The following is a 72,089-nucleotide window of genomic DNA, read 5'->3' on the forward strand; positions in this document are numbered from 1 at the left end:
CCCCGGGTACTCCGGCTTCCTCCACCAGTCCAAAGACATGCAGGTAGTGGGGATAGGTTAATTGAAAAATCTAAATTGCCCATAGATGTGAATATGAGTGCGAATAGATGTCTGTCTCTGTGTGTTAGCCCTGTGACAGACTGGCGGCCTGTCCAGGGTGTACCCTGCCTCTCGGCCTATGACAGCTGGGATAGGCTCCAGTGCCCCCACGACCCTGAAAAGGATAAGGGTCGCGGGGTCGCTGTAAAGGTATGGCATCAGAAAACCAAACCAAAGTCTGAGCAAAATGGTTGTTCCCAACCAAGATGGTGGCACGCACAGATGCAGCTCAGAGCGCTCCCATTCTTTGTGCTTTTTCTTTTGTCTTTTACCACCACGGTCTGTCGGGGGAAACCCAGCTACAGCCAACAAGACCTGCTGTTTGGCTTACAATGAGTAGGGACCGTCACAACAGAGTTCCTTCACCACCACAACATACCAGCGGATATAGCCAGAACACCGGGCTCTCCGTGGTTCACAGTTCCAGGAAAGAGGAGGAGGAGGACAGAAAGCAGAAGCGAGGCAGCAGGACCAGCGCCTGGGAAAACACCACACAAAACTTTGCTCCCCAGCCTTTTTCTCACAAATGCCAGGTCTGTTGTGAATAAAATGAATGAGCTGAAGCTACAGCTGGTAGATAATAGACTTGTCAGAGACAGAGTTCCTAAGAGTTCCGGTAAATGCAGACCTTTTTTCTTCTACTGGAAGTTATTGTCAGCGGTTCGGATCACGGCACTGTATATAGCTTCACATATCCCTGTTTATGCTGCCAGCTCACACCCCCCTCAGGAAAAGAAACCTCCCCCATTTTTAAAACGGTGAAAACTTGGCCTGAAGTTGTCTCCGAAAAACTACAGGACTGTTTTAAGCTAACAGACTGGAGCATATTTGAATCTCAGTACCTGGAGGAGTACACTACATCTGTATTCTCCTACATGAAGCATTGCACAGACACTGTCACTATTGAAAAACATATGTATGCCAAACCCTGGATGACAAGAGAGGTCAAGACCCTGCTGGAGGAAAGAAACGCTGCCTATAGGTCTCTAGACGTAGAACTGTACAGTGCAGCTAGGGAAAACCTTAAAAAAACGGCATCACATGGGCTAAGCTAGACAGAGACTGCCGATAGAGAGTCAAAGTAGGGCCCCACCTGTCCTCAGCACAGCCTCAACACCAGCTCCCCTCAGCGATGTGTGGTGAGTCCCCTGCTGTACACTATGCACTCATGACTGCACCTCCACCCACCCATCCAACGCCATTGTGAAGTCTGCGGACCACACAACTGTGATCGGGCTCATCACGGGAGGAGATGACAGGGACAAAGTGGAAAAACTGTCACCATTGTGCAGCCAAAACAACCTGGATCTCAACACTACAAAAACCAAAGAAATAACTGTTGACTTCAGAAGGAACAAATCTGATCCTCAGCCTTTACACGTTAATGGGGACTGTGTGGAGAGGGTCTCTGACTTCAAGTTCCTGGGCCTGTACCTGAGTGGTGACCTATCCTGGAAAACAAACACCACAGCTATGATCAAGAAGGCACAGCAGCGACTGCACTCCTGAGGGTCCTGAAGAATAACGCCTTAGCCAAGCATTGTAGAAAAGATCCATAAAAATACAGTACAATCTACTGTATAAATGTGAAGGAATTTTCTGTATTAATCATTTACAGGTATTTTTCTGTATTTCTTAACTACTGCAATGCATTGTGGGAAAAATAACCCCAAAAGGAGGGAAAAGTAAGAGCAAGAGCAGCCATTATACTTCTTTCAGGCTTCATCTGGGTTTTGGACTCTGGAGTTGGAGAAACTGCCTTCAAATTTCTGTGGTAAATATTTAAACTCAAATTTTCTTTTGTTAAAATAATGTTTTTAAAAAGACTCCGCGTTTTTATTTAGAAAGAATTATTAATTTATTTGTTAAATGGTTTCTGCTGTCTCCAGACAAGTCAGGAATATTTTTCAATTCAATTCAATTCAATTTTATTTATATAGCGCCAAATCACAACAAAAGTCGCCTCAAGGCGCTTTATATTGTACAGTAGATAGCACAATAATAAATACAGAGAAAAACCCAACAATCATATGACCCCCTATGAGCAAGCACTTTGGCGACAGTGGGAAGGAAAAACTCCCTTTTAACAGGAAGAAACCTCCGGCAGAACCAGGCTCAGGGAGGGGCGGGGCCATCTGCTGCGACCGGTTGGGGTGAGAGAAGGAAAACAGGATAAAGACATGCTGTGGAAGAGAGACAGAGATTAATAACAGATATGATTCGATGCAGAGAGGTCTATTAACACATAGTGAGTGAGACAGGTGACTGGAAAGGAAAAACTCAATGCATCATGGGAATCCCCGGCAGCCTACGTCTATTGCAGCATAACTACGGGAGGATTCAGGGTCACCTGGTCCAGCCCTAACTATATGCTTTAGCAAAAAGGAAAGTTTTAAGCCTAATCTTGAAAGTAGAGATAGTGTCTGTCTCCCGAATCCAAACTGGAAGCTGGTTCCACAGAAGAGGGGCCTGAAAACTGAAGGCTCTGCCTCCCATTCTACTTTTAAATACTCTAGGAACAACAAGTAGGCCTGCAGAGCGAGAGCGAAGTGCTCTAGTAGGGTGATATGGCACTACAAGGTCATTAAGATAAGATGGGGCCTGATTATTTAAGACCTTGTATGTGAGGAGCAGGATTTTGAATTCAATTCTGGATTTAACAGGAAGCCAATGAAGGGAAGCCAAAACAGGAGAAATATGCTCTCTCTTTCTAGTCCCTGTCAGTACCCTTGCTGCAGCATTTTGGATTAGCTGAAGACTTTTCAGTGAGTTTTTAGGACTTCCTGATAATAGTGAATTACAGTAGTCCAGCCTGGAAGTAATAAATGCATGAACTAGTTTTTCAGCATCACTCTGAGACAGGATATTTCTAATTTTAGAGATGTTGCGCAAATGGAAGAAAGCAGTCTTACATATTTGTTTAATATGTGCGTTGAAGGACATGTCCTGGTCAAAAATGACTCCAAGGTTCCTCACAGCATTACTGGAGGCCAAGGTAATGCCATCCAGAGTCAGAATCTGGTTAGATACCATATTTCTAAGATTTTCAGGGCCGAGTACAATAACCTCAGTTTTATCTGAATTAAGGAGCAGAAAGTTAGCGGCCATCCAGGTCTTTATGTCTTTAAGACATTCCTGCAGTTTAACTAATTGGTGTGTGTTACCTGGCTTCATGGATAGATAGAGCTGCGTGTCATCTGCATAGCAGTGAAAATTTATGCTATGTCTTCTAATGATGCTGCCTAAGGGAAGCATGTATAATGTAAACAGAATTGGTCCTAGCACCGAACCCTGTGGAACACCATAATTGACCTTAGTGTGTGAAGAGGACTCTCCATTTACTTGAACAAATTGGAGTCTATTAGATAGATATGATACAAACCACTGCAGCACAGTACCTGTAATACTTACAGCATCTTCTAATCGCTCTAATAGGATATTATGGTCAACAGTATCGAACGCTGCACTAAGGTCTAGCAGGACAAGCACAGAGATGAGTCCACTGTCAGAGGCCATAAGAAGATCATTTGTAACCTTCACTAAAGCTGTTTCTGTGCTGTGATGAGCTCTGAAACCTGACTGAAACTCTTCAAATAAGCCATTCCTCTGCAGATGATCCGTTAGCTGTTTGACAACTACTCTTTCAAGGATTTTTGATATGAAAGGAAGGTTGGAGATTGGCCTATAATTAGCTAAGACAGCTGGGTCTAGAGATGGCTTTTTAAGTAAAGGTTTAACTACAGCCACCTTGAAGGCCTGTGGTACATAGCCGATTATTAGAGATAGGTTGATCATATTTAAGATTGAAGAATTAATTAATGGCAGGACTTCTTTGAGCAGTTTTGTAGGAATGGGGTCTAAAAGACACGTTGATGGTTTGGAGGAATTAATTATTGAAGTTAACTCAGAAAGATCAATTGGAGAAAAAGAGTCTAACTTAACATCAATGGTACTAAAAGTAGCTGTAGATAAGATTACATCTGTGGGATGATTATTGGTAATTTTTTCTCTAATGATAAAAATTTTATTTGTGAAGAAGTTCATAAAGTCATTACTAGTTAACGTTAAAGGGATTGTTGGCTCAGTAGAGCTCTGACTTTTTGTCAGCCTGGCTACAGTGCTGAAGAGAAACCTGGGGTTGTTCTTATTTTCTTCAATCAGTGACGAATAGTAAGATGTTCTGGCTTTGCGGAGGGCTTTCTTATAAAGCAACAAACTATTTCTCCAGGCTAAATGATGATCCTCTAAATTTGTGACACGCCATTTCCTCTCCAGCTTACGAGTTATCTGCTTTAGGCTACGTGTTTGAGAATTATACCACGGAGTCAGGTACTTCTGATTTGAGACCTTAGTTTTCACAGGAGCTACAGTATCCAGAGTCGTACGTAGTGAGGAGGTAAAATTATTAACTAGATAATCGACCTCTGTTGGAGTAGCGTTCAGGTAGCTGCTCTGCTCTATGTTGGTACAGGGCATTGAAGATGATAACAGTGGGTGGATTATATTCTTAAACTTAGTTACAGCACATTCAGAAAGACATCTACTGTGATAAAGTCTACTCTCCACTGCTGTGTAATCAATTATTGTAAATGTAAATGTTATCAGGAAATGATCAGACAGCAGAGGGTTTTCGGGAAACACTGTTAAATGTTCAGTTTCTATGCCATATGTTAAAACAAGATCTAGAGTGTGATTAAAGTGGTGGGTGGGTTCTTTTACATGTTGACAGAAGCCAATTGAGTCTAATAACAGATTAAATGCCATGTTGAGGCTGTCATTTTTAGCATCTACATGAATGTTAAAATCACCCACAATAATTATTTTATCTGAGCTGAGCACTAAATCAGATAAAAAGTCTGAGAAATCAGAGAGAAACTCTGTGTAAGGCCCAGGTGGACGATAGATGATAACAAGTAAGACTGGTTTCTGAGTTTTACAGCTGGGGTGGACGAGGCTAAGCATCAGGCTTTCAAATGAATTAAAAGTCTGTCTTGGTCTTTCGTTAATTAATAGGCTGGTGTGAAAAATTGCTGCCACACCGCCCCTCGGCCTGTGCTTCGAGATTTCTGGTAGTTAGAATGACTCGGGGGTGTTGATTCATTTAAACTAACATAATCATCCTGCTGCAACCAGGTTTCTGTAAGGCAGAGTAAATCGATTTGTTGATCAATTATTAAGTCATGTACTAACAGAGACTTGGAGGAGAGAGACCTAATATTTAATAATCCACATTTCACTGTTTTACTCTTTGGTTCAGATGTGGATACTGTATTGTTCTTTCTTTGTGATTTTTTATGTTTAAGTTGTTTATTGCTGGTTAATGCTGACTCATTTTTAAAATAATAATTATTTAGGTTTAACATGACTTAAGCTTTTCATTTTAGTTAATGTTAAAAATAATTTTTGCTATGAAACCGCCAGTTTTGCCCTTCAGTGGCTGGACCAGTTTTCATAAATATTATAGTTAACTGTCTGCGTCTCTCCAGGTATTACACAGCTGTGACTGCTAACTAGCTAATTAGCGAAGGTCAGCGATGTAGATAACTGGGAAAAGTGAGAACTTCGTGTCTACTAAAGTATAGAGGAATAAATTATTTTAGGGCTCTAATAAGTACTATATCAATACCTGTGTTTTTGGCTCTACTGTACACTTTAAAGGTTTTCAGGAAAAGTTACACTAACCCTAGTTTAAGTCTCCGACCTTCCTGGCTGACGCTAACAAATGCTAATGTTAGCCTCTGATTTGGGCTGCTAAAGTAAAGACATTTAGCTAGCTGACCAGCATAGATTAATTTGGTTGTTGGGTCTGTGTTTCCACACTGTATCACTGTCTGGTTTGGGAACTGTGCCATATCGGACCGCAAGACCCTACAGCGGATAGTGGGAACAGCAGAGAAGATCATCGGGGTCTCTCTCCCCTCTATTAAGGACATCTACAACACACGCTGCATTCGCAAAGCCACCAGCATTGTGGCTGATTGGACACACCCCTCTCACACACTCTTCACACTCCTGCCATCTGGAAAAAGGTACCGAAGCATTCGGGCACACACATCCAGACTGTGCAACAGCTTTTCTCTATCACTCAGCTCAACTCAACTACCTCAAAGCATCAACCTGTAAATGCTCTTTTTGCACAATATTATTATGTTTACTGTCCAACACTACCTACATACCAAGTATGTTTACTGTTACCTTTGCACTACCTACCTAGTTAGATAGTTAGTTTTAGTTAGATAGTTAGTTTTTGGTTTTGTTTTTTGTTAATTTATGTTGTAATTTATGTTAGGTCAGTCTGTCCTGTCTCTAGTTAGCTAGTTTAGTGTTTTTCTGTTAATTTATGTTGCATGTAGCACCTTGGTCCTGGAGGAACGTTGTTTCGCTTCACTGTGTACAAACTGTATATGGTTGAAGTGACAATAAAGCCAACTTGACTAACTTGACTTGACAAGCTCCGCTAGTTCTAGAGCAGGGGTAGGGAACCTTTCTGATGGCGAGTGCCATTGAAAATTCCCTCAGAGGTCAGTGTGCCATATGATTGCATTAGCAATAAATTTAATAACGCTCTATATGAACAGTTACACATTATATAGAACCACTTTATAGAATTATATTTGTTTGCAAATGTTGGCAGCTATCAGCGAATAGTTATCAGCTATTTTGAAACAAAAATAAAAAGACACTTTTTATTCATAACAAGAACTCCATAACAGCAAATGAACTGTACAACAGAAAATACAAATGCTATTTATGGCCTCCTCACAACAATGATAATAAAAATAAACTGGGCCAATATGGTATGTTTGTTAATACAGAGATACACATGTTAATGTGATCTCTGGTCTCCCACTCAGAGACACAGGTCTCCGAGTGTCCAGCATTCAGACGGCTACCTGAGGACACTCATGTGAGAGAAAGTCTGCTCACACAGATATGTAGAGCCAAATACTGTCAATAAGGCCTCTGCAATGTTCTGAAGACAGTTAAACTTGTCAGGTAGTGATGTCCAGCAGGTGAAAATGCAGCTCCATGAACATGCAGAGCTGTGGATTCCAGCTGCTTCGATGTCGCATTAACTGGCATTAACTCAGCCAGTTAATGCGAGACAAATCCAGCTGCTCATTAAAGATTTCTGGTTTGATCAGAAAATAAAACATTGGTCCATACACCTGAAAGTCCCAAAAACGCATTGTGTCTCGAGTCTATGGATGCATTTTGACTAAAGACCGGCCCCCCAGATATTAAAGCCATAAAGCCTTTGAATGAAAACAAACGCTGTTGTGACAGTGATGTACACTGTCTTGTTGGTAAATGTATGATTTCTATTCATTTTACGTCAGATAAAAACTTTGGTTGTAAACTTCAGATAATTATTTAATAACAGCCAGACATTTTAAATGAGAATAAGAAAGTATTTCTTTGTGCCCCCCTTTCCCTGTTAATGCCCTACCTGGCCCCCTGGCAAAACTTTGCTAGACCCGCCCCTGTACAGTTACCAGCTGTCAGCTACTTAGAAAATGATATTGGTGTTATTTGTCTCTCAGAAACAGTTCATAACTTCCCTTCAACTCATTCATGTCACCTAAAAGGTAAACCTGTTTCTCCATCACCTGTTCAACTCTGATGATTCAGTAAGAACATCTCCTGGTTTCATCTTCATGTTTCCCTCTCACCAGATAACCAAACCGACATCATGACCAGCAGCTTTACAGCTGTGGCTCCAGCAAACATCAGCTGATACTAGAAATTAATATTAAATAAATTCTAACAACAGCTGACCAAGCTTAAACGTGCTGCTGTTGTTTAGCGCGACATCCGCTGGTTTCCTCTTTCTGGCGCAAAGTGAGCGATAAACAAACAAGAGAGAAAAGCCGATCATTGATCAGTTTCATGATTGAAGTAGAAACAGGAGAGGGAGGGGGAGAGAAGAAGATGCAGCTGTGCAGCAAAGACACAGAATAACTCCAGCTTTGTGTCTTTTTCTATCCTGGCTGAAGTACGGGACAAACTGTGTTCCTTCTCAGCTCAACACGAAATGCGTAATAATTTCTCTGAATGCAGGACGATTCCGTTTGTACGGGACGGTTGGCAACTCTACTAACTAACCTTATGAATAAAATAAAGTTCACTATCAATAAAATCATAGCACCCGCCCAGCAGTATATAAACTCCATCATGCTAGCTAGCACGCAGTACGAGTTATTGTAACTGACTGTAAAAAGTCAGCACAACGAAAATAAACTCCACCTAAACTTGGTTTATATCTGACCCAGATAGACTGCAGGTCATAACTTCTTACCTGAAGTTTAGTTCACCTGACGCTCCGACCGGCGGCCGCCTCGGGTCTCTCCTCCTCCTGCCTCCCCTTCCCTCATCCACCTGCTGGCCTCCACCACTTGTTAATTTTACTGAATCTGTGGAAGCTCTGCCATGGCCAACACCAAACAACTGAGTTATTTTTACACACCGACCAGCGTCTGGCCAATCCACCACCAAAAAAATAAAAATAAAAATAAAAACTAAAAATCAGCCAGTCCAGCTATGGTCGTGCGTGCCATCAGTTAACCCTTCGCGTGCCAACGGTGGCACGCGTGCCTAGGGTTGCCGACCCCTGTTCTAGAGACTTATTCATCATGAAAGAAAACAAGACAGTCAGCGATCGATCGATTACTTGCGCAAGGGAGGCCTCGCCTGTGTCCACCACGAAAATGACCCCAAATCCGGCCTCCTCCTGCTGCCTTTTATTGAGAAACAGTTCACACAGCAAAGCAACGCCCACATGGTTCTAAGGCATTGTATGTATATGTGTGAACTTCTATATGTAAGTAGGAATGTGTGTGTGTGTGTGTGTGTGTGTGTGTGTGACCTCCTGCTGGGCAGGAGGCTTACATCAAAAAGACCTTCACAAGGATGTGTCTGTAATAAAAGACTACAGCCCCCCACCCAGAACCTCGAGAATCTGGGGAGGGGGACAGTGGAATTCCTTTCATCAGAGTTAAACAGTAGAGATAAAAATGACAACATTTAACAATTCACTCTAACATTGGTAGTCAACAGACTGTAGTGGTAATATTATTTAAAGTATAGTTTCACCTCAGCACATTTACCATTATGTCTATTCTGTACCACATGTTTAGTTAATATTTGCAGACAGACACGTTCTCATTGTAACTGTGTTTTTATTCCAACATTTGTTGAAAATGTAATTTATGAAATGCTGAGCAGCATTTCTAGTATGTGGAATACTTTGTCACCCCCATTGTGCTAATATGATTAAATAATAATAATTACAACTAAATAAATCAATAATAAATCAATAATAACTATATCTTGATTGAAGTATAATATAAATGCAGTGCTGGTGTGCAATGGCTTCATATGCCTTGTGGGGGATGCTGGCATATTATAAACTGTTATGTCTATATCAGACAGGAAATTAATTAGAAATTAACCAGGCATATAATTGTTTCTTTCTCCTTTTTTTTGCCATATATTTTAAGTAACCTATATTAATAAAAAATAAAATAATACAATAAAACTGGAAATTCTGCTTTTGGTGTGCCACCCCAATATTTTTAGTGGGCCCCCCTCAGTGTCTCGAGCAAACACAACAGGGCACTGTCAGAGTTAAACAGGAAGCACACAGAGATGCAGACTGGAGGGAGAGAGAGGACGAGATGAGCTGGGGAACATAGATAAATATGATGGAATAAAACACAAGGAGGGGAAACAAGGCACAAAGACTCACACCACTGTATAAACACAGACACACAGAGGGAGACACAGAGGGCAATGTCACAAGGGGAAGTCTAATAAACAATACTGAACAGGACAAACCAGGTATTATAGAATAAACACAGTGGACCTGAAACAAATAATACTACAAAATGACAAAAGACACAAGAAAACTCAAAACACTGGGTCAAATGACCCAAGACCATGACAGATTAACCCCTTTTAGCAATGAATTCACCCCTCCAGCAAAATGGAAACAGCCAGGTGCTTTGCTATACCAACATGTATCATCTGTACAAATCAGTGCTAAACATCCTCAAGACAAACTGTCCGTTAATTAACTCTGTGGTTTGTGCAGCCCTCGAGTGTGGCGATGGTGTCAGAGTGGTTTGAGGCACAGTCCTATAGTTCTGTCAAAGTGTTATCGTGCCCGGCCACGTCATTTTTTATGCCCAAAGTTGAAGCCTGGATGTTCTGGTTCAAGGATGACATCTCGCCTCTTAGAGTGGTATGAATCATTAATATGCGAGTGTCCAGTGTAGCGCACAGTTCAGACTTGATGGAATTTATCTCTGAACGCAAGCTAGTTATAGCTATTAGTAGCACTTTTATCAACGGCTCGCATTCCTCCTTCTCCAGTGCTGGGGAAGGGTCCCCACCAGGTGAGTCCGAAGAGGCTTCCAGGCCTACATCACTCGCATCATTCTTCTTAAGTTTGGGCTTCACCATTGTCAAAAGTCTCCCAGAAATATATCCAAACTAATCAACAGGTTATTGATTTGGTGAAAAGATGGGTTTGACACACTTTTGAGCATATTAAAAGATTTTTTTGAGTCATTTTGATGAGCTATCCCGAGGGACGTCTTCACTCACTAGATTTTTTACGTTTTTGTACAATGGTTAAGCCACAATCATAATTTCCACTTCTGAATAAAAATCCCTCTATCTTTATGTTTCTTAAGAAATTAAGCATGTCACATCTTAAGTTCTTATTTATTAATACCTACATAATAGTGCACACCATGTGCTCTGTGACATTAAGGTCCACTTTCAAGAGTTTGTGTACCACACTGTTTTTTCTTTGTTTTTTTTTTGGTTTTTTTGTCCTCTTCTATTCACCACCTAGTGTTTAAAACGGTTAATAATTTTAAGCCCAATTCTCCAGGTTGTTATGAATGGCCCAGATTTTTTTTTACATTTTGTGATTCAAAACGGTGAACCATGTGGAATACATTCAAGACTTATTTAAACAGTTGAAAATGATAGCGTGATGGCCTTAATACTTTATACAGGTCAAATATTTTAAGAATAATGTTTCTCAACTTAAAGTAGTGTGGGGATATTTTCTTGGCACACTTTGGAGCTCTTAGCACAAACACAGCAGCCTATCTGAGATTGGATGCTGAACATGTCCATCCCTTTATGCCCACAGTGCACCCATCTTTGAATGGCTGCTTAAAGTGGGATAACGATCCATGTTTAAAAGCTCAAATTATCTCAAACTTATTTTGTTGTGCATGACAATGAGTTCACTGAACTCATATGGTGTCCACAGTCATCAGATCTAAATCCAGTAGAGCAGCTTTGGGATTTGGTTGAACAGGAGACAGGAACAGGATGTGCAGCTAACAAATTTCCACAACGTTTCCAGCAACCTGCTGATTCTGTGCCATGAAAAATTAATTAAAAATGAATTAAAATACGTTTTTCTGGAAGTTCTACTTCTGCTATCAACGTTGCTGTTGTAAACATTTCATAGTTTTCAATTCAGAATTAATTTTTCTTAAATATGTCTCTCATTCTAATCTTTGTCCTCTCTCAGTCTTTTTCCTGACATCTAATATATCTAAAATAATTTTTAAAAACATATATTTGTGTTCGCGGTAAATCATGTATATTTTTTTTGTCTTCACATTCATGTATGCAGGATAGATGTTTATATGTGTTCACCTGTGTTTGTGTGTTTTTGTAGTGTACCACATGCAGGAGGACGGCTGGATAAAGGTGTGTAAGGAGGACGTGTCCGAGTTGATCCATCGCTACAGGAAGGGAATGTTCTGACTTTTACTCCAATATCAGCAAACTATCATCATCATCGTCCAGTGATGTGTGTTCAACATGATTATTGGTTATTGAACTTTACATTATATAAAAGAACATCTCAATGCTCTAGCCCTACAAGCTTATGCAGTTTAGGATATGTTTTGTGGCTAAAAGACAAATGATTAAAGTTAACTTACTTACAGAACAACAGCTCCAAATAAAGACTTTTCTTCAACTGACTCTGTTATGTAATCATCAAGTTTCAGGTACAAACTTATGTTTTGTGTAACAAAATATAAAAAATTATTTCTTTAAAAATAAAACATCATGAAATGCTAAAAATATATTACCAGGTGGAAGTTCTCATTTGCTTTCCATCAGCAACAAACTAAAGAATATGTCGCAGCTAAATTAAAACCTATATAATTAATATACATCTTCTTGGCCTTTTGTGCCATAATAAAACACATAACATCGAAAAAGCTGTTAAAATAATGCTGCTTTGCGATGTCGTCAGTTGCTGTGCAGATAGGGGACAGCACAGGAATACAGTGGGACTGTAAGGGATGAGAGGATATGTTCATGTCATATTCACACAGTGAAAGGTTTTAAAAAAATAAACTTCTGTTTTAATTAACTTGCAGAAACATTTCCTGCAACACAAAAAAGAAAAAGAAAGAAATGGAGCAGCTGAAAGTAAAAAACCACAGAGCGCAGTAAGTTTATTCCACTTAAAAAGCTGCTGAAGAAAATCATTACAAATATGTTCTTGTGCAAAAATGCTTCCTTTCATTTATCAATAATGAGTAACTGGTTAATATTTAGTGAAAGTAGATGATTTTCACAAAACACATTTTGATGTTTGAAGAAAAAGCCCGGTGTATTACTTACCCTGCCTTTGGACTTAAGACAGATTTTGCCGTTTTAATATCATGAGTTACTCTGATACTTTGGCTACAGTCACAGTAGGGTTAGAGAATGCCCTGTAACCAAAATTACTGCAAATACGTTTAACCAGTTTGAGGTCTCTCTGACATTGAAATGGTTGCTTCAAAGACAGGGACCAGGTATGAGACCCCTCCTGGTCTGTTGCCATCTTAAAAGTGACTTTTTTGTCTAAACAGCTATAAAATAGTTACAAGTCAGTCTGCTATCAATTTTATGTTGAACCAAGTCAAGTTGGTACTTTGTTGCAATGTGTTTGCAGTATTATTGTGATTAGCTGTGATGAATTTAAAATCTGTTGCCTCCTCCATCAGAATCAGAATTCACCTCTGATGGACCACACCAAAATCACCAGCATTCTAACAACAGCAGCTCAAAAATTACGGAGCAAGTGATGTAGTCACAAAATGATTTAATATAAGGTTCTATGCATGTATTTCTCTCTGACAACAATGAGAGGACGCTGAAGAAGTACGACTATGTTTATGATAAAAGAGTGAATTCTTCTGATAGAAATGACTGGGGACTGTGTGGTCCTAAGGTGGAGTGCAGGATTTATGCAGAGTTGATTTACTGCAAACTGTTCAGCTGTATAAACCAGTATTTTTTTTCCTTTTTCCCCCCCCCCTTTCTTTTACTTTATGTCTAAATTTTATTTTGCCATGTTTATTATATTTTATTGCTGCTATTGTTCTTGTGTTATTGTAAGGTCAACCAGCATTATTCTAGAGTAGTGTTCTGTTGGGGCTCAGCTCTAAATACTCAGGATGAGGTCTGAGTAAAGAGATACAGGACGGAGCCCCAGTTTTGGCACTGTGCTCACAGATTTCAGCCATCTGACTTGTTCCAATAACATCACTCCCTCTCATTACAATAAAGAAGTACATTAAAGCATAACTATAAAACACACCTATAGCAAAAATAATCGATGCTGTTTGGAGTTAAATTTAGCAGAATTTGCAGTAAATTGCCTGCCACAAACCTCAGTAACTCCCATGTGTGTGATTCATTATATTGTATCCTCACTTGGAGAAGTAAATAAAGGAGCAGATGAGCTGCTCATCCGGGTAAACTCAGAGTGACTGCAAAGTGTTGCCAATATTTCTGCTGCTAATAAATAAGACATTGATTAATTACAGACCTTCCCCAGTCTAAGGGTTAGGGTCTGTCTGCGTGCAGTTATCAGAGACAGCAAAAAAATAATAAAAATGAAAAATCTGAGAAGTCAGTTACACACTACCAGGTTGTTGTGGTTGCATGGAGCTTGTCAACCTATTCTTCTTTCAATGTGACTGAGGCCTCATAGATCTGTGATAAGTTAAAATTTTGCCTGGTGAAAAACTCTTTTAACACTTAGACATAACTCATGTTGTAGCTAAGTGTATAGTATATGGAATAACAAAAAGACAGAAATTTGGATTATTGGGGACTTTATTGAAAGGCAAAAGTATAAAAAAGAATGAAACAGCAACACAATTTTACAAGTGATAATTCCAACACCACATGTGATCTGAACATCACTGTTTAACTCCTAAATGTTTACATAAGAGAGAAAAAGCCCTTTAAAATCCCTAAATATGAACAGAAAGCATTTTCAAGAAAATATCACACAAGCCATTGGAAGCTCAATTTAAACTAAATCAGATAACAAACCGAAGATCAAAACTTTTTAGACTAAAAACACAAAAGAAACAACAAAATTATCTTTTTTATTTGAGAATAACCTCAAAGACATAAATTATAATCACCCTAGGTCACAAAATAGTTTTAAAGAAGCAGTTTATGTACAAAATTTAGAAATCCACTGTGATCTAAGACTTTGGGCACGTGTTTATGGATGGCTAACATTGGTGTTATTTTATCCCTCTACTTGATATACATTTTCAAAAAATTAAGTTAAAAAATAATTTAGAGATGTGGAAGAAACCAAATGGAAAATATGTGTCTAAAGCATTAGTGACAAATCCTGCTAATTATAACAGTTCAGTGCCCATCCATCCAATCCCTGTCTGATTACTCAGAGCTGCAGAGGACTGGAGTCATTCCCAGATTACCATCAGATTTAGAAAGTTAAAGAATAATTTACACTGACAAGTTCATGTGATTTAAAATCTATAATTTCCACAATGTGTTTTATAATGTTGATTTGCAGAATTGTCCTGTTTGTTGACAAATCTAAAGAAATATATGATCATATTACCAAACTCTAAGAGCATGTGAATGTAAAGGGAAAACATCTGTATTAATACATTTGTACTTTTTATAAACAGTAATTTAGTAATTTATTGATTTACAGTATACCCGAACACCAGGAATACTAAGCTAAAAATATATATATTTATTTATTATTTATTTCCAAGAAACAAAAATATTTCAGACTGCTGTCATGTGATTTTTAAAACATGTTGTCCTTCCCTCCATTGGTGTGATATTTATCAAAGTAATCCACCTTCCTAATTGGGAAGTATCAAAATAAGGTCACCATCTCTGTTATATTTGTTAAATATCTGCCAATTCATGTTTAAATTTATTTACCCTAAATGTACAGTAATTAAAATTACAAATGATTTTAATTACTTTTAATTACCAATTTGAACTTTTAAAAAAATCAAGTAATTTAAAATTAAGTAATGAATGAATAAGTAAGTGCAACTAGTGCAAATTTATTTCCAAGTCTTCAGTTTGACGAATTAAAGAATTTAGTCCCACTTTATGGAGGAGAATCAAGTGACAATGCCTCTTTTTGAGTGCAATATAGCTCCATAAACCTGCAGACAAAAAAAACAACAACATCAAGATTATATAAAACAATAATTTAGAATAAATATCTGCTACATATTTACAGAATCATTAACACACGAAAGAACTCTGGTTCAGTCAAATATTTGATTAAAAAACTTTTTATGAGCATAAACATTTGTTTTTAATCTGGCACAGTTTTATTATACATTAGTTAATAAATAGTTTATTAATGTTGTGCTGTCACTGTTTGTACTTGTTAAAATTTAAGTTAATATTTAACTGGCAAACAGAAAAAAGCCTTCCTTTTAATAATATAACTTACTATAATTCGACTTTTAGACTTTTTATGAAAAGTAACTGAACGTGTTGGTGGAGCTACAAAGTGTTGCAGCAGTTGACAGAAATAAAGAAACACTTTAACACGTTTCAGGGCAGCTTTGTTTAAAATGAAGTAACTCACTGGATGGAAGGTTGTTTGTCATTTAGGCATTAGTTGGAGGATTCAGAGGCTTCACAACCTCAGGTTCCTTCATAGCTGTAAAAGACCAGAAACACATTGTTAGTCCACATCTTGTCTGAACAGACACTTATTCAGAAACAGTCCTCAAAAAGTTATTTACCATAAAATCCAGAAAAATACTTTATGATCTACAGAATGCATAAGATATAAGAGAAAACAGACACTAGTTTTACTTACGAGGCTGGGAGCATCTGCCTGAAATAAAAGAGAAAATAAAGATAATTTAATCTCTTATAGTTATAATATTGTCATATTATCATGTAATTCATATTTCCATGACACTGTGCCTTGTGCTGCTTATACAATTTTAAATGAAAGCATCAACTAAAAATATATTTTTTCTGTTTTTGTCACTCACTTGTTTTCTTTTTGTAGACAATGATTCCAATCACAGCGGCGAGAACAACAACCACAACAACAATGGCAATGATCATGATGAGGTAACTTTCTGTAGATAAGAAACAAACAAATCACAACCCAAAGCAGTTTAGAAGAGAACACCATTTTTCTACCTAGATAAAAATACTGGAGAAAATATAATTAAAATAAAAGACTGAAATAGGCTTGCAAACTTTGTCTCTAAAAGCAAAAAAAAAGAAAGAAATGTTTATAAACAAGGCTTAACAAAAAAGTATGTTAATGAGGTTCTGTATTCACCAAAGCTTAGTAAACAGTAAATGGGCAACAATGAATAGCGGTGCTAGATGGAAATACCTGCATTACAGCACTTTCAAAACTTTAATAGGGAAAATATTTTTAGGAAGTTAGCACTCACACGATGGTCCAAGATGGGACATATGTATATTTGTATAATATATCAGTGTTATAGACTGAAGACGAACTTAACAGATAAAACCACAAGAACCACAGGACTCTTAAAATAAAGCAACTTTAATCACTTCTGATTCCAGTCTTACTTTCATTGGTCTTGATGTCTGATTTGTTCAGTTTGGTGACGATGTCCTCGTTCATACCAGACAGCTGAAACACACAGTCATACTTTTTCCAGTCTTCAGGTTTGATAGATGAAACATCCAGGTGCACACTCATCTGGAAGGTCCCATCATTGTTAGTGATGATCTCTCCTTTGTCCACACCCTCATGAAGCTCCATTCCATCTTTCTTCCAGACCATCTCGGCTCTGTTAGGATGGAAACCTGTAGCGTGGCAGGTGACCGGAGAGGAGGAAGACTTCTGGAGGAGAGACACTGAGGGACGTTCTGAGCAGGAGAGCAACAGTTTTTAGTTCATTAACTGCACACTATTATTGTTTCTGTTTAATGTAAATTAGTTTGAATGCCTTTGTTACATAAATTAATGTATACAGAATCAAAAATGTAATTAAGAAAATGCAGTAAAGAGATAAGCGATAACTCTTTATTGTCATTGCACATTCACACCTAGTACAATAGCACAACAAAATTGGAAACTGTCCCACGAGACAAAAAAGAGACACAAAAGAAGTGAATAGTCATAAAGCACCGTGTAAAGATTTTGAAAAGACAAGATAAACAAAGGAAATGAGGCAGGCAAAAAAAAAAAATGGAAAAGAATAAAGATTTAAATGGAGATTATACGCGAGAGTTCAGAGTGATGAGGTAAAATCAGAAAAATGGACAACTCGAAAACTGAAAGAAAGTAGGATGCTCACTGCCATGACATTGTAAATATAAAACGGAGATTTTTTGCCTATTACACTAATCTGGTCATGTGATTTTTACCTGTTCTCATCAGAGAACTACTCCCGTAGCTCACGTACTTCTTTAGCCAGTCAGGACAAATTGTGCTGACGTAGTTCTTCTCAGATACTGCAAAACCGTTAGTGTCCCACTTCTGTTTGGTGATGACAGCCTGTTGTTTTGCAGCAGTCCAATGCGTTGTAGGAAGGTCAAGGGATATGAAATCTTCTCCATCATAGCCAAACTGGTAATACCCACCGAGCTCCTTAGTCTCATCATCCCATTCACAGCCATACATGAGCTGAAAAATGTGGACACCTGAAGGAGAGAGTTAGATTGGAAATAACAACATTAAAATCGTACATGTGGAAAATCATCTATTAACACGGACATTTGACATCACATAAAAAACACACTATTCCACTGACAACAAAACAGATGATCTAGACCTCTTGCTGTGTCAGACTTAAAAATCCCTCTAGAAATTTTTAATTTGGGCCAAATCACTTCACATTAAAAAATTAAGGTTACGTAAGGTGGAGTGAGCATAATTCTACAAAAGCTGAACAAACAGTCAATATCATGATATTTAGTTTTAAAGTGAAGAAATGTGTTGACTTAAAGAGGACATGAAACAGCTCATTTCACACAAAATTAAGAGCGTTGTGATTTATTGTGAGAGAAGTTTGATTCAAAGTGATTCTTGTTTATAGTCATTTTCCAGCTCACTCTCATGTGGTTGCTACATCACTCATTACGTCACCAGGTCGGCTGGTGCTCCCAGGAGTGCAGCACTAGAGGTGAGCTTGTCAAAAACAGGAAAATGGTGGAAGATGAAGCCGACAGGTGTTTTAATGCCCAGTCCACAAACCTTACAGCACACTCTTTGGAGCCAGTGAGGAGGAGAGAGAGTTTAACAGAAACAAGCAGCGCGGTTATTCTCAGCGCAGCGATTCGCTCTCTCTGAGAGCGCAGGCCGTGAGAATCATACAGACTCCGACATTCAAACTTCATTTTCCAGCTTTTATTAATAATAATTAATTAGTGCTTGTAGTGATCAAAGAGAGGTGGAGTGGAGGACGGGTGTACTCTTAAAAACAACAGAAGAAAAGATGGATGTGCACCAACCAGAGCTCGTATAAGGATTTTAACCATGAATTAAAAAGTTGGAAGAACTATGAAGAAGTGACACATTTAAAAAAAAACGGTAAATGTTAAGACTAGCTTCTCTTTCACCTGGAGATATTCAGTTGGTCTCTGTAAGTAATCAGATTACTGCAGGTTAAATCTCTCATGGGTGCGTGTGAACAAAGTCAGCAGTGATTGGCTGTCACATTTATGCTTTTAGGGTAGCGCCCCCTGTGTGCCTGACGATTTAACCCTTAAATGGCACACGTGGAGTCAAAAATAACCCCACGGGTTATTTTTTTAAAATCTTTAAAATGAAAAGTTTAAAGATATTCACATTCCAGATATTCTTCATAATACATGTTTGTGACATGAGTCCATTTGCATTTTTATTTATTTTTTCATTAATTAAAAAAAAATACAAAAAAAAAAATACAGTTTTTGTATCACTACCCCACTCTTCCACAAGTGGAGTCAAAAATGAATCCAAGCAGTTCCTGTGGAATCTTCTATGAACCTTTAATTTTTAGCAACTCTGACTGTCCCACTTACACATCTGATCTCAGCAGTCTCACCACGCAGGAGATCATTTTTACAACGCAACATTATCTCCAGTATTATCTCCATTTATGAACTTAATTTTCATTGACACATTATAAGGTGTGATCAAATTAGCCTACTTTGTTGTTAGCTAGCAGTTTTGCATTTAGGTAGGTAGGTAACACAGTATTGTGTTAGCTAACAGTAGCCAACAGCATTGTTGGCTAACACACACACACACACACTTTGTACTTGACCTAGCGAAGTCAAATGTATATTAGCTAGTTTTTTTTTAATATGATTTATAGTTTTCTCTGCATTTCAAAAATGATCCTTTCTAATGTTTTTAAAAAAAAAATTATTTATCTAAAGTAACATGGCTGCTAGGAGGCCAACTAGGATCCCTGTGGACCTTGCCCTACAAATGATCCAGGACAGATGGGATGAAGAGCCCACTGGAGGCACTGACTCAGAATCTGACATCTCAGATGTAGAGGACCCAGACTGTTGTCCCCCCCACTGAACAAGGCCAGTCAGACACAGAGGAGTCCTCTGATCAGTCCTCTGAAGAGGAAATGGACATTGTGTCCAACAGAATGAGCTGCAAGAGCTCTTACTGGGCAGAGTTACCTCCCAGCCAGGCTAAAACACCAAGCAACAATATTGTGAATAGTTGACCAGGGCCTGCACCTGGGTTTAGTCCTGTCTCCCCAATAGACACATGGAAGCTCCTCATGTTTGATAATATAATACAAGAGCTGTTGACATGCACAAACATAGAGGGATGAAGAGTAGCTACACAGGGGAAAAGAATGGAAAAATGTAACCAAACATGAGCTCGTGGCCTTCATTGGATTGACCATTCTTGGAAGTGAGAAAAACTGATGTACCAGTTATACAATAAATGTATCATTTTAACCAAAATGAGAGAAATGTCGTTAGTTTATTGCAAAAACATAGATTATGTTTAAGAGTGGGGTAGTGTTACAAAACTGAATTAAAATGAATGAATTTGTTAAAATGAATGAAAAAATAAATAAAAATGCAAATGGCCTCATGTCACAAACATGTTTTATGAGGAAAACCTAGAATATGAAAATATTACAACTCATTGTTTTAAAGATTTTGAAGAATAAAAACCGAGTTTATTGCACAAATGCGTTGATTTTATTTGTGGTCACTTTGACCGCACTCGTGGACGAGTGCAGGTGTTGGTAGGTTGTGCATCCAAGAGGACACGAAACAGCACATTTTACAGCTTTCACACAAAATTAAGAGCGTTGTGATTATTTCTGAGAAAACGTTTGATTCAAAGTGATTCTTGTTTATAGTCATTTTCCAACTCAATGTCATGTGGTCGTGACATCACTCATTACGTCACCAAGTTGGCTGGTTGGGCAGCGCTCCCAGGAGTGCAGCACTAGAGGTGAGCTCATCAAAAACCATAAAATGGCGGAAGATGAAGCCGACAGGTGTTTTGATGCCCCGCCCACACACCTTACAGCACACGCTTTGGAGCCAGTGAGGAGGAGAGAGAGGATCAACAGGTGGAGCGAGCAGGTGAGGAGAGGGCGAGCGACACCACCTGATGCGTGCGCAGATGCTGCAGGGAGACGGCGAGCGAGTCGAGCTGCTGTCAGGAAGCTGCTGTGGATCCAGCAGGTACTGACGGTCTGATATCTGAACGTCACAAAGTCGTTTAATTTGCTGAAATCCGTGTTTAGACTGAAACAATAATTTGCGCCATGATTTTGACTCTGGGACACTTTGGTGTTTTTCAGCGTTGTGACCAGATCAAGTTTTTCCTCTAAAAACATTAAAACATTCACACTGATGATATTATTGGATGTGCAGCACAGAGATCTGTGAGTGCCGCTGATGCTGTGGTGAGAGCAGACAGTCTACAGGTGAGGATGATATGAGGCCTTTTTTATAACGTCGCTGCTCTCAAAGCCACGAGAAACGCCTCAGTGCATCATCAGATATTTTCTTTATGTAAACATGTAGAGTTACGAGCCACACAGGCCAAAATTTGCCACTTTTCCAACCTCTCTGGTAAAGAAATGATGTAAAAATCGCTGTTCAATAAATCAGGACGCCCTAACAATCAACGAAAACCACACCAGGACTCCTCCTTCTGAGCGGTGAAAAAAACGACGGATTTTTTCGGTCACTGAACGCCACTTTGTACGTCACGCGGCTGCGCAACATTTCAGCGTGGAGGAAAACAGCGTTTCAGACCCGAACAAACGCAGAACGGTCTTTGTGGAACAAACAGTCCAAAAAAGTTGATGCTGTTCATCTGGACGTCACGGGAGAAACATTTCATCACTCATCTAAATGACGTCTTCAGCCTCAGCTGACTGCAGGTTTCCCCAACGTTGAAACAGGACATCTGCATAATGACTGATGCTAACACCACCGACTAACAACGGGCCGCGAGGTCAGTGTCTGATTATAAATATGCAAACTGTCCCGATCATTGATCAGTGGCCCTGAGTAACATGTACAGAGAGTTGAGGAACGGCCTCACAGCCCATTGTTAGTCAGTGCTGCTGGTGATCAAATAGGCAAATTTAAGCGATCACTTTACCGGACTGAGGGATGAGTTGGTGTCTGCGCTCCTTCTTCTTTGATTGGAGTTTAACTACAGTGGATGAGAAACACGGGGAGGCCCCGCATAGTTTAAGAAAACGCCTCACAGCTGTCACTGAGCGCCGGGTAAAGCAGCTCAGTGACCGACCAAGAGCGCTGTTTTTTCCGCAGCTCTTAAATGTTGCACACACCCGTGACGTCCAATGCAGCGTTCATGACACCCCCAAAAAAGTCGGGTTTTTTGCTGCTCATATGAAGGCTTTCAAACACCACCCGTTGGCGCTAAATACGGTGTCCTGGCGGGGTTTTCGCCAACCTTTACTGCGTCCTGATTTATTAAATGGCGATTTTTACATCATTTCTTAACCAGACGAATTGGAAAAGTGGCGAATGTTGGCCTGGACGATACCACAGGGCCTGCTGTGGTCATGTAATTATGTCTGTACTGTGGATGATTTTGTAGATGAGTGTCAGTATTTTTAATTTAGTTCGTCTCATTTATTTTGTACGACTGAAAGTTGATTAAAGTTTTTTTACTTGAGGATTTAGTCGCTGTGAGTTTTTAGGGTTAAAGTGAGGAAACATGTCGAGTTAAAGAGGACGTGAAACAGCACATTTTACAGCTTTGACACAAAATTAAGAGCGTTGTGATTTATTCTGAGAGAAACGTTGGATTCAAAGTGATTCTTGTTTATAGTCATTTTCCTGCTCGCTGATTTGTGGTCGTTACAGCACTCATTACGTCACCAGGTCGGCTGGTTGGGCAGCGCTCCCAGGAGAGGGGAGCTCATCAAACACTATAAAATGGCGGAAGAGGTGAGCTCATCAAAATCTAAAATGGCGGAAGAGGTGAGCTCATCAAAAACTAAAATGGCGGAAGAGGTGAGCTCATCAAAAACTATAAAATGGCGGAAGATGAAACCGACAGCTGTTTTGATGCCCCGCCCACACACCTTACAGCTCACGCTTTGGAGCCAGTGAGAAGGAGAGAGAGTGACCACAGGAAACAGCTGAGAGGATCAACAGGTGGAGCGAGCAGGTGAGGAGAGGGCGAGCGACACCACCTGACGCGTGCGTGAACGCTGCAGGGAGACGGCGAGTGAGTCGAGCTGCTGTCAGGAAGCTGCTGTGGATCCAGCAGGTGCTGACGGTCTGATTCTGAACGTCACAAAGTCGTCTCTAACCAGTCGTCTGCTTTTCTTTCTGAAGTCTGAAGGTTAGAAAACGAGCAGCTGCCACCACCGTGACTCAGAGGTTAACTACACCGACTAAACCTGACAAAGATCATTTACTGATCAACAGTTAGCCTCCAGTTTGTTTCTGCTCTTATTGTAGCTGCAGAACAAAGATGATGCTGGACTCAGTTATTGATGAAACACAATCAGGCTTCAGGCAAAAAGACACAACAGAGTCAGACTAGTTTGAGATCATCTGGATTATCCAGAGATGATGAACAGTAATGATTCATCCTGTTTTTAGACTTCAACAAAGCCTTTGATACACGGAGCATCATTTCATCTTTCAATCTTTAAACTCATTTAGTTTCAGTAATTATTTCTCTGCTTCAGTCAAAACTCTTCACACAAACAGTAACAGCTGTAATAAACTGATGGTGCTACATCCACACATTTAACCTGCATGGAGGAAAAAGACGAGGCTGCTCCGCCTCTCTGCACCTCTTTCTGTTAGTGTTTTATCAGACGTGTAAAATCAGGTGATGTAAAAGGATCTCGGTCACTGGCAGAGAGTTAATCACAGCGAGCTGACGACACCGCTCTGATTTAGACCAATGAAGATGGAGTCTGAGCTGCTGCAGTGAACAGTTTCTCCAAAGCTTCCAGATTTTACCTGAATATTAATAAATGTGAACTCATCACAGATGCTCCAAATCTGACCTTTGGAACATCTCCATGAAAAAACAGCTTCCATGTTTAAGAATATGAATCACTGAGGATCAAATGAATGAATCAAAGTTTGATCCTATAGAAAGAGTTAAAAACAGATTCGTCTCTTTCACTGAGAGGAAGAGTTTTAACTACAGCAGGAGTCTCTGGTGTCCCTGAGGCAGCGTTGGCTCGACGCCTCCATAATAAACAAAGACACTGACAGGCTGCTCTTCAGCTTCATGAGGACAAACAGAAGACGTCACATTAGAAAAACAGCTCGTATGAACTCGATGTAAACGGTGGGCTGAATGTTTCACATTTCCACACTTTAAACAGCACGTTTAAGATAAACTGGCTCAAACAGCTGATCAGAAGCCCCGCCTCCATCCTGAGCGCTGCACCTGTTCATTTCCTCTCTGAGTCGCTGCATCGAGTTTTTCTCGTGTGTAACTTTGGATAAAATCCTGTGAACACGTCGGCCTCTCATCGCCAGGCTTCCTCGTCACAGACTCTCATCTACAAACAGTTTGAGCCTCACAGTTATTTTATATGGAACAACAAGGATATTTGTCCAAGAGGAAATCTGTTTGTCTGAATGTTGGTTTGATAATATGATGATGTTGGTAAATCAGCTGCTCCACACAGACGCTGAGCTGCTCTCTGTGAAGAACTCCAGTTAAACATCATCTGTGGCTCCAGGAGATGATGTCACAGCGTTTGGTGCTATTTAAATATCAGCAACAGTTCAGACTCAACATCTGTCCTGTTGTCTCCATCACACACTCCCACTGGGAAAACTGGTTTGTTCTGGTGGCTCTAAAAATAACAACAAATCTATTGGATCTTTATCCCAGAGAAACACGAGCACGTCACCAGATGCAGTTTGTGTTTGGAGCCGTTTGGTGGATGAAACCTGCAGCGACCTGATGAGCATCTGATTACCAACAAAGTTCAAGAAGTTTCTTTAAACTCGTTGATAGAATTGATGTGAAAACGAGCTCAAAGCTGGATTGAAGCAGACGCTGATGTGAGCTGGAGTTTCTGGAAGAGTCGCCCAGAATCTGTCGCACGTTTTGGTTTTTGCACTTTTGTTCAGAACTTTTGGTCGAATCTGTGAAGCTTCTGTTGCAGAAAATCTTCTAAAGGTTTTGTTTTATTTTGGAAAGATGTTTTATTTGCTCTTCAAACTGAGCGTGAACAAACTAACAGCACCAGCAGAGATATAATGGACCTGGTTGTTTTATGGGCAAAGTTTCACGTCCATCACAGCGAGTATACTGGGATCACAGCGAGCATACTGGGATCGCAGCCAGTACTGGCTGCGATCCCAGTATGCTCGCTGTGATCCCAGTATACTCACTGGGATCACAGCGAGTACACTGGGAGACGTCCCTCCTTTCTTTGTGCGCTCATGAATTCAGGCCGAACGTTCGATCAGTTAAAGACTCGAAGGATCCTGAAGCTGTTCAAACTCTGCTGTTTGTGACAAATAAACATGTTCAACAGAATCTGTTTGATTGTTTCTTTCTCAGCGTTTCTTCATTTAAATAAATGTTTTTAGACGTTTAATAACTGACATCAAACATGTTTGTTTCCCTGTTTGTGTTTATTCATTTTCAAAAATATATTTTGTTTTGCACTAAAAACCAGAAGCTGCTGTGGATCAGCTGCTCGGGGTCTTCCTGTGTGACCGCCTGTTATCAGCTGCTTCGCTGTGAGAGGGGCGTGTCGGAGGAGCGACCAATCGGCAGCGGGCGCTCTGACGTCTGCTGACGACAGCTTAACGTCGGCGTCTGAAAGCGGACAGAGCGACGTTTGAAACGTGAATCAAACCGCATGATTTAAGACGAGCCGCTGATTTTAAGCTGAGCTCCACGTCCACGGCTGCTGCTCCACTGATGACCGTTCAAACCGCGCCTGCTGCTGATTGGCTGATAAGACGTGAGGTCACAGCCAGGAATATATTCAGAGTCAGAAAGCAGACTTTGTTTCACTGACGTCGTCTTCGGCTCGTTGGTGACGAGAGTTTAGACTCGGGTTACGTCACAGCTGATGACGAGCGCGTCTGTGCTCGCTCTGCTCAGGTGAGCCACACAGACAGGTGTCAGGCTCCTCCCCCTCTTATGTCCCCCGTCTCTCTATCCCTGTCGCGCACGTCTGTGATCACTTCCTGTCGAGAGCTTCTAGAAATAAACTAAGAGTGTAAGTGGAGCCTTTGACGCCATGTTTGTTCACATCCACGCTCTCTCCTCTTTAACAGGAAGCTCCACAGACTCGACTCCCGGCGGCGCTCCGTCCTCGTGGCCTCGAGCCGCTGTGGTTCTGCTCGTGTTATAATAACAGTAACGACAATAATAAAAGTTTAACAGAAACAAGCAGCGCGGTTTTCTTTCTGCACTTATTCTACTTTTAAATTCGTTCTGATGAAGTTTGGAGTGTTTTTCATGTTTTGTTCTGTTGCTGTCGTCTTATTGTGGAGTTTTTAGAGACTCAAACACTCACATCTGTTTTTATTTACATCAGTTGTGTCAATAAAACACTTTGATTTGTTTGAAAAAGGCTGTTTAAAAAGAAACGATTGACTGATGTTTGCAGCGGATGGAAACAAACAGGAGCCTCTGAGGGAAGAGATGCGATGGGTTTTTTGGAAACCTTATTTCCTTTTTTAAAAATCGTGGCGACAAAGCTGCTGTGGGAAAGTTTCAGCATGACGGCGTCTAATTAAACTAATTAAACGACTAATTAAAAAATTTATGTTATGGGTTATTTTAGTAAACTAGCCTTAAAATGCCACCTAAATAATCTGAATACTTTCAGCCAGTTTATGGCAAATTTAAAGCATTTTAAGACCTTAATTTCATTGATTACAATTTCAGGTTTTTAAGTATCTGAAGGAACTGTTACAGTTAAATTGTCTGTTAATAAAAACTTAAAGAAACGTGGGACCAAAAAACATTCAACATACACTGAAACTCAGATTTACTGTCATGAGACAAAAATCAGTGTGAAATACAGAGAAATGTGATTTTCCTGTCAGATGTCAGCCTGTATTGTCTGTCTCTTCGTTTGTTTTTCTTACTGTTGGTCTTTGTGCTGTTTTACTGTTATAAGTCATCAAATATTTATAATATTTATTTAATGCTGAAATCTGGCTGAAAGATTAATTCACACCATGATTTTGACTCTGGGCCACTTTGGTGTTTTTCAGCGTTGTGACCAGATCAAAGTTTTCTTCTAAAAACATTAAAACATTCACATTGATGATATTATTGGATGTGCAGCACAGAGACCTGTGAGCGCCGCTGATGCTGTGATGAGAGCAGACAGTCTGCAGGTGAGGACGACACGAGGACTCGTCCCTGCTTTTATAACATCGCTGCTTTCACGTCAGAACTGGGACGCGCTACGCTCTGCTTGTACGTCATCGTTTTGATGCCGCTCTACGTGTACTAGATGCACCTGCTCCTGTCATTTTAAAACATACATCTCTCTGACTTTATATCATCTACGGGAGTCTGTGTTGTATTATGTTCAAATGTTTAATAAAAACATGTATCGCTCATTCATAAAGAAGAAATCTTTGTAACTATCCTGACTAGTGACGAGTGCATCGTTTCCACAATGCTTCTCTCCCCCCCGAGGTCTGCAGACTGTTGGCAAGCCACAGCGTTGCTCGGTGCAAATAATAGACATGAATGGGTTTCAGAGTGCAGCGCTGCGCGTGCCGCGTCCTATGTGAGAGGGCTTAAACACCACAGAGCATCATCAGTTATTTTTTTCACATGAACATGGAGAGTTACATTACATCTAGGCCAAAATTCACCGCTTTTCCAGCCAGTCTGGTTAAGAAATTGTGTAAAATTCACACTTTATTAGATCAGGATGCTGTAAAAGTCTGTGAAAAGCCCGTCAGAAGGCTGCATTTTATACCAGCAATGTTTTTTTAAACACCTCTTTATGAGATGTTAAAAAAAGGAAAAACAAGATGGCTTTCTTCGGTCATTGATGGCTCTGTATGTCACTCGGTTGTTCAACGTTTATGACCGGCAGAAAAAAGCGTTCTTGGCCTGAGCTCGCTTTTCTCAGCGCTCTGTGAGAGCTGAGAGCGTTTGGTTTATCCTTTACTTAATTTAAACTCCAATCAAAGAAGAAGTTTAGTTTAATCTTTCGAAGTTTAATCTTGAGAACATTTCCTCATGAAAATACGCTGAATGTCTGCTTCATTTTCACAATATTTGATGCATTTAGTTAAATATATTTAGTTATTAATGAGGATGTTTCCTAGTTTACAAAATCATTTCAGAAAACAGTAAATTTTCCTCATAAATCACTTAAATACAAGTGACAGTGATCTCCAGTACATTAAAGTGTTGCTCTCACATGAATGTTCATTAAGATAATTCATAAAGAGGTCGTGGACAGTGAGCGAGTTGTTGAGCTGTCTTTCACCCTGATACAAACTCAACCCTGTTTGATTCGACTTTCTTCCATTTTTATATTAAATATAACATCAGTATGTGTTTAATGGAATCTAAAAATATTATCTGAGGCAAATGTAGTAAAAACTGTGACGTCGCAGCACATTTACCATCTACTCTGGATGATAAATTATGTGTCTGACATATTTTCTATAATTTATTACAACATGTGATTATTTATGATATTATATATTAGTTCACAATAATTTTAAAACAAACATCTCAGACTGATTATTTAGATCCTGCAGGAGATTATTTTCTGATAAATCAGTTCATTGAGAAATTGTAACAAAAACAACCATCAAGGTTTCAGACAAAAAATCCTAAATATAAACAGAAAACTGCAGATATAATTAATTTTTACTTTATTATTTTAATATTTTGATCAACTAATAAGTTAACCGACAAATTCTATCAGTTCATACAAACATGATCCTTAAAGCTGTTTGAATTAAATTAAAGCTTCACAGACTGTAGTTCTACATTCATTATGAATTATTATGTAAATAATTAAAATCTGTAATCTGAATGAAATATTTAATGTGTGCAAACCTGTTTACTACTGAAAACAAATCACACTGAAAACATTAACAGCAAATATCAGTAAACAATGAAACATGAACAAACCTCCAGTTTGGTTGAAGCGCTGCTTTGCAATCTCAATGTTGGCTTTGAACACCTGCTGCTTACTCATCCTGCTTGCAGTCCCCCTCTCCCAGTACTGTGGATCTACTGCATCATTCATCCAGTCCTGTTTGGGCACTTTTTTCTGCGTGTTACTGTCAAAATAATCAATCTGAACATCATCAACCATCCCAAGAGCCACAAACTCTGGGAAGTTTGAGACTTGAGAGGATCCAGTGTAGAAATACTTCAGAGAGTGGGTCACTGTAAGAAACAGTTAATGTTGTGAGATCTCAGGAACACAGACTTATAAATCACATTATTTTTTAAATAACACAATAAGATAAACTTCAGCACATTAAAGACATCCTGTAATAACCCAGTAATTTTGTTTATTGAATGTCCCTTCAATAAACAAAATAGATTTATGAATAGATATTCAATGTTTAATGTCATTTTTTTGATCATCTTTTATTCAAAACTGTAATTTTGTGTTTTGTAACAGATTCTAGTTTGAACCTGATTTTTTTACATGAAGTTTTAAAACTGGTGTTTTTATCTTTCAGTTTAGTTTAATTCAGTTTTAATGATTAATGGTTTGAACTCATTATAACTTTAATTTAACTAGATTTTTATTTTCAGTGTTAAAGAAAGTACACAGCTGTTTTGCTTGTTAGCCGCTGTATGAACCGTAAAGTTTCTTCTTTCCTTTTTCTGAATCCAGCAGCATGACTTCTAAAGTGAGTTGTTTTCTTTTTTGTTTCAGTTTTTTATATTATAAATTATATGAATTGATTTCATTGTTTTGATGTGACTGTCCTGACTTTTTTTTTTCTTTTCATAATTTCTGTAATGGGTTTTCTAAATATTAATACCCATGCTTCTTCTTTGTTTATATTATTTTCATACACTTTTGTCAATTAATGCACATTCAAAATTGTTACAGAAACTTTCCAATATGTTTGATCAATAATATTATCAATAAAAAGCTAATGTTAAGTTACTATTATTGGGGCAATATTATCCTAAGCATTTTTGATTTTATATTTTATTCTGTAATCAGGTTTGCAGGAGAGTTTTCAGTTATCAAAAGTACATAGATTTGTTTGTTTGTGTTACTGACCAACGCACATAGTAGTTTAAAACCTTTCTCATTAGCGCCCCCTGGTGGAGAGCGAGTGTTTTTAAATTGCAGAACCTTTCTGTTATTTCTCACCTGCAGCTTCTTATTGAACATTAGGTCATGCTGGTTTAACTCCACGATAATATAAAGCAATAATGACTTAATTTAGTTAATCTGAATTCTATTTCATTTTATTTATATGACGCCAAATCACAACAAGCTGTTACTGAATCAATAACATCGGAAAAACACTGAACTTACATCCGGGCGTAATTCGTTAGTTACATCATGTGTGCGCATGTTCTTCAAACAGAAAGTATTCACATCCATAACGCTGGGAAATAATATTGAATACTATCTAAAGCAGCTTTCTTTTACCTTTTAATGAACTCCATCAAATGACATGTGGCTCTACATATACAGTGTATACTGAAAAAATAATTAAACTCTAAAATTTTAACAGATGCTTTGTGTTAAACACACTTTAGTAAACTTAAATAGTTTAAATAGTAAAATTAAAATGGTTCTCCGTTTTTAAAGAACAGTGTTGATTATTGTCACCAGATTATCAACGCGCCTCCTCGCTGATCTTTTATTTGTTGGACTGTTTGGAAACACAGCAGAGTCACAACCTTTAAAAACGCGTCAAGAACGATTTAAAGACGGAATTCATCGCCAGAAATCGCCTTGTTTTAATCTTTGCCTTATTTATTTATTTATATTAGCTAAACGTAATTTTTAATCTAAACTTTAATGTTCAGTATTAGGGATGGAAGAGAGAAACAGACGATTTTTACATGTATAAAATGATCGATTGTTTCTTAACATTGAAATTTCTACAAGGATCTATCATAACTAAATGTTTAGCGTACAGGAAGTCTCTGGAGAACAAACAATCTGTCCATTTGTATTTCAAATTACATAAATCTGACATATAAAAAAGACAAAAACATTCAAATCAAACTGACCTGCCGCTGCCCCCTGAATTCCCAGGAGAAGAAAGAAGATGAAGACCTTCATTGTGACCATATACACAACTTTTAACAGACTTTGTGTGTTCGCTTGTCCAAAAAAAAGCGCCTCTATCCTTCCAGTTTCAAAGCAAAAATAGTAGAAAACGAGGAAGTACGTCCCCACTGGGCTCCATCTGAGCCAATAGGAATTTACTCTGACAGTAAACGTCACTTAAATCTGGGGTAAATGCACCCTTTAGGGTTATTAACGAAACTGAAAGTAAAATATCTTCATATGAACCAGTTTATGATGAAGGGAAGGGTTAGTTTCATCTGGTCTTTATTATTTTTGATGTTATGACAGGCATACATTTTATAATCTATTATTATTATTATAAACCTGGATTCACTGTTTAGCTGTTTGGTACAGATTACCTCTGGAGTCTGTGAGGTTACGGTGTCTTTAAAGGCACAAAACACATTTTAAAATGTGATGAAAAATACATATCAATGATTTCACCGAGCTGCACTGAATGGTTGTGGTGTGAGCTTATGGGGCGCCGTTTGTAAACTGAAACATGCCGAAATTAACGGCAACATTTTTCCACATTTAGCTCTAAATCTTACAAAACATGTTTTTTCGAGTCATTTTTTACAACATTTAGTAAAATTTCAAATGTTAAATCTAAATGTTAAATGTTAAATCTTAATGCTAAATGTTAAATCTAAATGCTAAATGTTAAATCTAAATATTATATCTAAATCTAAATGCTAAATGTTAAATCTAAATATTATATCTAAATCTAAATGTTAAATGTTAAATCTAAATATTATATATAAATCTAAATGTTAAATGTCAAATCTAAATATTATATATAAATCTAAATGTTAAATGTTAAATCTAAATGTTAAATCTAAATGTTAAATGTCAAATCTAAATATTATATATAAATCTAAATGTTAAATGTTAAATCTAAATGTTAAATGTTAAATCTAAATGTTAAATCTAAATGTTACGGGAAACTAAATATTTAGCTAATATGCAAGTTTATTGTACGGGTCAACGGAAATACCAAAATAAAAGCTTCAAGAAAACCTCCCGCGCTAACACCGGTCGTGTTCAGGTTGTGTGTCTGCGCTCCTCTCACGGTCACTTTTGACTGCCATGAGCTGCTTCACCTATTCCCTACCAGCATGTCCAGCGATTTAGCTGAAAACATTGGAAGAGCCGTTTTGTCGGCCATCCAACGATTCAGCGGTCCTGCACCCTCAACCTCACAAACGCTGCAGCACTTGGTAAGTTTATTGTATAGCATTTTGGACGGGTTGATAGCAGTGTTAGCAAAACTAGCAAAGCTAAATTACTTAGCTAGTCCTCAATTATTTCATTTGGTAGGCAGCAGACAGAGATCGAACATCATACTACTCTATTTATTTATTTGGTAGGTAACAGTCGTTCTTGATGTAAATGTTTCCTTAGGAATCCAGCAATGCACCTGGACCAAGTAGACCTGCCGTCTCCACTGGGATACCGTACCGCTCGGTAGGCCTTACACATATCATTTAGCTGACTGTTTTTGATATACAGTCAGGTTCATAAATATTTTGACACAGACACATTTTCCAATGTTGCTTCTGTACATTACCAGAATGAATTAAAAATGAAACGACTCCAATGCAGTTGAAGTGCAGACTTTAAGTTTTAATTCAATGGGCTGGACGAAATGATTGCATAAAAATGTGAGGGGAAAAAAAGTAATTTGTAAACACAATCCTATCATTTCAGATGCTCTAAAGTAATTAGACAAATTAAATAACTGAAAATAAAATGATCATTTCTGTTACTTTATTCAAAACCCTTTGTTGGCAATGACAGCCTGAAGTCTTGAAGTCATGGACACCACCAGATGCTGGCATTCCTCCTTACTAAGGCTCTGTCAGTCCTTTACTGCATTGGCTTTCAGTTGCTGTTTGTTTGTGGGCCTTTCTGTCCTAAATTTATTCTTCAACAAGTGAAATGTATGCTCAATTGGGTTAAAATCCAGTGACTGACTTGGCCATTCAAGAATATTCTATTTCTTTACTTTAATAAAGTCATGGGGTGCTTGGACTGTATGTTTTGGGTCATCTTCCATCTTTATTATTAAATACTACCCAATCATTGTGACTACTTTTAGCTGGACTTAAGCAGAGAAGTATGTCTCTGAACACATTCAGCTGCTTCAGTCCTGTGTCACATATTCAGTAAACACTACCAGTGCCACTGGCAGCCATGCATGCCCAAACCATCACACTGCCTCTGCCATGTTTTACAGATGATGTGGTATGCTTTGGATCATGAGTCGTTCCATACCTTCTCCATACTTTTTTCTTGCCATCATTCTGGTAGAGGTTTATCTTGGTTTTATCTGTCCAAAGAATGTTTTTCCAAAATTTTGCTGGCTTTTACTAGATGTTTTTATTTGTTTTGTTTTTTGTTAAGTCCATTCTAGCCTTTCTATTCTTGAGGCTTATGAGTGGCTTGCACCTTGCAGTGAACCCTCTGTATTAGGGCCGTTCAATATGACGATATAAAAACATCTATCATTTCATATTATACACTATCATTTGTTCTGTGCTGTTGCAAAATAAATTTTACGTCGACATTTGTCATTGTTTTGATGGTCACTGTAGTGGCTATATTTATTTCTTAATTTTCTTTTTTCTGTTATGTTCTCTTTGACCACATGTTGTCTGTTCACAGTAAAATTTTCAAAATGCAAACACTACGTCTCAAATCAATTCCAGGCCTTTTATCTGCTTAATTGGTAATGACATCATCATTTTTTACCTGAAACCTTACGGATGTATTGTAATGCATAGGTGTCTATCTGTGTTTGAATTCATTTCAGGTTCCTCTTCCATCAGTTCCTCAAGCTCATACTACGCGCTCACATTTTGTGAGAAAAAACAAGACCTGCAAACACTATACAAAAGATGTTGTGTGCTTGCCCTTGTCTTCAGCATCAACGTTTCTCATACCGAGAGGAGATTCAAGAGCAAAACTAGCACAAGATGGCCTTATTGGGAAGATCTCCTTTACATCTGACTGGTCTGAAGCACAACTTAGAGAAGAAATAGCAGCAATCTTCAGAAGAACATTTGCACTGTCAACTGGCCAGACATTCCCTTTTGAGTATTTGAGTACAATTAGAGGATGTAAACGACTAATGAAACCAAATGTTTCTAGCAGTTTTCTTTGGGGTGGCCAAGAAGTTGGCTCGATTTGTTCCTCCACCTGCCTCTATATAATGGCAGGGATACAAAAACCTGCACAGGTAAACATTTTATATTGCAGTGCAGAAATATTTATTGTCTAAAAAGTTAGTCTGTTCCCTTAGCATAATTATATTAATTGTATTAATTAATATTGCACTTTTATCAGGTGTAAACAGTTTTTAGTGCAGCCATGTGCCTCTGTGTTACCAGTAATTTGTTGCAACTGTATTTGATTTTATGTAGAACATGCTTTCTTTTCCCTCAGGAGGAACCAGAAGAGCTGTCTGATAGTGATTTTGAAAGTCCAGTCTGCCGGAGAAGACGAGGTATGTGACGTGAATGAAAACCTAGTGAGGTTCTAAGCTCAATGACCAGTTAGATTTTGTTACTGCAGTGAGTAATAATTCCTGGGAGGTTTGTTTGATGAGAGCATCGTTAATTTGTCCGATTTTAATGTTTACGGATTATCACAGGTGATTACAGCCAAGGAGGAATATGTGCCCAACTTTCACTTGAACTAATATAAGGATATACAAAGGCTCTGTTAACATTATGAAGCAAGTCATGCTGACCTTCTTTCCTTCATTCAGTGCATCATGCGTTGCCTACAACACCAGGTGAAAGTGAGGCCAAGCATCAGGAAACAGAGGGCTGCATTCAGGAGAGTGAAAATGAGGGACAGGCAGAGGGACAGCAGATGTTTCCATATAATGTGGCAGAATTTGTGTAAGCTGTTGTCTAGGGGTTAAAGAAATCCTTCATTTTAGATGTTGTTTAGGATATTGTTTTGATGCAGGTTTCCAATTTGCATGTTTGGTTTTTTTTGCTGAATGACTGCAACTTTAGGATTTACATTTAATTTTTTTTTTTTAATGATGTGTGAGAAATTCTTCAAGGCTGACATGTTTTATGATTTCTAATATCTCATGTCTACTTAGCCCTATTTTTCTGGAGGAAGATGAAGCTCTTGAAGAGGCAATTCAGCGTAGCCTCCTAGAAGAGTCTGATAGACAAAGTGAAGTTCATATTTCAAGGTAAGATTTGAAAGTAAATGGTAAATGGCCTGCATTTGTATAGCGCTTTTCTAGTCCATAGGACCCCAAAGCGCTTTACACTACATTCAGTCATCCACCCATTCACACACTGGCGATAGCAAGCTACATTGTAGCCACAGCTGCCCTACAAAGGTAATTGCTCATTTCTGACTAATTTAATATGGACTATCACAACATAATTATCTGTAACTCTGTGCACTTGAGTCAAATGTACAGCAAATTTCCATTTTTCCCCAAGATCTGTTTGTCATTGTCCCTTTTTTATATAGGTCTTTTAAGAAGCTCAGCAAAGAAGAAATTGAAGGTCTTCTTAGAGCTCATAGTGAGAAAGTCATTACACCAGGAACAAGACAACTCCATATCAGTCGAGCCAATGTGTGGTCGACTGCTTTGCGTCAGTTCAAGAGACCCAAGTTTGCAGAAAGCTGTGAGATGCTTTATGTCACATTTGCAAGCGATGAACATGATACAGAGGAAGATGCTGCTGACCTTGGGGGGCCAAGGCGGGAGTTTTTCCGTTTACTGGTGAAGGCCATCTTTCAGGACAGTGGTGCTTTTGAAGGTAATATGATTTCATAGACAAACTAACTAACTTACTTACTCAAGACCTAAAGGCTTGTTGACGACACTCGTTTTTATAATGTTACAAACGCAACAACCACCTGATCTGAACATTGTTTGACAGAACATTAACAAGTTAATAAATGACTACAGATAATAAATCTGTTATGTTATCTTCTGTGTGTCTGAAACAGTACAAAAAAAAAGTAATACATTTTTGTCTGTCAATCTCAAGATATCAGTTGGCATCTGCACAGAATATACTTTTTTTTTTTTGTGTGTTATTTTTCAGCTACACCAAATGGATGCACACTGAAATTTAACATCATACACTTGCAAAATGGAGTATATCGAACCATTGGCAGGATGTTGTCCACGATAATAGTGCAAGGTGGAGAAGCACCAGCCTTTCTCTCTCCACATGTAGTAGACTACATTGTGTCAGGAGACATTCTTCAAGTACACCTAACACCGGATGATATAGGTGACCCTGAGTTAAGAGAGAATCTGAAAAAGGTGAATTGCAATATTATAAGAAGAATATTGTAATATTTCCTATATTCACAAGTCTTCTGGTCTTCTTTTATAATATATAATAAATACACTTTTGGTTATTAGAGGCAATTCCATGTATTATATTTTCAATTTGTTTCCTTTTTGTTAAAAAAATTTTTTTATTGGTGAAATACAGCCAAATAAACCAAAACCAAAACGTTTCGAGTCCAATTAAAATGAACCATCTGCAGTATTTGTGTACACTGGTAAAAAAACAAACATTTAAAGTGTTTTTCTTAAATATTTAGGTTGTAAATGCAACAACTCAACATGATTTGGAGAAAGCAGTCAGCTGCTGCGACTCATGGCGATATCAAGTTGAAGGTCTTCCACTCACAGTCACCATGGCCAATAAAGATCTGTTTGTGAAAAATGCAGCTCTATACCTTGCAGTCCTGCAACGGCAAAGCTGTTTTGATCAGCTAACTGATGGCTTGTCCTACTATGGAGTGAGATTTATATTTTTTCTGTATCAATTGGTCATTATTTTATAATAAACATTTAGAGTGAGCTACTTTTTGTATTTAAAACTGGAATTTAACCATTATTTAAACTTTTCTGTCTAGATTTTATCACTCCTGAGAGAGAACCCCAGTTTGTGTGTTCTGCTTGACCTTGGAGGACAAAGATCTGACAGCCAGTTTAATTGCTGGGGTTCTCAGGCCAAGCTATTCTGTCCTTGGGAGCAACAGAAGAGTTAGAGAGGAGCTGATGGTGGTCAAATTTCGGGAATTTCTCCAGTGTGTCGAAAGTAAGCAGAAATTCACATATAATGTAGTCTGACCATGAAACAATTCAGGACACTAAAGTAAAACTTAATTTGTCTTTTTATGTCACATGCACACACAAAACAGGAATAAAGATGTATGAAAGCTTACAACTGACAAGCAAAGCAAAGACAGAACCTTTGTATTTTTTATAAATACATTAGTCATCATTTAGTTTTTAGCTCAAGGTTTAACTATTTTAGTGTCCCCAGGTTAACGGGGGTTTTTCTTTGTTTTCAGATAAAGAGCTGAGAGACGCACTTGGAGAAAGGACTCTTACCAAGGATGAAGAGGCATTTGTGAAGGCTTTGAGGCCTGGTCACATCTTGGCTTTTGCCACCGGGAGCAGCAAGGTTCCAGCCATAGGTTTTCAACCACCTCCTAAAATAACATTCATTCACGATGAAAGCAAACATCTCCCGATTGCACACACATGTGCAAATGAGCTTCAGCTTTTTGTGAATGAAACAACAATGGCTGATGATGATGCTTTTCATTACTGCTTCTTAGTAGCACTCATGAATGGAGCTTTATTCAGCACCATCTAAACATGTTCCAAAAAAGTGAAATTAAAATAATGGGTTTGTTAACTCTAATCTTGTTCATTAATTCTAGTTTCAAGTAACTTTGCTTCATACAAGATAGTTGAAATAAATTCTGACTGCATTTAATGTTGAAATGTAATAATTTTCAAAGCTTCAATAGATTTATAAAAATGCTAACTCTGTATTTTCAACAACAAATCAATAAAGTCAATAGTGTAATACAATTAATTTTATTAAGCTTTTTCTTTTTTTAAACAAGGACATTTCAAAACAGTTTATGCACAGAGTATACTAAACATGCTTTGTAGAACAAGCCAGGATTACCTAGACATCTAACAGCAACATTTATTAAGACTATTGCAACTTTACAATGATTACCACAATACTGTAGATAATCTTGTGAATTGATTTAAAGACTGACTGTTCCATGTTGATAATTTTCACTGTATTACTGTTACAGTGTGAATTTGATGGCTTTACTTTAACTGTTTTTACCCATAAACCAAAAGTGGTTGTAGCCTTCTGAATAGCCTATGAGTCACTATCGGTCATTAACTTTGAGTCCTTATGTGGCAGGAGGTATCACTGCTAGAGGGGAGGGGGCTTCTGCAGTAGTACAAAAAACACATTTGCTGTACAGCATTTAAGAATACTAAGTGTCATCACTCTTTAGAACATCACTGGTATCCTGTGGTTGAGGTCACACATTTATAAGTTTGTTAAAAATATACTGCTGTGTTCGTTGAAACAATGTTTTACCATTATTGTTGTCTTCTTCAAAAGGGTGAATGCTTGTATATAGCTCTTGCAAATCGCTGGCATTTAATGGGACAAACCTACTTTGAGAGTTTGACAAGGAGGGTATGGAGACCTCTGCTGTAGAAAGTTCTGGGTTGTGACGATGAAACACATGAGATCCGCAGGCAAAAAGCTGGATGGGAGTTCTATTACCTTCAGTGGAAATAGAGTGATTGTTAAATCCAGCTTTGAATTCCTTCAAAGTGCGGTTGATTCGTGGTAGAAACACATAATGAAGGCAAAATAGGTCTGTTGCATTTTCTAAGTCTAGGATACCAAGTGACTCCAATTCATAAAATATAGGTGCATAAATGTGGCTACAGTTATTGTTTAAGTCTCGGTTGAAACGCTCAATCCTCTGGTTGTGCACAGAACTTCCCATTAAGACAGAGCTTTCACCCCTGCTTGCTCGCATGTCCTCCCAAATCTGAGCATTCTCTCCTCCATGATCAGTCCTGATATGCAGGGGTCTGCCAAATTGTCCAACAGCTGCAGTAAAGAGAGCTTTCACAGTCTCAGCTCGATTATTGCTGGAGCACTGAAGAAACATCAACATCCTGCTGTATCCATCTATTGCACCATGAACAACAAACTTCCAACGAATCAGCTTGTGATTTCCATCTATGTGCCATATGAAATTTGGATGAGGCACAGAATATACTCGCCGAGCAACTGCAGTTCTTCTCCTGGATAGAACACCAGCCGAGTCCACCCTCCGCAGTGACTCTCTTACACGCCATCTTTGAACCACTATGTTCTTGGAACGCAGATGACCCATCAGCATCACTTCTCCAACATTTGGATGTTCAGTTTTTATCTGGGACACTATCTGATCTAACTCATGGTCACTGATTACATTGAATTTTGACACTGGGATATTATAGTCTTGCAGTAACTTATACAGAGTGGGCCTGGAGATGGAAAGGATAGATGCAGCTTCAGTAAACGATGTTTTCAGGGAAAGAACATTTTCCAATTCCTCTTTGGAAATCTGAAGCCTTCCTTGGTAACCATCCTAGAACACGGCAAAGATAATCTCAATGAGCATAATTCTATAACAAAAGATGGGTAATTTGAGGCAATTATACTGTGACAGATTAGCTAGAGAGTAATATTTTATCAATATTTTTAAAATATTAAAGTGAGCAATCAAAAGACACTTCACAGCAAAAACAGTAATAAAATATGACATAAAACTTGTGAATGTTGTTGGTGGTGATGTGACACTGCTAATGATGGACCCCTAAGAAGATGAAATGTATGTAGAATCAGAATTATTACTTTGACAGGATTTAATTTAAGGTGACATATTACACTAAAGAGAAAAAAAAAAAACAGTCAGCTAAATGATATGTGTAAGGCCTACCGAGCGGTACGGTATCCCAGTGGAGACGGCAGGTCTACTTGGTCCAGGTGCATTGCTGGATTCCTAAGGAAACATTTACATCAAGAACGACTGTTACCTACCAAATAAATAAATAGAGTAGTATGATGTTCGATCTCTGTCTGCTGCCTACCAAATGAAATAATTGAGGACTAGCTAAGTAATTTAGCTTTGCTAGTTTTGCTAACACTGCTATCAAACCGTCCAAAATGCTATACAATAAACTTACCAAGTGCTGCAGCGTTTGTGAGGTTGAGGGTGCAGGACCGCTGAATCGTTGGATGGCCGACAAAACGGCTCTTCCAATGTTTTCAGCTAAATCGCTGGACATGCTGGTAGGGAATAGGTGAAGCAGCTCATGGCAGTCAAAAGTGACCGTGAGAGGAGCGCAGACACACAACCTGAACACGACCGGTGTTAGCGCGGGAGGTTTTCTTGAAGCTTTTATTTTGGTATTTCCGTTGACCCGTACAATAAACTTGCATATTAGCTAAATATTTAGTTTCCCGTAACATTTAGATTTAACATTTAGATTTAACATTTAACATTTAGATTTAACATTTAACATTTAGATTTATATATAATATTTAGATTTGACATTTAACATTTAGATTTATATATAATATTTAGATTTAACATTTAACATTTAGATTTAGATATAATATTTAGATTTAACATTTAGCATTTAGATTTAGATATAATATTTAGATTTAACATTTAGCATTTAGATTTAACATTTAGCATTAAGATTTAACATTTAACATTTAGATTTAACATTTGAAATTTTACTAAATGTTGTAAAAAATGACTCGAAAAAACATGTTTTGTAAGATTTAGAGCTAAATGTGGAAAAATGTTGCCGTTAATTTCGGCATGTTTCAGTTTACAAACGGCGCCCCATATGAGCTCCAGTAGATAAAACGTCGTTAAGATTCTCGGTGGAGTGATTAGTATTCATTTTACATTGATATGTGTGGCGGGGGCGCCGTGACGAAAACAGTATAACAGTCAGCTTGTCTACTTTTTTTAACAACCTTTTTTTTTTTTTTTTAACATATCACCATTAAATAATGTTTACTTCACAAGTTACTTATAACGGTGTTTGTTTCCTGACATTAGTTTTGTTTTGGGCAACAAATAATAATTCCAGTGAGCCCCCCCTCCTCATTTCATGATTTGGTTTGGTCCAGATGTGCGCTCCTCGCTGATGCTAGGAAGAGTCAAGTGTGGGTTTCAAAAAACAAACAGAATAAACAAACAAACAAAACAAACAAACAAAATAAGATAGCATTAACAGTTTGAGCGTAGTTACAGTCAACAGTGAATATAAATGCTAAAACTGAATATATTGCATAATGAATCCCGCCCTCCACCATTAACAAATGGTTCAGCCCGTAGACTGGAAGACTGGAATCTGAAAAGCAAATGTCTTCAAACTGCCTACCTTCCCGACGACCATACAGGTGAAGTAATTGCATTAGGACTGTCAGAAGCTCTTGCATCTTGGGGACTGAGTGAAGAAAAACAAGTCTGCATTACAACCGATAGTGGCACAAATACAGTGATGGCCACTGGACCCAGCTGCAGTGCTTCGGAGATCGACTTCACTCAGCTATCGGTAAGTTGGGGAGCAAAATAAAATTAAAAATGCCTCTTTTAATTGTGTTTTTGAGCCCATGTAAATATATTAAGAGCTAGAGATCTAAATCACTTCCATGGTTATTGTTAAAAAAATTAAACATCAGAAAGAATATTCTTCATGTCAGCCTATTTATTTCAGGTAATAGTTGCTGTTGGCATGCATAAGAGGCAAATATTCAGTCACTCTTCAGTGTAAATCAAGTTGACAAAATATGCCATATAAAATTTTGAATTTTGGGGTTCTATCATGATCCCAATTGGCTAATACCGAACCTCAGCTCTTTTCCCTATAAAGAACATTTAATCATGATTCCACCAAATGAGGCAATTCTAGACAAAAAGAACAAGTGATGAAAATGGCAAATATAACAATGATGTTGATAACACCAGCCTCTGTCACCTTTTTCATAAATATAAGAAAAAAAAATTTTGGTCAGTCTGTCAGCAAAATTTAAAAGGTTAGATGAGGGTGAGCTGGTGGGCACATGCTCTCAGCACTTTACCAGATATTCCGTCTGGACCGGCCACCTTCCTGAGGGTTAACTGCTAGGAACACACGTCTGACATCGTGCTCCGTTACAGTGAATGGAGCGGTGCAGGAACCAGGTGAGGATGAGGATGGGAGCAGGGTTGAAGTAGATAAATGCTGCTGTTGTGGTGTTTCAAAGCGGGCGAAGAAGCTGTTTATTTCCTCTGCTAGCTGCACACTCAGGTTTTCTGTTTTCACAGTTCTGCCTCTGTGGTTTATGATGTCTATTATTCCCTGCCACACCTCTCGTGTGTTGTTGCTGGACAGGTGGGACCCCTTTTCAGGTCAGCTTGTGCAGACCTGTACATAGCTCTGTCACCTGACCTACAGGCGGCATCGTGGGCTTTGAGGAGTGTGCAGACCTCCTGGTCATCCAGGGTTTTTGGTTTGGGAAAACCCGAATGTTTTTGTCCACAGTCACATTTACAGATGTCTTCATATAGTCCAGTACTGATCCTGTGAAAGTTTCTAAAGCAATATATTATACTTTACCAATGTAGCACTGCATGCCAAATCAATTTTGAAAATATCTGTGAATTTTGTATTGAAAAATGCAGGTATCTCTCAGAATTTATTTTTATGTTATTAAAAATGTATTAAAAGTACAAGCATGAAAAAATTACAAGAATGCAATAAAAAATATAACCAAACAAGCTTAATTTACAGTTTGAAATACAGAACATAATGAAAATATATAAATAACTATCTATTAATCCCCATATCCAAGTATCAAAAAGTGTAAAAACAAATTACTTTCTTTCCTCAGTTTCTATTAATAAGACTTAAATTTACATGAAATTATTCAACATTATATACATTATTCATAAGGAGACAAAGAATTCAAAAACAGGAATGTATTTATGCATGCTCAATCATCCAGGTAAGTAAATCCCCAAAGTTAGATTCTGTTCATCTGGATGTAACGTTTTTAATGGGAGAAACGTTTCGTCACTCACCCAAGTGACTTCTTCAGTCTCAGCTGACTGCAGGTTTCCCCAATCTTATAAACAGTACGTTGCATTTTCAGTCATTATGCAATGTACTGTTTAATAGAAAAAACTTTTTTGCCTTGACAATATACATTCGTCTTTATTTCAAATAAGTAGTTATTTTTCACACAGAGAGCAATACCATTCTCCAGCCTCTGCTGTCCAAAACTGCTCTGTATTCATCTGGAGGCACTGTGTGTGAAACCACTTTAAATAGCTCTCACGCAGGAACAAAGCAATTGTATAAAATGAAGTGAGGGAATGGAGCTATAAATAGATTAATATAGAGATATGAAAATAAACTTAAATATAGACAAAGGAACACAAGTATTAACATTAATGTTTCTGGGATATAATAAACAATATAAGCATACAGGTGTCTAAGCAAACATTGTTGCATACAAAGTGAGAGAGTGCAGTGAGTCATGTTTATTCCTGTTCAATATGTGTCTGACACAAGTGGATGAATAAAAAAGTTGGATAGCAGCAGCAACAACAGGCAATGCCTTCCTGATGACTTTCTATCTGTTTACATCTTTTTCTTTGATGCCTGTATCCCAGCTTGAAGAGTCCTGGACCCTTTTTGTAGTCAGCGGGTGTGTGGGCAAACAACTCTGGCTTGTCACCCAGTTGGATTTCCTGGTATTTGTAAGATGGCACTTTCTACAAATCAGGACATATCAACTGTGATATTAAAAAAATGACATGATGACATAGTCCTTGGTCAGTTTACCAAGCATTTCTCAGTTTTGTTCTTTATAGTTCTGTTCATCATATCATTGTTTGTGAGTCCTGGATTATTTGATGATATGTTTACATTATGTATTATTTTGTTTTCAGTTCCATATTGCTTTTTAGTGTAGTTCTTCTTCAGTGATGGAACACTTGTGAAAACACTCTAGTGTTAAGTCATTCTTGTCTTCATGTCTGTTTATGGTTTTGTCAGTACCAAGCTCGTGTGTCTTAGTCTGGGTTTTAGTTTGGTGGCCTCTTGTCTCTTTCTTGTGTTCAGTCTTACTTCCACTGTCTTCTTATTCCCAATGTATCCCTGCTGTGTTACGCAGCTGTCTCCAATTCCCCTAAACGGCATCCTATTTATCTTGCGGTCTGAAATACATTATTCTATTCTATTCTATTCTATTTATACAGCGCCAAATCACAACAACAGTCACCTCAAGGTGCTTTATATTGTAAGTTTGATCTTACAATTATACATACAGAGAAAAACCCAACAAACATATTATCCCCTATGAGCAAGCACTTTGGCGACAGTGTGAAGGAAAAACTCCCTTTTAACAGGAAGAAACCTCCGGCAGAACCAGGCTCAGGGAGGGGCGGGGCCATCTGCTGTGATCGGTTGGTGTGAGAGAAGGAAAACAGGATAAAGACATGCTGTGGAAGAGAGACAGATTAATAACAGATATGATTCGATGCAGAGAGGTCTGTTAACACATAGTGAGTGAGAAAGGTGACTGGAAAGGAAAAACTCAATGCATCATGGGAATCCCCGGCAGCCTACGTCTATTGCAGCATAACTAAGGGAGGATTCAGGGTCACCTGGTCCAGCCCTAACTATATGCTTTAGCAAAAAGGAAAGTTTTAAGCCTAATCTTGAAAGTAGAGATATTGTCTGTCTCCCGAATCCAAACTGGAAGCTGGTTCCACAGAAGAGGGGCCTGAAAACTGAAGGCTCTCCCTCCCATTCTACTTTTAAATACTCAAGGAACAGCAAGTAGGCCTGCAGTGTGAGAGCGAAGTGCTCTAATAGGGTGATATGGTACCACAAGGTCATTAAGATAAGATGGGGCCTGATTATTTAAGACCAGTGTTGGGTGTAACGCGTTACTGTATTTAAATTACTTTTCCACTGAAAAAGTAGAGTAACTAATTACTGTTCATTTTTAGGTATTTTAATTAGTTACTTACAAAGTACTTGCGTTACATTGTAAAATAATTAAACTCGCTGAATATCATTATTTAATTTCAATAATTTATCTTCTAAAGGTAAAAATAAACTCTGCCGCTTTAACATCGCTGTAGTGCAGCTGCACGTCATTTCGCGCCAGTTTGCTGCATAGTCGTATTCTAAAGCGGAAGATGTCGGACTTGGCTGAAGCGAGGGCCTGTTTTATGAAATGGAAATATTCCCATCTCTTCACTTTTCTAAAACAAGCAGACAAGAACATTACGGTAATATGTAAGCTATGTCCTGGGGAGAAAAAATTATCGGCCGCTGTCGATAGCGCGAGTAATCTGCTGAAGCACCTGACACGGCAGCACAGACAAAGCCTTCTGAGTGAGCCATCTTCATCATCCATGAATAACACCGCGGCAACTCCTGCTAAGCAGACGAAACTTGATTTCACTTCAGCAGCACAGAAAGTGTCTGAAGGTGAGCTTAGGAAAATGATGAGATGCTACCACTGCGTACTGTAGAGTCTCCGTCTTTTAGGTGCATATTAAACAAAATACCTGTGTGTGGCAAAAAAGCAGCACTGCATGATCGAAAAACGTTTTCTACTTACTTAGATAAGTGTTATGCTGACATGGAAATGGAGCTTAAAGAGACATTCGAGAGTTTGGAATATATTTCCACGACTGCTGACATTTGGACCAGCCATAACAAAAGTTTTCTTGGAATAACGGCACACTGGATTGATCCTTCTACTTTTGTTCGAGGACATGCAGCGCTAGCATGTAAAAGAGTTCGAGGGAGACACACATATGATGTCATCGGCAATGAAATCGAGCAAGTACATTCCGCTTATGGACTGAACTCTAAAGTGACAGCCACCGTGACAGATAACGGGTCCAATTTTATCAAAGCTTTTAGAATGTTCCAAAAATCAGACTCTGATGAGGAATCGGAAGAAGATGAAGAGGTGACATTTACTGATGTTGAGCAGACCCTCTCCACAGAATCTGAAGGACAGTTTTCTCTCCCTCCACACTTAAGGTGTGCATCACACACACTGAACTTAATTTTTCATGATGTTGAGAAATGGCTTCAAGCAAATGACGCAAAATTCATCTACAGAAGTGCAACTTCAAAGTGTTCTGCAATGTGGACAAAAGCAAACCGTTCTTCAGAGTTGGTAGATAATTTTTTCAAGAAAAAACTCATAGTACCTGTTTCAACACGATGGAATTCATTTCACGACGCTCTGTCCAGGATCACTGACATTCCCCTTGCTGAATTAAATACTGTCTGCACTCAGTTTGGAATCAAATGCTTCACTGATCGGGAGTATCTGTTCCTAAAGGAGTATTGTATCGTGTTGAAGCCACTCACTGTTGCACTAGACATATTGCAAGGAGAAGAGAACTGCTATTTTGGAATCCTTCTTCCAACTCTGGAGATTCTAATGTCCAGGACGCTGGCACTGCAGGACGAGCTTAAGCTGACAGCATCCCTCCCTGATATCATTGTTAAGGTAATCTATATATAGCCTTACCCTAAAATACATTTTTGTTTTATTTATCATGCTCTTATGTGAAGTGTCTGATGTATTTTTTTCTCATAGGCGATCAAGGTGCGCTTTTCCTCAATGATGGACAATAAAGAAGCTCTCCTGGCTGCAGTCACTTTGCCTAAATTTAAGTTACGCTGGATCAGAGAAGAAGAGAAAAAAGACATGGTTAGGCCAATGCTTACTACAGAGTGCCGTGGGTTGTCTCTCGAAGACCAACAACCTGCTCAAGATCACAAGAACCCTGCTAACTCCACTGATGACTTTTTTTCATTTAAGGAGGACGACTGTACCTACTCTGCTGAAACAGAGGTGATGGAATATTTGAAATCTGCTGGGTCTGAGCTGGGTGTTCTTAGCCAGTTTCCCAGGATTAAGGCCATTTCACTGAGGTACAACACAGCCACACCATCAAGCGCACCAGTCGAAAGGCTTTTTAGCCTCGGCAATCTTGTGCTTACACCCAGAAGGAACAGACTGTCAAGTGAACGCTTTGAGAGACTTACATTAATGAGATACAACAACTTTTTCAAAAACAACACAGCTAAGTAGTACAAAAAATGTTTTGGAAAACATGAGTGCATACAGCATGCAGGAAATATGGTGCTCATTGGTTTGAGGAAATTTCAGAGGAATTCTGTTTGTTAACCAAAGTTCAGAGTTAACTTCACTTTGTTGAATCACATGACATGATTACATACATTATGTATGAATATGTTACTCATTGCTTTGAAAATGTAAAACTTTTAATGTTTACTGCGTGAAATATGTCATGTTTAACATTTCTTAAGTTAAGCTTTTTTGTTATTCAGATATGTTGCAGAAAAATATATTTGTTATTCTGGAATTGTGTTTCTTAGCTAAAGAAAGTTACATTCCTTACTAAAAAATGTAATTATTAAAGAATGTTTTTTTTATAGAATGTAATAAAGATGATTCAGGAAGCAAAAAGGCTAAACTATTTCATGTTGACTCGTATTTTTTTTAAAATTAGAGTTTAATTTCTATTGTTTATCCACTCAAGGTTTATGGGGATTTTAATAAGTATTTAGTTAAATTACTTATTGAGTAATTAAGTTACTTTTCAGACACAGTAATTAGATAAGTATTTTAAATACAATATTGATTAAGTAATTAGTAATAGTAATTAATTACTTTTTTAAAGTAACTTACCCAACACTGTTTAAGACCTTGTATTTTGAATTCAATTCTGGATTTAACAGGGAGCCAATGAACTGAAGCCACTACAGGAGAAATATGCTCTCTCTTTCTAGTCCCTGTCAGGACCCTTGCTGCAGCATTTTGAATTAACTGAAGGCTTTTCAGGGAGTTTTTAGGACATCCTAATAATAATGAATTGCAGTAGTCCAGCCTGGAAGTAATAAATGCATGAACTAGTTTTTCAGCATCACTCTGAGACAGGATATTTCTAATTTCAGAGATGTTGCGCAAATGGAAGAAAGCAGTCTTAGTTTAAATGAATCAACACCCCCGAGCCATTCTAACTACCAGAAATCCCGAAGCACAGGCCGAGGGGGCGGTGTGGCAGCAATTTTTCACACCAGCCTATTAATTAACGAAAGACCAAGACAGACTTTTAATTCATTTGAAAGCCTGATGCTTAGCCTTGTCCACCCCAGCTGAAAAACTCAGAAACCAGTCTTACTTGTTATCATCTATCGTCCACCTGGGCCTTACACAGAGTTTCTCTCTGATTTCTCAAACTTTTTATCTAATTAAGTTCTCAGCTCAGATAAAATAATTATTGTGGGTGATTTTAACATCCATGTAGATGCTAAAAATGACAGCCTCAACATCGCATTTAATCTGTTATTAGACTCAATTGGTTTCTCTCAAAATGTAAAAGAACCCACCCACCACTTTAATCACACTCTAGATCTTGTTTTAACATATGGCATAGAAACTGAACATTTAACAGTGTTTCCTGAAAACCCTCTGCTGTCTGATCATTTCCTGATAACATTTACATTTACAATAATTGATTGCACAGCAGTGGAGAGTAGACTTTATCAAAGTAGATGTCTTTCTGAAAGTGCTGTAACTAAGTTTAAGAATATAATCCACCCACTGTTATCATCTTCAGTGCCCTGTACCAACATAGAGCAGAGCAGCTATCTGAACGCTACTCCAACAGAGGTCGATTATCTTGTTAATAATTTTACCTCCTCACTACGTACGACTCTGGATACTGTAGCTCCTGTGAAAACTAAGGTCTCAAATCAGAAGTACCTGACTCCGCGACTCCGTGGTATAATTCTCAAACACGTAGCCTAAAGCAGATAACTCGCAAGCTGGAGAGGAAATGGCGTGTCACAAATTTAGAGGATCATCATTTAGCCTGGAGAAATAGTTTGTTGCTTTATAAGAAAGCCCTCCGCAAAGCCAGAACATCTTACTATTCGTCACTGATTGAAGAAAATAAGAACAACCCCAGGTTTCTCTTCAGCACTGTAGCCAGGCCGACAAAAAGTCAGAGCTCTACTGAGCCAACCATCCCTTTAACGTTAACTAGTAATGACTTCATGAACTTCTTCACAAATAAAATTTTTATCATTAGAGAAAAAATTACCAATAATCATCCCACAGATGTAATATTATCTACAGCTACTTTTAGTACCATTGATGTTAAGTTAGACTCTTTTTCTCTCTTTTTCAATGCGTGAGAATTCCGCACAAATCTACAAAGCAACAAAAAAAATATAGAAGAAAACTTTTAAAGGTACATTATATAAAAATGACATTGTTTTCAAATTTGGTTAAAACAGCTTAATTTCAAAACATTTAGTTAGTCTCGGTTGATCTGTTTGTCAGGTCTTGATTGAATTTCTTTTTCTCTTTTGGTATTAGTGGTGGTACAAATTCTAACTGACGCATTTTAAAAAAAAACACACAAAAAAAAAAAAACCAAGAAAAATCTGATCGGCAGATTTTACATTAAGTATATAGAATACATAATCAAATGCTGATTAGACAAAATAATGGTTTCAATTGTTACAGGATGCATTGCAGAAAAGAAATAAATCAGTAAATTGTATTTTAAATTCATTGGAAAAATTTCATTAATTTTATAGTTATGTAAGAATGAAGTAAGAATAACATCCTGTGGTCAAATTTGGATACTTTCATAACACGCAAGTGACTTTCTCAATCCTGTTCTGTGAGTTTCATGGCTGTTGCCTGCTAAGGGAACCAAAAGATTCTAGATGCCCAGCGAAGACAAGTCATTGCGGCGACCGTGGTTCAGGGGGTTGGGAAGCTCATCTGTAACCAGAAGGATGCTGGTTCTGTCCCCCTGCTCTCTCTGTCCTGGTCGTTGTGTCCTTGGGCAAGACCCTTTACCCTACCACCTTCTGGTGTTGGCCAGAGGGGCCAATGGTGCGATAAAGCAGCGTCGCTTCTGTCAGTCTACCCCAGGGCAGCTGTGGCTATAACTGTGGTTTCCCTGCACCCATGTGTGAATGTGAGAGTGAATAAGTAGTGGAATTGTAAAGCGCTTTGGGTGCCCAGCAAAGAGCGAAATAAATGCAATCCATTATTATACACAGTAAGTTGACAAGTAAATAGATTTCACTTCAATAGAGTTGTTGGTAATACCAAAATTAGCTTCATATTTTTAGAGCCAACTATTTTTTTATATTTTACCATTAGCATTGTTAGCTCAACGGTAGCCTTCAACCTTTTCTACAAGATATTTTTAGTGATACAAGCAGATGTTTCTCAAGGGCACAAGAAATGGCGCTCACGTTCATTTACTCACCCAGACAAGTTTCGAGGCATTTGGAGTTGTTCAGAAGAAATTTTAAAGGTCCTATATCATGTAAAATCAACTTTTTGGAGCTTTTAAACACATTTCAATGTTATTTCCTTAGATTAAAAACCCTCCAGAGTGGTTTTTGGCTTAATTCAGGCATTTCTTAGTTGTCTCAGTGAATCCTTTTTACCGTGGCTCAGCTCTCTCCTGCAAAACGACTGACTCGTAACATTGGGATTAAAATTTCTTTCTAACAACTCCAAATGCCTTGAAATTTGTCTGGGTGAGTAAATGAACGTTTTCCATTCTAGAAATAAGACCACACTGAAAAAAAATGGAAGTTTTCCTTTAAATATTTAAGAGATTATCTAACCTGTTCTTTCAAGGAGAGAGCTGGGCATCTGAGCTGCATTTCCTTGACCAAGGGCTGCATCTCCACAACTTCTTTCCTCCTTTTTTTTTTTTTTTTTTTTGCCTGTCCCGTTTGGCTCTTTTGCCATCAGAATTATTGTCTAAAGGCGAAGAAAGATGCCCAACGGATTTACTCTACCAAATGGACCATCCCAGCCTTGCCGTAATGGTCTATTTGATTCACCTTTTATTGTTTATTTTATTTTCACTTGCTGAATACGGGACAGACTTTACTGGGGAAAAGAAGGGGAGAAAGAAAGAGGGAAAGAAAAACAGCTGAGAAGAGAGACGGGGAAAAAAGGGCAAAAAACAAAAACCAACAGAATAAGCAGACAAATAAAAGAAAAATACATATATCGATCACCTGGATCACCTGTTGAGAAAGAAAAAAGAAAACAAGCAGAAGAAAACGAGAGTAATAGAATAAACAACATCACAATGATATATGGGAATATGGCAGTAAATATTAAATGTTAAACATTATTGTGCAGCACGTAAAATCGACAACTTCTTTCCTCCTGAAAGAGAATGTGATGTCCATCTTTTGGGTGATGAGTGCCATGATCTTATCCCTCTTCTTCATTTCATCTTCCAAAATGCATCTTTCATTTTCAAGAGACTCATCATTGTAGTTTTCTGGGGCATCAGGGATAAAGTTGACTTCACCTCACTTTGGTTTCTTTAAGGAAAATCTATTTGATCCACTGTCATCTTCTTCCCCTCTTCTTTTTTGATCGACTGCAACTTCACTACATCCAGCTTGACTTAGCTTGGAACGGTAGTTGCCAAGCTTGAATTTAATGCTTGTTGCCCAACCATCATATCCTGTGCCATTGCTGGGCTCTTTGAGGCAGGGATGTTTGGAAACTAGCTCCTGGGCAACAGATGTTGCAGACAGTAGTGAAGGTGTGAAGGTGGTTTATTGAACACAAAAATAAAAATGGACAAACAGCAAACGGAGAAAGAACTAAACTATACTATTTGAACATGAACCAAAACACGAACTTGAGCATGAAGGAAGATGGAAGATGGTATATGATGGTGACAGCAGGGAGAACACACGAAGGGAACATGGTAGATACACAGACGGACCAGCAACTACAATGACAGAAGACACGACTTAAATACACACAGAGAAACACAGGGAGATTACACACAGGTGGTGGACACAGCTGGGAGTAATTAACGAGACGAGACAAGGGAGGTAAAACTGAACACACTCACATGAGATGCAGACCTTCACAATAAAACAGGAAACCATCACACAAAGACACAGACTCGACACTGAGGGACAGACAGAAAAAGGACACATGGACCTCAAACTAATCGCGAGACAACAACTCCTCCGTGGATAAACAGAAACATGAAACTCTAATAATCATCATCACCACCACCACCACAAGCACTACAAGAGAATAAGAAAACAATCCAAAATGCAAAAACACACCAAAACATAACAACTCAAAATACTGGGTCAAACTGACCCAGAACCGTGACACTTTCTCACTGTTCTGGGTGGCTCACCCCCTTCCTCATTGCTGTCGGTTTGGTCACCCACTGCTGTGCTCGGCCCTGGAGTGTCCTCGGGGAGAGAGAAAATTAGGACAGGAGGCCTAATGGAAGGCATCTGTCCTATCACCTCATCTATTAGGGCAAACCAGGGCCAAGTAGCAGCAGTGGGCTTCCCACTCCCTCTCCTGACCCTGGATGCTTGCAATCCTAAAGGCAGAGGAAATAAAAAATTAAAAGTGGACAAATAAAAACAACACAACAACTCTTAGTAATTGTACATTTATTAACTTGTGTTCTTAAGAATTATCTTCTTTCTGGCCTGCAAGCGGGTGACTTTCCCCTGCAGGCCCATCTTCTCCAGAATTGTCCTGATCACACACAACAAATAAGAGAGAAAACCATGGCAACTATGTTAATCCCTAAATCCAAAAGTTTTCACAGCAGAACACAAGAGGAATACGTCTGGACATCACAGGTTCTTGGCAGCATGAGGGTTAATAAAACCGTTCTCATATGAATATGATGTGTAAATTGATTTATTCCTGTACCTCCATGCCAAAGTGACCAAAATCTTCGCCCAAGGGAAGAGATGATTGTTTTCTCCTCATTTTAACAACATATCACAAAAAGGTTAATTCACAAAAATCAAAATTGGCTGTATGTAAGCAGTAATACATGAAAAAACAAGCTAGTTTACCATTATTTTAATTTTTAAAAAAACATGCCTATGCAGATGCCCAAAGCTTAACATCACAACTGCTATAAAAATTTTACTTTTGTACCACCGGATTTTCATATACTTACATTTGAAGGTATATTCCTCTCCAACATTAACTCCCACATCTACTGCTATCGTTATCAGAAAAAAATCTCCTGTATGGCCCGCAATGAATCCTGGGATATGGTGGGACACGGAGGATACACCCGACCTATCCTTAAAAGGACACATTTGTCACCACATCTGGAGTTTGGACAGCCTTCGTCACGTCGCTGTGGCATCATTACCTCCAAATATGGCATTTGAAGTATCGTTCCCCTGAATTTGGACACAGCCCATGTTTCTGAGTCTGTCTCTGCATGTGTGTTGAGTTTCCTGTTTTACTTTGACAGTCTGTGTCTTATGTCAGTGTATTCAGTTTGCGTCCTCCCTGTCTCGTCAGGCCTGTTAGGTTTAGCTGTGTCTCCCTCCTGTGTGCTGTTTCCTTGTTTTCCTTTATGCTTATATAGTGTGCGTTTTCCCTTGCTCATCACTGGTCCGTCTGTGTTACCTCCGTGCTTTTCTCCCTGTTTGTCATCCCCCATTTTACCTCTGCTCTAAGTCCCCTAGCATTTCAGGTTTGTTGGTTCTGGTTCCTTGTTTCTTAGTTTTCCCAGTTTAGGTTTCCTTTAGTTTCTGTACATGCCATCTCCGCTTCTGTTTTTATCCTCACCTTGTAAATAAAGCTCACTCGCATCACAGCTAGTGCCTGTGTTTTAGGTCCTTTACCCATTACCTTGCTGCTGCCGCAGCCGTGACACCTTATGCACTTATAAAAAAACAAAAGTCAATTACTCTAGTCAAAAACTTGTTAGTCATCAAAGCAGACATGGTTTTTACATAAAAAACAAAACAAAACAATCCCTGTATACCTGCATAGATGCTACAAATTTTGGTGGCTAGAAAGTGAGATTCTCCAATTTATTAAACAATTAATTTAAAATGTTCTGTAACGGCTTACCTGAATTCAAGAATTCATCCAGGATTAGGTCATTGATCTTAACATAATTTTGTTAACTGGTTCTGGTTTTAGTCAACATGAACTTTATCATCTACAATGCTAAGCTATTCTGTCAGCAGCTACAGCTCCTACTAGCACAAAATAGCGAATTGGGAAGCGTTATTGGTTTATCGGTTATTTATAAATGATTATCCACCATTTATTTTCTTCCATTTATCCCGTCAGAGGTTTCCTAGTTTAGCCATTAGCTGTTTCATACCAAATTTTTGTACCAGAAACTGAGTCAGTATAGGCATTGGCTGAATAGCAGTAGTGTTCACCTTGGGGTGTCGGTCAGAACACACAGGACGCACAAATAAGGTTATTCCGTCTTTACTGTCATTCTTTAGCTCAACAGCACTGTAATGCAACCACAGGCTTACAGAGTGGTGTACAAGAACGCGTAGGTAGGGGAGTGGGGGTGTGTGGTCTGCAAACAGAACATATACAAACTGCTGAATATAGTAAACATTTAAGTCACGAATTGCGATTCATTAGCTTTCTTCCAATCTAACCAGAAACACAAATGGCAATTCCTATATGAACATCTTCGTACACAAGTTTCGTACACTACTCACCAAACCGTACAGTATATGATATTAATTGCCAATACAACCAATATTGGCAATTATTGCCGTCAATTGCTGCCGTCTGGCAGGAGGTTCAGGCTGCTGAGGTCCCGAACAAACAGACTCAAGGACAGCTTTTACAATAGGGCAATAGCCCTAATCAATGCAAATAGCTGACCTGATTGGCTACCTCCCTGGACTTTTTTTTAGGGGGAGGTAACAATGTTTAAAACAATAACAACAATAATATTTATATTTATAACAAGGTGCAATAATAATTAATGTGCAATAATAACAGTGTGCAATACACATAACACTTATTCTTCTTTTTTATTTTTAAGTTAATATACTGTGTTGTGTTGTTTGTGTTGCGTTGTGATGTGTCATATCGTGTCGTGTTGTGTTATATGTAGTGCCGACGTAGGACAGTTTTTCCAATTTCATTGTACTACTGTACTATGTATGACTGTGCAATGACAATAAAGAATTATCTTATCTTATCTTATCTTAATAATGCTATATCTCAGAACACCAAATCGTTTCGCTTACAGCTAACAAGTGTGTAACATAACAGCTAGCATTAGCAGTATGAACTGGCCACATAGCGAACAGCAGGGGCGGATCTAGAAGGGTGGCATGGGGTGGCAAGTGCCACCCTAAAATGATCCCTTGCCACCCCAAGTGCCACCCCAGTTTTGCATATGACAGTGTTGTTTATTAAAATAAGATAGCATTAACAGTTTGAGCGTAGTTACAGTCAACAGTGAATATAAATGCTAAAACTGAATATATTGCAGAGTGTTCCCCCCCTCCACCATTATCAAATGGTTCAGCCCATAGCAGACCGCTTTTTTCTTGTTATCAGTAGCAAGCGATGTTTATGTTTTGAACAACACCATGGGAATTTTGGATTTTACACAGGTGGTTGGATGTTACACTCTGGAAATGGAAGGAAGGTGAGTGTTATTAACCCTCTGTGGTCCACGGACACGCTGCACCTCGAAATCACATGACTAATTTAAGCTGACATAGCAACAAGCTGCAGCCACGCTGAGTCTCTATTTCAGCCCACATTGAAAGTTCGGACTTCAAAGTTTTTAAATTTTAATTACAGGCCAGTAAATCCAGAGTTATGATAATATATATAAGCCACGCTTTTTTCTAAATACTGTCCTCACGTTTTTGTGTGTGTCTGTTTTAAGCGTTTTTTTTAAAGGACAGTGCGAAAACAGTAAAGAAAGGAAAAAAGCCACCTCTTTCCTGTCGGTGGAAAAATGTACCATGTCCACCAATTAAAAAAAAAAGTCAACACGTGGGATTTGGTTGTTTAGGGAGAGGGGAGAGTTTTGGGAGTGACGGTAATGGCAGCGACACAGAGCGAGCGAGTGAGAGAGAGCGAGAGAGTTTTTAGATGTGGGAGATTTGTGGCGTTTAGTGTGGAGTGTATGCTTAGTGTGTTGTGTTGTCTTGTGTAGTTGTTCTGTTGTGTAGTCGTTGTTTTGTTTTGTGTGTCAGTGAGGGCACTAATGAATGTCACTAAGGCACATTGCAGTGTAAACACTGTCACTAAGTAGAAAACCAGCGGAGTGATACACCTGCTGTTGTCAGGCCTGCAGGTTTGTCCCTGTGCTCTTCTCCTGTCTTTTGGGTAGACAAACTTTTTTTTTACTGGCACACATCATTTGTGGGGCATCTTATTGCAACACCTGATTGTTCTCTCACTTTAGTTTTAGTAATATTTTTAAATGGTTGTACAAAATGGAAAAAAAAACGGCAGGTGTATTGGCTGCATTTTTAGATAAATTGTTGTTTATGTTTACAAAATGTACATTTTATATTTGCATTTCAAGTTATAAAAATTTACTCAACATGTCTGTGGTTTTTTTTACAGTAAAAAAATACTACTAGGATTTTAAGTTCTTTGTGTGATTTCAGATCAGTAATACTAATGCAGTATGTCAGTGAAAAAACAACAAATTCAGTTGAGCTGAAAGAATGATACCAAACAAGGCAAAGGGAAAAAAATAAAATGAAACAATTTGAGGGTGAAATACAAACGTAAACTCAAAAGGAGTCAAAAGTGGCCGGTTGTATTTCAGACCTCAGTGGGTTAATCCAACAAATCATGAAAAATTAGGTTTAAATTTTTGTTCGTGACAGTGCAGATTTCTGACATTTTGTGTAATTTAAGCTGTAACAATGTGATTGTTTTCTAACAAAAAACAGTGAAACTTAAATTAGACTTGTGTTTGTAAATGCGCCCCATGTTGTGTAGCTTTCTGGATTTTATAGTTATTGGGCTAGATATTTATTTATTATACAGGCTATACAGTACATAACATCAAAACTCACATGTTTTATGTAACTAAAGTGTGTAATTATGTGGGCTACAGACAATAATTAAGTTATAGACTATATTTATGTGAAAAGCATGTATACTTACTGCATTTGAATTATTTTAACCATATGTAACCACCTGCATTTGATTTATTTGATTTTGCCACCCCATTTGATTTCTTTGCCACCCTCATGCCACCCTAAGAAAATTTCTCTAGATCCGCCCCTGGCGAACAGGTCAATAAACATTGATGTCTGTTGTATATTTGCTGCTATAACAACTCAATTTCACTCTGGGATTAATAATTAATAAAGTTTCTCTGATTCTGATAAATATTCTTTTAATTTTTTTTAACACTATCACGTTGTCATTTTTATTAGATGTTTTATCAAGTCCCGTGACCTCCGCACAACAGCACTACAACCTCTCCCCTATCTGAGCTGATCCAATCAAACTTCATGACAGCCAGTTACTGTAAGACAAATGATAAAGAGGCAGGGCTCAAAAAATTCAGTCCTGGCACTTTTGGTCCATATATTATAAATACTTTACAAAGTATTTAAAAGATACTTTATAAATACTTTATAAAGCACTTTAAAATACCCACCACAGGACCAAAGTGCTGTACAGTAAATAAGTTAAAAATAATAGAATAAAACAAAGCAACAAAGAAATAAAAAATAAAACACATAAATCCAAAAAGCCCTATAATAAAAAAAAAAACTAACAAGATAAAACAGCATAGAATCAACTTAAACAACCAAAATAAAAATAATAATAAAACCAACAACTCACATGGTGTCAAAGGCCCAGGTGAAGAGGTGGGTTTTCAGAAGTGATTTAAAAACGGGCAGAGAAGAGGCCTGTCTAATCTCTAAAGGGAGACCTTTGCACAGTTTTGGAGCTGCTACAGCAAAAGCACGATGTCCTCTAAGTTTACGCTCAGTCCTGGGTACATTCAGAAGCAGCTGATCAGCTGACCTGAGAGAGCGGGTGGGTGTATAAGGCTGTAGCAGCTCAGAGAGATAAGATGGGGCTAGGCCAGGGGTGGGCAATTCCAGGTCCCAAGGGCTGGTGTCCCTGCAGGTTTTAGATCTCACCTTGGGTCAACACACCTGAATCACATGATTAGTTTGTTACCAGGCCTCTGGAGAACTTCAGGACATGTTGAGGAGATAATTTAGCCATTTAAATCAGCTGTGTTGGTTCAAGGACACATGTAAAACCTGCAGGGACACCGGCCCTCGGTGCCCACCCCTGGGCTAGGCCATGGAGGGCTTTAAAAGCAAATAAAATAATTTTAAAAGGAATCCTAAAAGAAAGTTTATGCCCCACCATGATTGCTTTAGAAAGAGACTTAAAAAAACAAACAGACATTTCTTTTTATTGTTTTCTCTCAGCTTTTCAGCTGCACCTTTTGGCCACTTCTTCCACACTAAACCTTTTCGGCAAGCTTTGTGAGCTCACATCGAAGGTAGAGGTTGGGACTTTTGGTTAAAAAATTGGTTGGCAAGACGACTTTTGGCCATTTATAACAAACTTGTGCTGAAGAAGGCTCATTCTATTATTAACTGTTTTAACCATCCACTTCACAGTGAGTTTGACTTGTTTCCCTCGTTTTAGAGTACCTATGAGGAAGACCAAACGAGTCCAGGTTTCCTTTATCCCTACTGCAACCTGTCTCCTTAATGGCAAATAACTGTCCTGTAGCTTTTTATTGTTTTGTTTAAGGAGGGATATTAAACCCCTATGTAAAAAGGAGTCATTTATAACCCCCAATAAAATGATTTATGGCATAAGTAATAAAAGAAGTAATAAAGTTTATGGTAGTCATATAAATATGATATTAATAAATTATGATATTTCATAACTCATTAATTTTCAATAATTCTCCAAAAAATATGATCAGAAAAAATATGGATTTTTTTCATCATGAATTGGATTTTTCTAATAATAGAGTTTCTCATTTTAAGCCAAAAAAGTTTACTTTTTATGGCCAAAAATGCGATCTATTTTATGTGTGTGTGTGTTTGTGTGTATGTGTGTGTGTGCGAAAATGTGTTAAACCATAATAAAGTGCTTAGTTAAAATTGTGCTTTTGTAACTGTTTTGTAACTTAAACAAAAGTATTCGCCCCCCTTGAACTTTTCCACATTTTGTCACATTACAGCCACAAACATGAATCAATTTTATTGGAATTCCACGTGAAAGACCAATACAAAGTGGTGTACACGTGAGAAGTGGAACGAAAATCATACATGATTCCAAACATTTTTTACAAATGAATAACTGAAAAGTGGGGTGTGCGTAATTATTCAGCCCCCTTTGGTCTGAGTGCAGTCAGTTGCCCATAGAGATTGCCTGATGAGCGCTAATGACTAAATAGAGTGCAGCTGTGTGTAATCTAATGTCAGTACAAATACAGCTGCTCTGTGACGGCCTCAGAGGTTGTCTAAGAGAATATTGGGAGCAAGAACACCATGAAGTCCAAAGAACACACCAGACAGGTCAGGGATAAAGTTACTGAGAAATTTAAAGCAGGCTTAGGCTACAAAAAGATTTCCCAAGCCTTGAACATCCCACGGAGCACTGTTCAAGCGATCATTCAGAAATGGAAGGAGTATGGCACAACTGTAAACCTACCAAGACAAGGCCGTCCACCTAAACTCACAGGCCGAACAAGGAGAGCGCTGATCAGAAATGCAGCCAAGAGGCCCATGGTGACTTTGGACGAGCTGCAGAGATCTACAGCTCAGGTGGGGGAATCTGTCCATAGGTTCCCCCACCTGCACAAAGTTGGCCTTTATGGAAGAGTGGCAAGAAGAAAGCCATTGTTAACAGAAAACCATAAGAAGTCCCGTTTGCAGTTTGCCACGAGCCATGTGGGGGACACAGCAAACATGTGGAAGAAGGTGCTCTGGTCAGATGAGACCAAAATGGAACTTTTTGGCCAAAATGCAAAACGCTATGTGTGGCGGAAAACTAACACTGCACATCACTCTGAACACACCATCCCCACTGTCAAATATGGTGGTGGCAGCATCGTGCTCTGGGGGTGCTTCTCTTCAGCAGGGACAGGGAAGCTGGTCAGAGTTGATGGGAAGATGGATGGAGCCAAATACAGGGCAGTCTTGGAAGAAAACCTCTTGGAGTCTGCAAAAGACTTGAGACTGGGGCGGAGGTTCACCTTCCAGCAGGACAACGACCCTAAACATAAAGCCAGGGCAACAATGGGATGGTTTAAAACAAAACATATCCATGTGTTAGAATGGCCCAGTCAAAGTCCAGATCTAAATCCAATCGAGAATCTGTGGCAAGATCTGAAAACTGCTGTTCACAAACGCTGTCCATCTAATCTGACTGAGCTGGAGCTGTTTTGCAAAGAATAATGGGCAAGGATTTCAGTCTCTAGATGTCAAAGCTGGTAGAGACAGACCCTAAAAGACTGGCAGCTGGAATTGCAGCAAAAGGTGGTTCTACAAAGTATTGACTCAGGGGGCTGAATAATTACGCACACCCCACTTTGCTGTTATTTATTTGTAAAAAATGTTTGGAATCATGTATGATTTTCGTTCCACTTCTCACGTGTACACCACTTTGTATTGGTCTTTCACGTGGAATTCCAATAAAATTGATTCATGTTTGTGGCCGTAATGTGACAAAATGTGGAAAAGTTCAAGGGGGCTGAATACTTTTGCAAGCCACTGTAGACCTCACTGACTCAGAGACTTATTCCCGTGAAGGAAGGAAGCAAGACAACAACTTCACCAGTTTTTACTTGCTAGCAAGGGGAGCATCTCAAAGCAGCCTTTCTGCCCTCGATCTCAGACAACTCCAAAGACCAGCTCCCGCTTGCAGCCTTTTATTGTGTCACACACAGTTTACACAACACTCATTGTAAAACCCCCTATGGCCACAAAAGGTTAAAACACTGCATATATATGTATGTGCATGTGCATGTGTGTGAGTGTATGTGTGTGTTTGGGGGTGCGTTTGGGTGACTTCCTGCTCACAAAGGGTAATTAAAGCAGGAAGCTTACCACACAAGAAACAGATCTTTCAGATAGGATGTGCCTATAATAAAGCCTCCCCCAGCTCCAGAGTGGCTGGAGAAGTGGTCAGAGACAAAGGAATGTCTTTGATCCTATAGTTTGAACTAAGACTTTACAAATTTAAGTATAATAATGGCAACATATAAACAAGTTGACTCTAACAGTCCCCCTTTTTGTCATTATGTACGTAAATTTCTACTTATGTATCCTTGTGTTTGACAGTTTCAGTGTAGGCTTCATTTACACACAACCCCTCATGTCATTCAGGGGCATATTTAATGCATACATCATTCAGGCACCATCTTCTGCATGACCTTCACTCAGCTGCAATAAGGTGAAATGCACAAAGGTGTAAGTAACCATCTCGCGTTCCATGGCCCTAATACATTGGAGAATATGTTACAGCAATAAACATAAGTATCAATCGCCGTGGTGTTCATCATCTGCCACCAGAAGTTCGTTGAGTACCCATGAGGGTACTAGGTGTGGTCCTCCCGGTCCCAGTATGCTTCAGCCGTCATCATAAGGAAGGGCACTGTTATCCACGCCATTCTCGTTTCCAATTAAGGAGCAGTGAGGTCATTGGTTTCTTCACCAGGATTGAGACGGAAGGCCCTAGAGGCTTTCTTCCCCCTTTGTACTCTGGACTTTACCCCTACTTACTCCGTCTCAGCGTCGAGGTGTGTGATTTTCTTGCAGTGGCTCTGGTGAATCCACGTTGATCTTTCAGCAATCTTCACGGCTGTGGGTGTAATTAAGAGCACCTGGTAGGGGCCGTCCCACCATGGCTGGGACCAACACTTCCTTTTTATGACCCCTATTAAACCCCCAAATCTTCTCACTTCAGGCATTCTTCCTGTAGGGTGATAGAGGCAACTGGTGGATTATCTGCACTTACGACTCCTCAACTGTCCTTTCATCTCTCTGCAGAAAAAAGCCTTTTTTAAAAGGAAATTGGATCCAGTTGTTGGTTATGATCTTCTCCCCCCTTTTTGAGTCATGTCCACACCCATGGCTCAAAACTTCAGCCAACTTAAAGAAGTATTCTTGATGCAAATGACACAAAGGAAAGACCCTCTGCAGTATCACGTCAGCATGGCAAAGTGAAACTTTGGTTATCTTCATCCTTGGGAAATTGCTGTCAGTCATTTCCCAGGCTCCTGTCATCTGTGCTGTTCACAGATTCACAGTTCCATTGCTGAACTTCCTCTCTGCGCTGTCGATTAGAGCTTGTCATGCTCCTTCCATCCTTCAGTCGCCCCCTGTTCCAACGCTGTTGAAGGTTTAGGGCAGAGCACGTCATACACCCTAGTTGTCTTCCTCAACGTCAACGTCGAATCTCTTTCACCCCTGGTTGTTTGCTGTTCCAAGTCTCCTCATGACGATCTTCTGGAAGCCCAGTAGCACAGCTCTCTGTGGGATGTCTGCTGTGCTGGAAATGATCTCTGCTCCTCACTGATCCTCCTGAAGCCTCTCTTCTGGCCTCAGCTTCCATCTTGTCGACGATCTCTTCAGTCGCTCCTTTTAATGGTACCTGCAAGTTAAAAATTGACACTCCTCTTTTGCCACACGGCCCTTGCCATGTGTCAGCTCCACACAAGTAAACATGCACAAGAAAATTGCACATTCTCTTTGAAAAATTTTCCCCAGGGTTTCTCTTTGAGCAGCTCCACTCCAAACCTGTTACCCTGTGTCATAAGAACAATAAAGTATTCAGCATCACAGAGACAAGTATCAATGCAGGTTTATTCTAAATCAATAAACCACTACTTTTTGCCATAATTTGCTCCAAATCATGGATCATCCCATGTGTTCATTCCACATTTGAATCAGTGACTTTCCTTAAGTAATGCCACTCCACTCATTTTCTCACTATGAGCTCAATGGTGGTCAGATAATGAGCCCCACATTAAACTGTTCTACAATCACTGCACATTTTATTTTCTCTCATATCACTTGTCTGTTTGTGCTGAACCCTTTACAAGCACTCTTGGAAAAAAACAAACATTAGCAGTCACATCCTAGGTCAGGCCTAGGTCACCAGATTCCAGAGGTGCTGTAAAAAGACCATAAAGTTAACACTCTGCTGTAAAAGAAGTAATGTAGAAGTTAGCGCTGCGCAGGTGTATACACACTTTCTCACAGAGACCTCTGGTAAATTCACAGACACCCAGAAAAATTACAGCTAAAAGGTTACATTTACAGAGTTCACATAGTCATGTGACCCAAAGTTTCCTCCTCTGGTCTCCTCCTGCTCCTGCAACAAAAAACCCCACACACATCCATACATCCATCCCTTTGTCACATCTGGGTGGAAGTGCAATCTTGCATATTGTTGTCAAGTCAGTCCAGTCAGTTCCCCATTTTTATTCATTCATTTATTCATTGCTGATAGTGGAATCTCTCGTCGCATTTCGTTTCCACCCTCAGCAATATGACGCCACTTAAAAAAAAGAAAAAGAATTTAGACTGGATTACCTCACTGAATCCTTTTAGACAGGGACTTGCTTTCTGATTGTCCCAATAAGTAGCTTTCTCCCGAGCCCATTTTAATTTTGGAGAAACTCACTTGCAATCGTTTCCCAAAGAAATGTTGTATAGCGCTTCCTGTTAAATTCGTACAGATCTGCTTAAATGACAGAAAGATTATCAAACAAAACTTTCAGTGCACTGTGAAAGTATCAAAATAAAAAGGAAAAAAGAAAAGAAAGGCCTTGTTAAGTCATGACACATGTTCTTTATCCCAGGAGTTTAAATCATACCAAACCTAACTGGCAGGCTCAACTTTGTAACAAAAGACAAATTATCAGCCAGTTTAATCTCACTCACTCATCCAAGACCCCTCATCAGCCTTCTGTTTTCTCCCAGCTATAAAGCAATCATCTTTCCTCCAAATAATATTAGACACTAGTCTATGTATCACTTTACATCTCACTAAGTCAGGGGTCAGCAACCTTTAAGACCCAAAGAGCCACTTGGACCCGGTTTCTACGGAAAAGAAAACACTGGGAGCCGCAAATACTTTTTGACAACTAAAATGAAGATAACACTGTTTTTTTTACCTTTATGCTTTGTATGAACAACTATAGTGTGTTGCTTATGAAATCCATAAAGTACTACAGAGAAAATAAAATTTTATTTATGTAATGAACATATTTTGAACTCTTAAAAAATTATAACAAAAAAGAAAGACAACCAGTTGAAGGTCTCTTCTAAATGAATTAAAAAGGTGAACTTAAATTATTTCGGAGCCTGTAGAGGAGCCTTGACCTGGACTTTAAAAAAATAATTGGAAAAAAGCACTATGCTACTAAAAAATGAAAAATAGATATCTGCATAAATATTTATTTTACCTGGTTAATGTGTGTGGCGGGGCGTGGCCATCAGTGCCGCTGTAGGGGAGGCAGACGCACCATCCACGATCACGCCTCGTCGGCTGAAAGTCTGTGCTCTCTCTGCTGTTGTGTTGTTGTTTGTATGTGTCGGGCTGTGAGCTGGAAAGCTACAGCCAGCTATGTGTGTACAGCAACCGTGTGTAAAAGTGGTCAATAAAGAGATGCTGAATAGCATGTTCATGCAAACATCGTCGGGTCTGGCGTGATATGTTTACAATGGGACTTCTGCTCCTGAACCTCTGCGCACAGCGTTTGCAAATCGGGGCTGTACAAAGTCCCTTTCATCTTTACGCAGGACTGTAAGCTGTCATCTGTGAGGCGTGAAGTGTGTTTGTGTTTATCATAGTTCGTGGTTGAGAATAGCTGCTCACATACGTATGTGGATCCGAAGATCAACAGTCCACAAATTAGGCAAATTAGACTGGTAGGCCACTCTCATCAGAAGTAAATGCAAATGAATCTGACCAGGCATCAGTAAATGTTGTATTTTCTTCAGATATTTTTCTTTTCTTACATTTCTCCAAGTCTCGATAAATGCACGGCATTTCGGCATTTTGCTAACACAAGTTTGATTTCCCATACTAAACGAACAGCATTCCTCTGTTTTCTCACCTGCTTCCTCCTTTCACTGTGGTCTCCTCTACCACAGCAGTCCAATGGCAGTTCTTCTTTTCAGCTTTGTCCTGTGTTTTCCACTGTCTCATCTTGCCATTTTACTCCAAACGTGGCAAATGTCACTCAGACAGTCTCCTCAAAAGTCCTCTTCACACACAGTGAAGTTGCAGCTTGTTGGAAACACATCTCCATCCATCCATCCATGATGATGGTGGGTTTTCTATCTCTCTGATGCCATTTTTCTGCTGCTGGACCTCTCTGCTCAGGACTCTGCTGTTGTATCTTGACCTTGGCCTGCTGTCAACTGTTGATGTTCATGCCTGTGCTTCTGGAACTGCACTCCTTGTCTTCAGGCAGAGGTTAGCTTCCTTGGAGCTTGCTTTCTCAGGGTGAGGAACACATAGGAGTTGTAGTGGTGTAAACACCACTCAGCCAAAAGTTCGGCCTGGGTGTTTCCTAATGATGTTTAACCTATAATTTTCTTCCGACTGCTGCATGTGGAAAATTGATCCAGGTCTGCTCTTCACCTGCCAGTGACACACTGAGAGACATTTTCATTATTCTCATCACTACTTAAACAACACACATCTCCTCTCTCTGGTTTTCCTCTCTTAAAAACAGAAAGTGAGATTGTAGTTGGTTTAGGCTGAGAAACACCAAACACTATTCATATTATTATAGCTTTTTTTTTCATGAACAACACAACTATTTTATTTCTTTTGTGTCCACTGGGGTAGCTGGTGACCTGCAGAATCACCCTCTGCCCCAGCTGGAGACTGCTTCACACACACACTTTCACACCTCTCTGTGGCTCACACACACAGTGAGTCAGACACATTCACCTGCTTTTCGACAAAACAAAACATGATGCTGATGTCACAAAGGTCTCACACACATGAATCAGGATGCAGAAAAGCTGTTGCCCATCAGAGGTGTGAGGAAGAAACTGAACTCATGGATAGCTGCATGCTCGAGTTATCATAGCTCTGTTTCCCTCCCTCTGATGCGTTTGCAAGCAGCTCCTGCTCTGAAAATGTGTAGCTTTCTCATCAGCTTAGAAGTGACTGCATACAAAACAACAATCAGACTCACTCACACAGACCACGTCTGACCCACACTCACTCACGCACGTTCACACGCCCACAGAATAGGCCTATCACTTGCGTCTTACACGCACAGCTAGCGCGCTTTGTTGAAAGCTCTCCAACGCCCCAAATGGCGGAGATTGTGAACCCTCCTCACGGCGGAGAAAACCGAACCTAGGTTGTCTCTACGCCCCAAATGGCGGAGAAGCCTGCGTCTCTCTCACGCGGCTAGCCTGCTCCTGGACCTGCGTCCTGCTCGCACAGTCACAGAGCCGCTCTCTATTGTTTTAGGTCCGCGCGCACCCGCGCGACCACTGCTCCCTCGGACTCACGTCTACATGCGCAGTCACGGTGACGCATAAGGCCTTCTTACTGTTGTATTGCTTCTCATTCACGGGAAGAGTTTCTGGATCCCGTCAATTGCCATCCAACCCGAGGGGAGGTCAGACGCTGTATCACCGGCCTGGCCACAAATTAAGTACCGGGGCTTTCATCAGGCGTCCCAGACGTTCTGGCTGCAGTTCTCTCCCTCTTGCACGAGAGTACTCAAAGAACCTTGGTGACTTGCGTCTTGCTTTTGCCAATGTAGTAGAATTGTCTTGGTCGTTCCAGCAATAGGGTTGTGCCTAGATAACCTTATCAATTTATTTTGAAAAATATATAACTGAAATAACAAGAGAAAAAAACAACAACTTAAAAATCATTAAGTTTTCATGTATATATCTAGGTCTACAGAATGTGTGTGCTCAAAAAGGAGTAGGATGAAGTTTACACTTTTCCTGTTCCTAACCCCTCCTTTCAAATTTCAAGGTCGATGATCGATTTTGTAATCGAATCACCAGACCTCAGGCCATATGTTTTGGACACTCGAGTAAAGAGAAGGGCTGAGCTGTCAACTGATCACCACCTGGTGGTTAGTTGGATCATGTGGCGGGGGAGGACGCTGGACAGACCTGACGCGCCTAAATGTACAGTGAGGGTGAGCTGGGAACGCCTAGCAGAGGCGCCAGTCCACGAGATCTTCAATTCACACCTCCGGCAGAGCTTCAACAGCATTCCGAGGGAGACTGGGGACATTGAGTCCGAATGGACCATGTTCAGCATCTCCATTGCTGAAGCTGCTGCACTGAGCTGCGGCTGCAAGGTAGTTGGTGCCTGTCGTGTTGGTAAACCCTGAACCAAATGGTGGACACCAGAGGTGAGGGGAGCCACCAAGCTGAAGAAGGAGTCCTACTGGGCTTGGTTACCCTGTGGGACTTTGGAGGCAGCTGATAGGTACCGACAGGCCAAGCGGACCGCGGCACGGGCGGTGGCTGAAGCAAAAAACTCAGGTGTGGGAGGAGTTCGGCGAGGCCATGGAAAAAGACTTTCAGATTGCCTTGAAGAGATTCTGGCAAACCGTCAGGTGACTCAGGAGGGGAAAGTGGTGTTCTACCGGCACTGTGTATAGTGCGGGTGGAGTGCTGCTGACTTCGACTAAGAAAATTGTTGGGCGATGGAAGGAATACCTCAAGGACCTCCTTAATCCCACCGGCACGTCTTCCGTGGAGGAAGCAGATTCTGGGGACGAAGTGGATGACTGGCCAATCTCTGGGGGCGAGGTCACTGAGGCAGTTAAACAACTCCTTGGTGGATGAGGTCCGCCCCGAGTTCCTGAAGGCTCTGGATGTTGTAGGGCTGTCTTGGTTGACACGCCTCTACAGTGTTGCGTGAAGATCAGGGGCAATACCCCTGGATTGGCAGACAGGGGTGGTGGTTCCCATCTTTAAGAAAGGGGAATCACACTCCTCAACCTCCCTGGGAAAGTCTATGCCAGGGTGCTGGAGAGGAGAGTCTGTCCGTTAGTCGTACCTCGGATACAGGAGGAACAATGCGGTTTTCGTCCTGGTCGTGGAACACTGGATCAGCTCTTCATCCTCTCAAGGATACTTGAGGGTGCATGGGAGTTTGCCCAACCAGTCTACATGTGTTTTGTGGGCCATTCAGTCCTTATACAACTGTTGCAAGAGCTTGGTCCGCATAGCCGGCAATCAGTGTTGGGGAGTAACGGAATACATGTACCGCCATTACGTATTTAAAATACAAAATATTAGTAACTGTATTCCGTTACAGTTACCGCTTAAAAAGGTGGTATTCAGAATACAGTTACTTTGTTGAAATAAATGGATTACACGGCGGTACTTTCCTGTTTCGTATTGTCTCGGGTCAGGATTGTTCGGGTTTTGTTTGACAGCTACGTTCTGTTGTTCCAGGCGGCAGCGTTAAGGTTGCCATGGTTACAGGGTGACGCGCTCTCGACTGTGTGTTTGCTGGGTGAGAGAGCGCCTTTTTGTTGTTGTTGTTGTTGTGTTAAGCTATGTCGAGCAGTTGAGTTAGCGGCGGTGTGTTTCTGTTGCAAAATAAACAGCTGTGCTCCCTGGCAACTCGGGAAAGCAAGACCAAACGACACCTCTATTTCCTCCTTGTCTGAGCTCGCCACAATATGTTAGGCTATACCCTCTCTATTTTTGGTAATTCCACGCCAGTAGAAACACAAACAAAACAAGCATTAAGAGGCCCTAATGCCTGTGTCTCAGTCTTGCCTCTCATAATGACGTGAAGAAATATTTTTAAAAATGATTTAATATGAAGGCAATAGGCAGAATGCTACATAGCACTAAAGAATGTAGCCTCATGGGCAGTGTAGTCGGTGCTGCAGCGAGAATGGACTGCCATACCCGTTATGTGTCTCTGAGCGCGAGGAGGGAGAAAAAGGAGAGTGGAAAAGTAGGAGTTGTCAGAAACGGGAGCTGGAAGCTTGTAAATACAATAATAACCACTGCAGCCAAAAAGAGTGCCTGACGAGCCCAGTTGTAAGTACGCAATTGAGACTGTACATTGTGTTCGTGTTTTCCTCCTCCGCCTCTTGCCTCTCTCTGTCTCTCACAAGCGAAGTTGACCCAAACAACAAAGTAAAGCTATTTTTCAGCTACGAGCCCGACACGGAACCCGACGTATTATCCAGAGGTCTCTTTACTACGGTTCGGAGCCGCGGACCTTCAGTAATAGTAATAAATCACACAGCAATAGTACATTCACGTAGTTGTAAAAAGCATGATAATATATTAAGTAATCCAAAGTATTCCGAATACGTTACTCTCATTGAGTAACGTAACGGAATACGTTACAAAATACATTTTGGGGCATGTATTCTGTATTCTGTAATGGAATACATTTTAAAAGTAACCTTCCCAACACTGCTGGCAATAAGTCAGACTCGTTCCTTGTGGGTGATGGGCTCTGCCAGGCCTGCCCTTTGTCACAGATTCTGCTCATAATTTTTATGAATATGGATTATGATATATATATATATATGTGTGTGTGTGTGTTTAAGTTAATCAGTATAATAAATAAAAAAAATATAAAGATAAGAATGATTCTAAAATTAAGCCTCAGACAGAATTTGTGGTGCAGAATGGTGACACACAGGACCCACTGTTATCTGAAGGGCTAACTCCTAAAATATTTGATTTTATAGAAAGAAAGTTGTGTTGATTAAATTGTTTCAATTTTAAAGAGGATTTGAAGAAGAGATTTGAGGGTTCTTCCACTTTGTCCTCTGTGGGATTAGCATTTCTGAAGATTGTCCAGTAGAGACACTAGAGGGACTGACCAGTGTCCCATTTGTGAACTTGCAGATTTTTTGTATTATTTTGCTTTTCATCTGATCATTTTTGCAGTGTTGGCATAAAGAGTCAAGACTTGGATTTCCACTGAGTATGGAACACAGAGATGAGGCCAGCTTCAGGCCTGGAGTGTATCAGTTCTCTCTCCTTAAAAGATGAAACAAAATCGGCATTAGCTCAGAGTGGGTTATTTAGATAAGTATAATCCATGTGATTTAATTGACTATAATTTTCTTTATAATTATTTTCTGATATTCTAATATCATCCCAGATTAAGAAGTGCATGATCTTGCAGAGAACTGCTGTTAACAGGTGTGACTGACAAGATAACTGGACTACTCAGGTTTTTTCTGAAAGCTCATTTTTATTAAAATATTCCTTAAGGACAACAAGTTATGAACCAACAAATAAATTGATAGCTCTTAGATAACACTTAGGCTGCCATATACTTTTTATTTATAAACCCAAAATCTGTGCAGGTTACAACATTTCGAAATGTTGTTTCTACATTTGTTGTATGTACAGCAACCTGAATAATTCCAGCATCACAGACAAACTAATGATTAGATCACAATCAAAAATGAAAATAGACACTAATAAAACAAACATCGAGAGAAATTTTCATTAATATGTCCTTTGAATAAGATTTCTCATATGATACTAGATTATGAAGTTAAGGATGACATAAATAACATAATTTCTAAAACAAAAGCAACCCCACCAAATACACAACAACATAGCTATACAGAATTAAGATTAAGATCATTACTGCCATGATACATCAGCATCCTAAATGAGTGGTGTATAACCCAAATATACCACATTTTCATTTCTACATTTGTTTTTCTGTCATAAGGACAAGAAGTGTAAACAGGATTATGTTTACCTACGTGAAGAAAGAAAAGAAACTGTTTTTTTTAGATCCTCTCCATATCTTTATCAGATAGCACCTGTAATCATCCCTCTCTAAAGCATCTACGCAACTGCATTTAAAAAGAAGCAATTTGTATTTAATAATCTTAACCCCTGAGGTAAGACTATTAAAGATCTTAATTATGTGAAATTTGCAAATGATGATCTAAGATAAAACAATCAGCAGAGTACATTTCAAAAATCTAACAAAAACTGAGTTTGTGATGGCGCATTCATTCGTTATTTTCATGCGCTGTCTTTCATCATCTTCTGCTCTTCACCTACTGTCAAAAAAAGAGAAAAGAAATACTGAGTCTGTTAGATGTAGCATAATGCAGTTACTCAGCGTTCAATTTCTACTTAAAATCTGGCTCATTTTTATTTAGTTGTTTCAAATCACGCAATAAAAAACCACATACATGAAAATAGGATTTCATCAAAAAAAAAAGTTTGACAGATGCCACTACTGTAAAGTTTGGTGTGCTGTGACAATGAACTCACTTTCATTTGGTCGGAATCTTAAGTTGATGAAGTGTCAGAAGCTTAAAACAAAATATGTGAAAATGAGAATGAATTCAAAGAGAAAAATATTTTTTTCCTCAAAGTTATACTTTATACATATACAAAACATAATAATAATAATAAGGTCAAATCTAGCACCTAAATATGCTAAAAAAAATCAAAATGTAAAATACTTACTATTAGTAGGTTTAAATCCTGAAAAACAGTGACAGTAATTAAGTAACTTATTCAAGAATAAAGGACATAAAAATGTTATCTGGTCTAAAACTAAACATTAACACAAAATGATACAGCCATATAGGAAGTAAAATTAACTTTATGCTGCAGATATGTGTTTTGTTTGTCACCTTTATACTTCTTTTGCCACATATAGACTCCAGCTATGACTGCCAGGAGCAACAGGCCTGCGATGACACCAACAACAACACCAACTGGAAATTCTGAAACCAAAACATCTACATTTTATATTACAGTTTGACCGATGGATAATCGGATTAAAATCATAAATCATGATCACTTTGAGATAAAAGCAATATTAAAAAAAATCTTAAAGTGCTAGAACAAAAACATTCTAACAATACAGTTTTTTTAATATATAAAATAACTTTGTCCAAATAGATCAGTTTTGCTGCAGCTGTGAAGACACCTAAAAGTAAGTTATTTCGTTAATTGAGAACAGAATAATCTTCTTCTTCTTCCTAGTGGTTCTAATCCCACGATGCAGGGTCCGCTGTTTTGCACGCCTTCCTCCACTTCTTCCTATCCAGGACGTCTTCCAGTGTAACGTTCACAGCCTTCATATCATCTTTGATTCGGTCCATCCAGCACTTTTTTGGTCTTCC

At 39.0% G+C, this 72,089-nt stretch overlaps 3 protein-coding genes and 2 long non-coding RNA genes across 5 annotated transcripts in view; 2 read left to right on the plus strand and 3 right to left on the minus strand.

Annotated features, from left to right (window-relative positions):
• Positions 1-14,235: 14,235 nt before the first annotated feature.
• Positions 14,236-31,215, minus strand: LOC100704472 (H-2 class I histocompatibility antigen, Q9 alpha chain). The gene is made up of 8 exons (XM_025902443.1): positions 31,106-31,215; positions 29,018-29,278; positions 17,806-18,081; positions 17,002-17,304; positions 16,443-16,532; positions 16,262-16,279; positions 16,025-16,099; positions 14,236-15,590 (listed from the first exon to the last, which is right to left on the minus strand). Exons 1-7 carry the CDS (start codon positions 31,164-31,166, stop codon positions 16,047-16,049), a joined length of 1,062 nt encoding a protein of 353 aa, XP_025758228.1. The 5' UTR covers positions 31,167-31,215; the 3' UTR covers positions 14,236-15,590; positions 16,025-16,046.
• LOC112843558 (uncharacterized) lies at positions 21,711-23,402 on the plus strand. Its single transcript, XR_003215992.1, has 2 exons — positions 21,711-21,874; positions 22,759-23,402. It is a non-coding gene; the product is annotated as an uncharacterized LOC112843558 (long non-coding RNA).
• A 7,293-nt stretch (positions 31,216-38,508) lies between the features above and the next one.
• On the minus strand, positions 38,509-40,421 carry LOC112843588 (uncharacterized). Its single transcript, XM_025902548.1, has 4 exons — positions 40,243-40,421; positions 39,996-40,058; positions 38,906-39,644; positions 38,509-38,519 (listed from the first exon to the last, which is right to left on the minus strand). The coding sequence occupies exons 1-4, from the start codon at positions 40,342-40,344 to the stop codon at positions 38,509-38,511; spliced, it is 915 nt and encodes a 304-aa protein (XP_025758333.1). The 5' UTR covers positions 40,345-40,421.
• Positions 40,422-46,269: 5,848 nt separating this feature from the next.
• On the plus strand, positions 46,270-46,795 carry LOC112843562 (uncharacterized). Its single transcript, XR_003215999.1, has 2 exons — positions 46,270-46,606; positions 46,697-46,795. It is a non-coding gene; the product is annotated as an uncharacterized LOC112843562 (long non-coding RNA).
• Positions 46,796-71,244: 24,449 nt separating this feature from the next.
• The window catches only part of LOC112843554 (class I histocompatibility antigen, F10 alpha chain-like), a 13,174-nt gene continuing 12,329 nt past the window's right edge, over positions 71,245-72,089 (minus strand). The window contains exons 5-7 of the mRNA XM_025902464.1: positions 71,595-71,687; positions 71,425-71,442; positions 71,245-71,267 (exon numbers count right to left, since the gene is read on the minus strand). Coding sequence (XP_025758249.1) covers positions 71,245-71,267; positions 71,425-71,442; positions 71,595-71,687 — 134 coding nt within the window. The remainder of the gene's footprint in view (positions 71,268-71,424; positions 71,443-71,594; positions 71,688-72,089) is intronic.

The sequence above is a fragment of the Oreochromis niloticus genome, linkage group LG22, assembly GCF_001858045.2.
Source record: "Oreochromis niloticus isolate F11D_XX linkage group LG22, O_niloticus_UMD_NMBU, whole genome shotgun sequence".
NCBI classification, from domain to species: domain Eukaryota; kingdom Metazoa; phylum Chordata; class Actinopteri; order Cichliformes; family Cichlidae; genus Oreochromis; species Oreochromis niloticus.

Coding starts and splice junctions, on each gene's coding strand:
- LOC112843588 (XM_025902548.1), bottom strand. CDS start 40,344: ATGTCCAGCGATTTAGCTGAAAACATTGGAAGAGCCGTTTTGTCGGCC. Junction 40,059..40,242: donor CACAAACGCTGCAGCACTTG/GTAAGTTTATTG, acceptor ATGTTTCCTTAG/GAATCCAGCAATGCACCTGG. Junction 39,645..39,995: donor CTGGGATACCGTACCGCTCG/GTAGGCCTTACA, acceptor GCCGTGTTCTAG/GATGGTTACCAAGGAAGGCT.
- LOC100704472 (XM_025902443.1), bottom strand. CDS start 31,166: ATGGTCACAATGAAGGTCTTCATCTTCTTTCTTCTCCTGGGAATTCAG. Junction 17,305..17,805: donor TAGTTCTCTGATGAGAACAG/GTAAAAATCACA, acceptor TCTCCTGCTCAG/AACGTCCCTCAGTGTCTCTC. Junction 16,533..17,001: donor AGACATCAAGACCAATGAAA/GTAAGACTGGAA, acceptor TCTTATCTACAG/AAAGTTACCTCATCATGATC.